The sequence below is a fragment of the Corapipo altera genome, unplaced genomic scaffold (genome assembly GCF_003945725.1).
Source record: "Corapipo altera isolate COAL_440 unplaced genomic scaffold, ASM394572v1 46, whole genome shotgun sequence".
In the NCBI taxonomy this organism is placed as follows: Eukaryota; Metazoa; Chordata; class Aves; order Passeriformes; family Pipridae; genus Corapipo; species Corapipo altera.
Window position 1 is genome coordinate 7,619,228 of NW_020884883.1, and position 72,089 is coordinate 7,691,316.

General features: G+C 39.8%; 1 long non-coding RNA gene across 1 annotated transcript; it reads right to left on the bottom strand.

Annotated features, from left to right (window-relative positions):
• Positions 1–24,749: 24,749 nt before the first annotated feature.
• LOC113946039 lies at positions 24,750–50,585 on the bottom strand. Its single transcript, XR_003527273.1, has 3 exons — positions 50,508–50,585; positions 25,436–25,541; positions 24,750–24,860 (listed from the first exon to the last, which is right to left on the bottom strand). It is a non-coding gene; the product is annotated as an uncharacterized LOC113946039 (long non-coding RNA).
• Between the last annotated feature and the right edge of the window lie 21,504 nt (positions 50,586–72,089).

The following is a 72,089-nucleotide window of genomic DNA, read 5'->3' on the forward strand; positions in this document are numbered from 1 at the left end:
GTAGCAGGTCTGTGACCCCCTCTTTGCTATCTGCACAGGAGCACAATGCATCATACCCATTTTTCACTTAAGAAATAATATAGAAGAAAATAGGTATTTTAAAAAAAAATTGTTGTATCTTTACCATCATGTATATTTTTAAAAATCCATAAAGCATGAAAAAATCACAAGACCTTCCATTTAAAAATTCCTCAGGTCTGCAGAGTATTTTCTCCACTTGCGTGGAACAACATCATTTTGGGGAGGACTTTTCCACACGGCCATATGACAAAAGATGCAAAAATCCTCTTCTGACACCTCCTCTATTGTATCCAAATGAGGCAGGGAATATATGGTAACCCTCACCAGGCTGGGAGCTGTCTGCTGCTGGAGCTGAATACAGCATGGAAGGAAGGGAGTTTAAAAGACGCACTACCAGGAGACTGAGGGAGAGGGGCAAAAACCTCTCAGTTCAAGCTCTCACTTACATGTAGACTTCTAAAAAGCACAGTGTATATTGCAAGCACCTTTGCAGTGACTGGGAAGGACTGGATTGGGTCCTTCTTTCCAAGTTTCAATTTTTTGTGGTTCATTTGTTTCCTTTGTTTCCCTTAACAGTACATTCTTATCAATATTTTAATTAAAGTCATATCTCTATGCAACTTTGACTGCATCTTAATGAAGGGGGGGTTTGTTGCTAGTTTGGGGTTGGGTTTTGGTTTTGTTTTGGGGTTTTTTTGGTCTAGTATTTTTCATTTATAGTTAAAATATCTAATTACCAAGGAAACTATAATGAAATCCTATAAATGTGAAACAACAAACAGCAATTCCAATTAGCAGGGGGACTGATAAAAGAATTTACATTTCCAAAGCTGTAGCCAGATACTTTTTCTTATTATGTTACCTGTTATTCATTTCATGCTCTCAAAGTTCCTTTGCACAACAGAGAAGCATTTATAAATTCCAGCCATGATTCTTCCCCCAGATAAGCAGCAATGTGAGGGAAGGAAGGAGTGGGCAGCAACAAAAGAAACCTGGGAAGTTTCAATGAGAGTCTGTGGGGAGAAAGCTAGGAGATTTTCATCCCCTTCCATTTTTTCTACCTGGTTAAGTCCCATACATTGGTTTTACCTGCAGGTAATCCACTGAACATTTTTGTAAATGTTGACTGCAGATTTGGTAGAAAATTGTGACAATAACAACGGCTCCTAAGACTCCTGTAAAACACTTCACCTGCCCATAGGAAAAACTGTGCCAGAAGACATCTAACTACTGCTGTTTTCATTGACTTTGCTCCCAAGAAGACTAATCATCTACCACAATGTCACTCTGCATCTCTCTGCTGAGAAGCTGCACCTCAGCTTTTGTTTACAGACTTTTTTAATTACCAAGCGTGTCTCCCACAAGTGAAGGAACTATTACACACAGAGTAGCAGCATTGTCACCACCACTGCATTCAGGCAGACTCTGGAAATTATTAGCCCAACATAATTTCTTACAAGAGTAAATCACAAGCTATTGTTAAAAAAAACAAAAAACAAAAAAAACAAAAAAACACAAACCCCTCACCCCCCCTTCAACATAAAAATGGCAATTTGACAGAATTTAGGCAGGAAACAGCAGTTGTAATGACAATATTTGAGTGTTCATTACATAAAGCCCCTGTCTCAAAACTCAGGTCTATGGCAGATTTTAGCTTTGTTGGACAAAATTTTCAGCTAATGTGAAATCAGAAAAAAGGACTTTTCATGTCTTAGCCTGAGGAAAAAAAGGTTTCCTTTTCTAAACGTCTGTGAAAAATCCAAAATATTTTGTTTAAAGAAATAAAAAAAAATAGGATTTTGGAGGACTGTTGATTTTTGTTGAACTGTTTTTGTGGGAAACTCTTCTTTTTCTCCCCCCATTCTTTTTTTGGCCCCTCCTCCTCTCCCTGCTCTAGGGGCTCTGGCTGGAGCAGTGCAGCCAGGAAAGCACTCCTGCTAAGGGCAGCAGTGAGGTTCAGGCTACAGCCTCACAACCCGTTGCTTGACGCTGGGGTGGTTGGGAGTGGAGTAGGTGGCACAGGAGCCAAACTTCCCCTGTGGTTTCAGGAAAACCAAGAGCATTCCCTGAAAGAATCACATCTAGCCAGGGTATAGCTACCCTAGCACTATTCTACTAGGAGTCCTCTTTTGGAAACTTGGACACACAGGAGGAAAGGCTGAGAGAAATGATCTGTGAGCCAGAAACACGGAGCAGTGGTGCTGCCTGCCCAGATACCTTTGCCCAAGTCCTGGGAACCAGGATCTTGACAAATATTGTGAAGGTCAGCTATAGCTATCAATAACAATACGCATCACCAGCTCTGATGATACCATCAAAGAAAAACACGAAGCTGATCTTATCATTTTCCTCAGTCCTCTTTGAATCCTAATTTTGATCTGATTCATCTTTTCTTATTTTGTTATTTTGCCTCCTGTGTATTTTCTGCTTGCCAACCCAAAATGCTACTGTGCACTGGTAGAAAGACATTCTGCTCCCCAGAGCTCCCTGTAATTCAGTGGTGTGGGAACTGATTCATGTCACCACATGTAATTTGTATAGCACTTTGGGACCCTTCTGGAAGAAAGAGGCTATAGAGCAATCAGATCATTTGCATTATAAAGGTTCTGGTGGCTGTTTCTTGGATTAGACACTTTGAGTTTGTATAATGTTTCTATGTCAGAAGAAATAGGAGCCAAAATGGAGAAAAAAAGTTTTTTCCCCAAAGTCAGATATACAATCCATATATTAAGTATTGTATATTCATTAGGATTCTGATTTTCATTTTAACTTCCAAAACACACTTCTTTTCCAGATTCTCTTTCATTGTTTAAAACCAAACCTTTTGAACATTCAAATTAAGGTGTTGCTTTTTGAGTTTAACATCAACATGGCTCTTTCCCAGCAGTGAACACAACCTCAGAGGCAATTCCAAGCATCCAGCTTCCCAGATCATTAGATGGAATGGTTCAGTCATGCTCTCTGATGGGCGAGTCCTCCTCTCACAGCAGTGAGAATTCATCAGTGCCTCCTACAAACAAGTAGTCAGGAATGGCCAGTAAGGTTGTCCTCAGGCAAAATGTTGTATTGCCCCTTTCTGCAGAAAAAGCACCTGGAGAAAAAGGGAATCTAAATGAAGGAAACACCTTAAGTAAAAAAGAGGTTAATATGAAATGAAGTGTAAGAGAAATAATTTCTGAATCCTCTGCCTCAGGTGTAAAACTGATAAAAATAAGATTAGCTTCACTGACTTCAAAACCTCAATTTATGTCAGATAAGGATCTGGCTGACTTAATTTCACCCCTTGCTTTTTTAAACAATGAAATTATACTATCTACAGCCTTACCTTCAGCAACAGGTGAGCAGAAAAGACTCTGTACCAATAATATGAATCCATCTTTTTATATACCTTTTACTTTCTCTCAGTAGTTTAAAAATTCCCCCACAGAGTGTTTTGTTATTCGTATCGTAGTACCAACTTCTTCCATGTTCAATAGGCTTATTCCAGACTTAGTTGGAGTTACTCCAGGTACACTCAGCAGCAAACGACCATACAATCACTTAGCATCCCTCTGACCAAACTTATATATACATCCCATACACTCCTGTGCCAGCACAACACTAAACTGTCATATTTTTAAGTCATTTCATATAAACAGACCCTTTTCCTTTTTTAACTAATTTTTTATAGTGAAGAAGCTGTTCAGTATGATACTTCTGAGTGGGGACACAATCAGACACTACACTTCAGCATGTACAAAAAGAGCATCCTATTTTAAGGTATTCTGAAGAAGTCCTGCAGTTTATATATTCGCAGTGTTAGGACTGACTTGATCTGCTTCCTTATTGCATGAAGATCTAATTATGGTGCACTTTCTCCCACCTAGAGATGGACCAAAAGTCCACTGCACTTACCACAAATCTAGCTTTGGGTCAGGACCTAATTTCATAAAAAATGGTCTATCTGCAGTAGGACTTACTGCTGGTACAAGCAGCTATTCAATGTGGGTATGGATGTCACAATCTGGTCCTGAGAATTTTTAAAAGCATTCTTCTATAACTTATCATGCATGTTATAAAAATTTTGATCAAAACCTGTAAAAAAGATGACACTACAGCAAGCTACTCTAAAGCAATACCACAGTAAAGAGTGTGACAATGTTATCAAATAAAACAAGATAGACATCTGTTATTTAAGTTATTACAAAGCATTTGGTGTCATACTCCATAAATAATATTCCAGGAAGTTTAAATGTAATCCTGATGGACACTTAGCAAAAATAATTTTAAAATTAATAGCATATGTGGAGAGTATCCGATGGTTTTCCACTCTGAAAAATGAAAGAGAGGTATTTGTGCCAGAAACTGACACCCTTCCAGTTATCACTGTGCTGAGGTAACGGTGCTCCAATACAGTACAATGTGTGCATAAAATATCCTCACATTTTAATGTGGACCAGAAGTAGGGGGAGGAGGGGGGGGGAAAAAAGGGAAAAAGACCACCACTGATGTAGTTAGGAATTCCAGGCTGCTGGTTATTAAAGTGCCCTTCGTTCACCTGCTACAGCCAAATCAACAGTGCAGTGATTGGCATTTGCTCTCGTAAGCGGGTATTGTGTGAGCAGTGGGCAGCTGGAACCTTGCGAGAATCTTCACTTGTCAGAGATGAATCAATCATCTCAAAAGATGTCAGCATCTGCCCAAACCATTTTATATTAAAATAAATGGCAGATGGTGGTGTTTTTATATTTAATCAGTTCCACCAAATGCAGTTTCATCTCTTATAAAACTAAACCATCTGCAGTGTGTAGGTGTACAAATCTAGCTAAATGCCCACTGCAGAGCCTTTCCTCTTAAAGGTAAACTGTACATGTTTAACATTTGGGGATGCTAAGTTCAATAAATTTCAAAAGCTTTAACAAACTGCTCTGTTTTTATAAATACTTTTATTTTATTTTTATATGTTAAATATTTGGTATCAATGCTCCATGCCTAACGCTCACTTCTGAATCTTATTATGTAAACTGTTCATACTTGACAGTATTAAAATACTTTCTATGAAAGATCATTCCTCTCTTCTTTCTATATAGCTATAAATCTCAGGCCCAGCCTCATAAAACATGGCACAGAAAGAGACTCAGTGACTTGTCCAGGACAGAAGACCTCAACAGCAGTATAACTCAGAAAAAAAAAGGTCTGACCTGGCACGATCAGACCTGAAAGTCTTGACCTTAGGGCTTTATCTTGATTTTAGTCTGGCTTTCAATAGTATCTCCAATAACAGCCTCATAAACAAACTGATGAAGCATAGACTAGATAAACGGACAGGGAGGTGGACTGAAAGCTGGCTGAACTCTTGGGCTCAAGGGACTCTGATCACCAGCACAAAGTCCAGCTGGAGATCAGTCATTAGTGAAATACTGTGGCATTGATATCTGGGCTATAGTGTTTAACCTCTTTATTAAGGGCCTGGATGACAGGGACACAGTGCACCTGCAGCAAGTTTGCAGCCAGTAGGAGTGGTTGGTGTACCAGATTCTTGTGTTGCTATCCAGAAAGACCTTGACAGGCTGGAGAAATGGGCCAAAAGAAAAGTTATGATGTTCAACAAAGGGAAATGCCGAGTCCTGCAGCTGAGGAGGAACAACCTCATGAACCAGTATATGCTGGGGACTGACCAGATGGAAAGTAGCTTGGCAGAAAAACATCTTACTCTTGCTGAGGACAGGAAATGGAATACACACCAGCAATACACCCTTGCACTGGAGAAATGAATAACTGCTTGGGCTGTGTTACGAGGAGCTTTGCCATCAGGTGGTGATCCTTCTCTACTCAGCACTGGTGAGAAACATCTGACGTGCAGGATCTAGCCCTGGGCTGCCCAGTTCAAGAGACATACAGGTGCATATCTAGCAAAGAGCTACGAAGATGGTGAAGGAACTGGAGTCTAGTTCTGTGGAGATTAGTGTTCTTTGACTTATCTTTGATTTTGTCCCAGTTTCTCCCTTTGTGGTAAGTTTTGCTGACAGTAGCATGGAAATACACACAATTTTAAAATAATTCTCCAACAGAATCTGGGTGAAGCCTGATCAACAGCAGGCTGGACAGCTGATTTCAAATATATTTGATGAGATTTGATGGGGCAAGAGGGGCATCACTAAAGAAGTCACACATCTCAGCACTGACTTCAATCTTTGCGCATTTTCCATTTTATTCAGTCAGCACTGATGCTGGTGTTTAACAACCAGTACAAATCAGAACTACTGACATATACTGGTCTCTGCTGAGACTACAATTAACAGTGAAGTCACTTGGAGATCCAGAAGTTCCTCAGTTTCCATGAAGAAAAATAGTTAAATTCTTTATCAGAAAGAATTACAATCCAACAACGGGAAATATTAAAGATATATCTAGCTATCTAATATCTCTACAGCTTTGGAAAGTGATCTAAAAATAAAAACTTTCCATAAGTTTAGAAAAAAAGGATTCTTTTCTGCGTCATAAAATTGCAGTATAAAATATAATTTTCCTTAGTACTGTGGCAATAAATACGGTGTGAGGCTTTTGTGCATTGTTAAATGACCCTTACTTTTCAGTCCAACAGTGGCTATGCTTTGGGGAATGCTACAGACTACAAGAAATCAGGTGGTGGTGGAAAGCATTTTGTAACATTTCTACTCTATTAAAAAATGAAGATGTGAAAAAATTAAATGAGACTGAAATGTCCTTGAAAAGGTACTACTCAGACAGCCCCTAGAAATGTAGGCAGCAAAGATATAAGTGAGGGCTGCAATCAATGGCTTGCACGGAAACGTGTTGCTCATGTAGGCTGCACACCCCAATGGCATTAGCAGGATGGGAACAAGACTACGCCAGAGCACCTGGCAGAGGAAAGAAAGATCTCAGCTCAGAAGCCGAAGGAGAGGAGCAAAAAGTGGTTTGTGTTTGAATAATAGTTCCTTCCCAGTGTTGTATCTGAGGCAAAGCCCTTTACTCAAGGTCATCTCCTATGGCCTCATGCTAGTCCACAGGAAGCAAGCAGAGAGAGGTACCCCGGCTGGGAAGTAGGGCACCCATCTAGGTTAACACAGTGATTTCCATTTTCAGCGATTCATGGAAAGCTTTTCTTCAGTTTAGCCCAAGTGCCTTCACAAACACTCCACTCTGGTTTCAGTCTGAATTGGTCTGTCAAATATGGCTCATTTGAAACCCAGCAATGCCTGAAACTGCTGTTTACTGCATGAAAATGAAAACTATCCCTATGCTGCACTGTTTAAGACTTTGAGGTTGGTAACCTCAGAGCTCAACACCTTTTTCTGAGTTACTAATTTAGTTTTGGGCCTTGTAGTCCCCCTATGTCAGCCTTTTTTCCAACACCTCTTAGGAGTCATCCAGGACATGCCTACACACCGTACAAAAGCCTAGCTTCAGTGTAGCATCACTTGTACTTTTATGTACATCTGTCTTCACCACACGTTGGCTCATTACAGTTTGTATTAATAAGCAGAGAAGCAGGGCCAAAAAAATCTATCATTGAAAAAGTCTCTTGTAAGGGTTATTGTCTGGGCACAAGGGCAGGGCACTGAGAAGGCTCAAATCTAGGAAAAGGCAGAATGTCTGTGCTGGCTGCCAGAGCTAGAGCCTGGGAATTTTCCTAAAGGCAGAAGAATGAAATGAAGCATTGATATGATCCTACAGAAGCGCATACTTTGCCTTGATAAAATCTCACAGATTTAGAGGCTGGGAAGGGCAAGCTGGGTAAGAAAGAAATAGAGACAAAGAGATGGAGAAGGCAGTGGGCCAAGTAAGGAAGTAGAAATTGAATGACAACAAGCCCATGAAGAGGTGTGCACCGCATGAAGACTGGGGACTGCGTGGAAGGTTTGGGCATAGAGAGCTCCTAAGAGCAGTAGGGCAACAGAGGAAAGAAAAGGCAAGGAGTATATATATTCTTCTCTTTAGGAAGATGCACATGCATGTTTATGTTTGTGCATAAATACACATTTTTGTGTTCATGAACATGCACATGTACATATATATCCATACAGGTACATGACTGCATGTGTTATTTCTCATGCTATTTAAGTAGAAAACTGACTGGTGTGCAAGGAGTGCAAAGAGTGTTTGTCTGTTTGTTATCAGCTGTCACATGCTCAAAGAATAAATTGTCCACTTTTCCAGTAGGACCAACTTTCTCAGCAAAGATGAGCTGATGCTAGTCAGGAGCTTGGTGGGGAGGCCAAAGAGGCTAATACAGCTGTGAAAGCATAACAGGCTGACAGACTGTTTATTGGAAAACTGCCAGAGAAGCCAAAAGAAGAGACCATGTTTCAAACCACGCAGTCAAAATGGAGCTTGGGACTTCACCACAAGTTTGAAAGCTGAGTTTAGCATGAGCTCAGAGGTGCCCTACCAATGTTGTGACACATTTCAAATAACAGTCTGATATTTGTATAAAATTCTTACATGATTCGTCTTAAGCCACCGACAAATCATCGTTCCAAAGGAAGAGTCTCTGCAACATTAATTTAATCAAAACTGTTATTCAAAATTTCCAAACAGAAATTTCTCCCAGAATCACACAAATGCATAAACACTTTACCTATAATGTCTACCTGTTTAGCTGCAATGCCCTGCTGAAATCAGTCTAGCTGCAGATCACGTCACAAAGTACTGGTCTCAGCCCCTGTTCTCACATAACTGAAATAAAGATACATTAACAGTTTTTTATTACGGTCTATAGTGATCCTGTACACAGCTTTCAAAAGCGCAACATCACAAGAATAATACTAATCTTAGCCCACCCAATATGTATAAATATATAGCACCCATGACAAACTAGAACAAGCTATTTCATTAATTACAGTCCTAATGATATAGATGGGGAAGGCAAGAAAGGTACAGTAGGTGAGCAAAGAATTACTGGCATACAAAAGCAGGTGGGTTTTTTGGGGAAAAATTGTACCAGGGATAGAAAATACATGACAGAAAGCACAGAGGTGTAGGCATGGGACAGATGGGAAGCTGTTAAACTAGTACAGGAAGGTGACGTGGCAGTGAAGGCAGCATCTGTAAGGCCCTGAAGATGAGTCTGGGAAGACTGCATGTGATGCAGCTAAACAGGAAGGCGAGTGATATAGAAGGAAAACAACACTACTACTGGATCACTTCATCTACTGTCACGTCAGGTCTCAATGAAATTCACAGTTTACAGATTTACCAGCCCCTCACTGCAAATTTCTAACTGAGCCAACTGTGCAGAAGTTTTCAATTTGGCTCCACCAAGAATGCCATTTTGTTCACAGCACGGAGCAATGTGCGAGAAGAAGGTTCTCGTTTTCTGTCATTGTCATTGTATGACGTTCAGGGCGCTCATGGTGGTATCCTTACTGAAACACTCGTGCTTTGTGTAACCCTGTGAGGGACCCAGATGCAGAAGCAACCACATGCTCTCCAGATAACAGAGACAAAATGCATTGTGGTCATCAACAACTTTGCCACTGGGGAGAGGAAAAAGGACTGTGCCAATTGCTTTGTTCCAACAATATTGCTTCCCAGCCTATTTATAGTGCAATTTTAACAGCCATGGAGGGCATATGATTTGGCTGCCCAACTTGCAGAACACAACTAGCAATGAAGGATGGGGAGGAACAACAGAGGTAATGGAAATCATAAAACATATGCTACATGGTCAAAAGAAGTCTCATTTGCAACTCAGTCCAGCAAAAAAGGGGATGAGTTTGGGGGCTCAGAGTATAATCTGGAGTTAGCCTCACCCATTGAATGCAAATAATTTCCTCTGAGAGAAGTGGAGCTGTTCTGCATTTATACCAAAAATAAATGTGAGCAGAGCCTCATCCAACACGATAAGTACTTCTACTGATTTCTTTTGGCTTGTTTCTTTCTCACCCCACAAAATGCTGCGTAATGGGCAAATGAACATGGAGTTCTCTTGCAATAAATTGGATGAGTGAACAGAGGGAAATCAATTTCTTTATGATGGTTCCTAGTATGAACAAAACCAGAATGCCTAATAAGTGCTGGAATGATGGAGTTTGAGGACAGAGTCTATTATTACATTATGTTAAACTAAAACAGCTTTGTTAACTTAAATACACTTATTCCAAATTTTGCACAAATAGAAACTGTGACTGGAATATACAGAGTCTACAAAGTTGTGAAGCAGGTTCTGGAAATTAAAGGGATTTCTGCTTCTTCTGATATTTAGACCCAAACTGGATCAATCACCAATTACACAACACATAAGGAAAAAAATCTAATATTGCTAACATTGGATATGACACAGGAATTAATACCAAATTTCTCTAATTTATGAGGTTTAAAAAAGAAATTCTTACCCAGATTGGAACTAAAAGACAGAGAAATTTAACTTTACAAGGATTTTAAACAAACAATTCAGAAACAGCAAAACATGCTCTTTCCCATAATATGGGGATGACCAGCAGAAGTCATGTGTGCAAGATATTCTCTAAATCAGAGTTTAATTGGAAACTAAAATTAATGTCATATACAATAATTAGGACAGGTGTTCTCAAAGTTTTTTAAACATTTCCCTTTGAAGCAATAGTTCACTTACCCTGTTTTATATTCTTCATACCTATTAAACTGTGTATACATAATTATGAACAAATCCAGACTCCTATTCTGAAACTCTACTTGCAGCAGCATATAAGGTTTGAGGTGAGCTGTCTGGTGGGATTCTCTATCCCTCTCATATTCCCCACCAGACACCCTACCTCAAATCTCATAAATCACTGGATTATGATAATAATTTATCAGAGGTAAATTAAAGTTAGAAATTAGCACCTGCATTAATGCCTAAGCAGGGGGTTTAAAGAATCATCCCTTTGCCACACAGTGTTGCCCCCTGGCAAAACTGAATATAAGCACTAGACCAGAAAGTACTCTTGTCTGGAGCACTAATTCCTACAGTGCTGTAAAAGAGCACTGTTCAACTAATGAACTTCTTTTGTAAGAGAACACCTTTTGTATCAATGCTAAAAAGGTGTACAAATGCTTAAAAACTCAGGAGCCATCTGCAGACCTTAGGATGGAGCATTGGAGTCACTTCAGCAAGTTACCAATTCTAGGATATTCCTCACAGTCAACATTTTTGAGAGCAGGTTCTCCAGTTTGCCGTGGCTGGGAGATAGTGATGATTCTGATCTGCAGGCGTCAGGGGAGGAAGCAAGATACTCCAATGGCACTGCTGCTGCCAATGGCACATTCAAGAGAAACAAGGTCCCATGTTCAACCTGCAAACACCTTTGTGGAGCAGACTTTGCAGAACTCCACTAGCAGCACAGCTGAAGATGCTATTTCTTACTTGCATTACAGTCAGTCAGTCAGTAACAGGACACGCTGATTCATGTCTACATTTCTAAGGAATAAAAGGATCTTTGTCCTTGATACTTCTGATCCTTTTAGTCTGATTCCACATGTCTTTATTGCATCCTACAGGGTAGTATCAGAGAAACAGTGAAGCATATGTGTGTGCTTATTTGTTCGTTTACTTTATATTTTTACAAGCCCAGGATCTTGGAAAAATTACTTAAAAAAGGAATGTCTGTCTGCAGGCATATGGACCCTGAGGGATGCAGATGACAGCAAACTTTCTAAATGACAAATTTTTCACTTAATTTTGAAACTGAAACGTCAGTCTTCAAAAAAATTTTCTTTTAATATCCAAATGCTAAAAAAACTATTTCTGCTTATTTCATACCTACTCACATGTTTAGCTTTTATTTCAAGAAGGATTCTAAAGCATCCTGTTAACTGTTCACCGGTAGTCGTGGTTTCCAGTGACACATCTTGTGCCAGTCCTCTCCCGAGTAGGAAGGGAGAAATCTCACACAATGAACTAAACTTTCATGACTAATTTTCCCATTCAGAGGCTCAAAGTCAAAACCCAGTTTTGCACAGCATGTAAACCCCATTTAATTTTAAGCTCTGTTCCCACAGCATGTATTTTAAGTTTAAAATTTTGCTGAATGGTGATTGCCATAAGCACATCTTCAGTGCTCTGCTGAATCAAGTCACAAATGCTGATTAAGTTGGAAAACTAATTCTTATCACAAGGAACTTGAATATAATCTTAGAAGACATCTATTTTTAAGGTCAGATTCTAAGCACTGATATACACTTTATATCTGTAACATCTCAGAAAATGTATAAACACATCTGACAAACTGGGATGCACATCTGTGGCCACTCCCAGTTACTAGACAGGCTATCAGATTTGCATCACACATGCATGTGTGTTTCCTGGCTCTCCTCAGTACATGACCTACTTGAGCTTCCTATGTGGAAGGTTATGGTTTAAGAATCAAAGGTCGTGAACCACCCTCTTTATGCTCTACATGTCCACAGACACGTGTATGTAAGCTCCTATGGAACATTCCATGTTTGCAGCCATTGCAGCAGACATTTTGAAATAGTTTGTGCAAGCCAACACCTACCAGAGGTAAAACCACACCCTTTGTCAGATACAGAATACAAAAAACACTCCTGTAATTTAACGTCAGAGTGATACCCATTGGCTTAATGAGATTATACAGCGAGCAAACTACAGCAAGGCTGGACTCAAGATCTGCAGGGAGGCATTCAACGTGCCAGCCCCACAATAGGAAAAAATATTCATCAGCTTTGCAGGAGACCTTTGTATGTAGCACAATGCCTTCTAGATCACTGAATAAGTCTGTCCTATCACCTACCGCATATATGTAAAATACATGCTGCCTCCCACCCTCTGAGCAGAATTTGAGGAGGAAAATCATCTTGCCTTCTGTCAACCCCAACTGGGCAATGAAACCTGTTATTACCTCACTCCTCACTCAGCCTCCTCGGAGAGCATTGTTCAGATTTCTTTTCTCTATGGTACTACATCAGTCACTATTACCAGCCTTCAACCTTTGCTAGATCTATTACACATCATCCTGTTAATATGTTCACAAAAATTACTTTCCATTTGAGGTCAGAATTCAATGCAAATTAAGAAGACCTATAAACAGAATAGAGCCATCAGACATCTCATCATTCTGAAACAACCCCAAAAAAACAAGTTGGCTTTTTGGAGGACAATAGGCTTTGAACTTTGTAATTACCAGCTATTCCTGATGACTCTACATAGGATAAGCCACAACCTCCACTGCTCATGGAGGCTGCAGATGTAAACCCTTCATTATTGCTGCTGCTATATAAATGGTTTTTTGTTTTTTCATGTATTTAATCTTTATGATGGTAAAGAAATTCAATGTTTAAATCCGCTTTAATTATATATTTTCCCGAGTGTTGCAACCAGGTCCCTTGAGTGACATCTTTATTTGTCTAAAAGGCAGAAGAGTTTGCACAAATGGGTTTTAAAACACTACTTCTGGTCCACAAAACTATTTCTCTCACAGAGTACAATAGACAAAGAAGGGAAACAGTGTGTTTGCCTAGCAAAAAAAAAAAAAAAACAAAGATGAAAGAATATTCAGGAATCCAGTCAAAAAACCAAAGTGTTATAAAGATTACAGATGGCTCTGCAATCTGAGAGAACTACACAACTTGGGCAGACCCCTTTCAAGGCAATCTATCTAAATTGCCTCTAGTGTCCAGGACAACATAAGATTCATAAGGCACAAAGACGTTCATAAGGTACACCTTTGCTCCTCTTGCACATAATGTGTTTTTTATGATGCTTTAGATTTTACATTTAAAATTACTGCATTTTCAAAGACACTTAAGCACCTTAATCTTTTGAAAATAGAAGGCCAAATACCTTTAAAAGTCTGGCTCATTATCAGCTGGAAAGAAATTGGTAAAAGTAATTTCAGTCACTTGTTTCTTTTCTCTGTTCATCATTGATATATCTTTTTCGTATATTGGTCTAATTTAGACTGCAAGCTCTACTGAGCAAGGAATATGTTTTTACATTTACAGAGTGCCCCATAACTTTATGCTACTAGATATGTTTTTATAATAATAAGAAAAAAAATCAATTATTTCAATGAAATTATACTTTCCTCACACAAGCAATTGATATTAATGCCTCCAGCAGTAGCTGATGCTGCCCATAACAATATCAGAGCCTCAGAAAAATCCTGGAAACTGTGTGCATGTGTTTCTGTAATGTTTGCAGTTTGGAGTCTTGGAAAATAATAAAGCCTTTCAATATAAGATGTCTTTTGGCTCCTTGCTTGCATAAAGGCACTCTGCTTATCAGTGCAACTTCCTACATTCACATGGCTAAATCATTACTGAACCTCATGAGGTTTAATAAGATCAAGTGCAAGGTGCTACTCCTGGGTCAGGATAATCCCCGGTATCAATCCAGGCTGGGGGATGAAGAGATCAAGAGCAGCCCTGCTGAGAAGGACTTGGGGGTGCTGGTGGATGAGAGGCTGGGACATGACCCAGCAATGTGCACTTGCAGCCCAGAAAGCCAAATGTGTCCTGGGCTGCATTCAAAGCAGTGTGGGCAGCAGGTTGAGGGAGGTGATTCAGCTCCTCTGCTCTGCTCTGGTGAGACCCCACCCGGAGTGCTGCATCCAGCCCAGGGTCCCAAGCATAGCAAGGACATTGACCTGCAGGAGTGAGTCCAGAGGAGGCCACTAAGATGATTAGAGGGATGGAGCACCTCTCCTCTGAGGAAAGGCTGAGAGAATTGGGATTGTTCAGCCTCAAAAAGGGGCTTCGAGGTGACCTAATTGCAGCCTTCTAGTACGTGAAGGGAGCCTACAAGACAGACAGAGAAAGACTTTTTACAAGGGCATGTAGTGACAGGACAAGGGGGAATGGCTTTAAACTGAAAGAGAGTAGGTTTAGATTAGATAGTATGAGGAAATTCTTTTCTGTAAGATTACATAGGTTGCTGTAAGATTACAAGGGTTGGAAAAGGTTACCCAGAGAAGTTGTGCATGCCCCATCTCTGGAAGTGTTCAAGGCCAGGCTGGACAGAGTTCTGAGCAACCCAATCTAGTGAAAAGTGTCCCCGCCAACAGCAGAGCATTGGAATGAGATGATCTTTAAGGTCCCTTCCAACCTAAGCCATGCTACAGTTCTATGACAAGACCATTACATCAAATGGCCACAATATGCACAACATGCAACACATGCAGCTTTTGTTTCACTATAAATTTCTTTGAACACTTATATAACTGCTGTACCTCCCTTTATGCAGGCCTTTTGTCCTCTCAGCTTTTTTATGTTCTTGTCTGGCCCACACTGCAGGACACACAGTGTGGTTTCAGGCATATAGTTTAGGCGCTAGTGTCATGCATGTAAAATGAATGCAAAATATGCTGCCAAGATAAACCCTGGCAGACCTAGAAAGCAGAGCAGAAGAGATCATTTTGCTTGTTACCTTTAAAATCCCTTCCATTTGATAATTATACAACCAATAGAGGGAGAAAAGCACTTTTCTTTGCCAGACGTGCATTTTCCTGTAATCTGGCAGAACTTCCCAGGATGCCTACTCTCTATTTCAACCTTTAGGAATTAATTTTTTTATCCACCCATTTCCATAGGACAAAGCCACTAAATAATGAGACCCATAATAAATAAATAAATAAATAAATAAATAAATAAATAAAAAATAGAAGAAGCAGAGCTTTTGACAGCGTAAAAGGACACCTCTAGCTAGTTAATAGGAATAGCCAATGTACTCCTGGTCCTAAGTGCAATGATTTTAACAGCTGGTCTCACAAAATAGATCCCATGATTAATACATTTGAAACAAACTTGAGTTGCTAGATTAGGGCACTCTGTTCAGCAGTGGGAGCATTTGTTAAATTGTGCATCAGATATCCATTGTCTGAGCATGGTACTGATAGTCGCATTGTAATGCTGATTCTCTAATATTCTTGGGGTGCAATGTACTGCATTTTTTTCATCATTTCCTCTACATGTAAACTGATCTCCTGCGTTGAAGCAGTACTATTTAAAACAAAAGGGTTTGATTTATAGCCAGTCCCCAGCCTCATAAATCACACCTGCAGTGTGGTGCTCTGAGCTCCCTGTGTTCTGCCAGCATTTACGTTTTATAAATGATTTGGGTTTACCTCCCATTGTGATGGAGACTAATACAATTGCATTCTTCTCTCCCAGCATTCACTCTTGCTGCTGCTCATTATTCCCACTGGGAATTCAGACCTAGTTTTTGCAAGCTTGTCAGGGGGGAGGGGATTGGTGGTGGTGTGGGTTCTTTTAAATTAAAGAATGTTGAATTAAAAATTTATGTTTGTGTTCTGCACCTTTTTCTATCACTAGACATACTGTGCAGTGGATTTTTTTCCTCCCTATTGACTATGCTTATATTTAAGCTCCCATTTGCTAAGCTAATGATTTGGAACTTAAGCAGGACAGCAGCTTGAAATGTCCAATATACACAGTATTTGACCTTCAGAGTAACCCAGGTATGCACATCAGGCATTTTACAAACTGCATAAGGAGCTTAAATGTTCATTTAAAAATAAATAAAGAAGGAAAGAATAATGACTTGAATTCCCTGAGAGACTAAGTGTAAACATTTTATTTTTAACTCTCTGAATCTACTGAAGTGCCCCAAAGATGCTTATATAATACTTTGCAATTGTGTCTCAAGCTCTCAACCATATAACAGTTCTAGTTGGTTAAGCACAGCTCAGATACTTGGAGATAACAAGACTTGCTCCTTAGAGCTGACAGCCTCAAGTCCTGATGCAGGGAATTATTCCTAAGTCATGGCACCATTTAAGTGAGATTGATGGGATTTGTGCACATGCCTTGATTTCCTCTGTACCAAACCAATCGATGATTTAATTTGTTCAATTAATTACTATCATCACTGCCATTGTTGAATACTGCTACTACTACACATACAACCAACAGAGTAGTTGGAGATTGGTAAAAGCCACAAAATCTAAGTTAAATTTCTGTCACAAATGCTCAGTACAACTTAGATTCTATTTTACAGCCCGGTCTTCTGAGCATTTAAATTGCAGCCTGTTATTTGATGAGACAGTTGAAAACTTTAGACTTGAGATTTGAAAGGCTGCAATGAGTGTCAATGGAGATCAGGAGAACAGACCTAAGTAGTTGCAAAACTACTTCTGAAATGAATAGTAGATATTCAGAAAAGCTACTCCCTTTTCAACATAACTCACAGGTGGACTGGAATAAGTAGACCTGTTCCAGTTCAGTGAAGGATTAAGCTAAACACAACTATTTTCTAAGTAGATTAAGTGAAACAAGAAGACATTTTGATTCCTGAATTAGAACTGTCCACACATGCACTTAGCAGGAAGAGCTTTTGCACTTTAAATGCAAACCCTACTTTCATCCAAATTAACTTTCAAACGAAGGCAACAAGCCTTGAATTACTGTGCCCATTGTCTGAAAATTCACATAAAAGTGTTTGTATGAAAAGTAGGTTTCTGAAGTTGATAGTGTGGGCATAAAGATAATCAGTTGTAACAATTCTTGCTAGGTAATGACTAGCCTATTTTTTAGAACCTATTTGGGATTTATATAGCAACTGATTGTGTAAAAAACAGTCACTCCAATAAGTGCTTCCAAAATAGAATTTGGTGAATTCAAATGTTCTTAATTCTCCAGCAGTTCAGAACTACACTTTATTCTGAATCAACTACAGAGAAGTAAAGAGCGATATTTTAATGCTGACACTTGTTATGTCAAGTTTAAATTTCTTAAATTTGTAACCAAAATACGATAGAACCTGAGAAGTGACAGTAACTCTGCAAATATCTTACATCTGATATTTTGTCTTTTTTTATCTGCAGGACAAGGTAATAAAATCACTACATGAACATCCCCCCTCATTGCAATTATAGTTTGATCCACAGGTTAGTTTTACCATAGAATTTAACTGCAATAGAACTGAATTATGTAAATCCTGATACACATGCATAAGACTAAATTACATCTTCCTGTGTAGCCTTGTGCTGCCCCAAAAGTAACCCAGCATAGTATGTAATACCATGCACTGTAACAAGTCCTCTATTATGATTTGTTTTATGAAGCATCTTCATACATATATTCAGCCTCTCCTGAAAAGAGGTCCAGGATTATGAACTTCATTCTGAAGTAGATTCACATGTGACCATGTTCACTGAAATATTAGAGAATTTTATTGCAGGTTTAGTCTATCAGTATTTCAGGTCCATTTGATCCAACTGCATGTGAGGCAGCACAGTCACAGCATATCCTTATACATTTGTTTAAACAAATCCCAAAAATTCCAATGTTTCTTCCTGAAGGCACTGTCTTTATACGAGGTCCTATCAATAATAAACCTGCAGTAAAAATGTTTATGTAAAAAGAGAGGTTTTAGTTGAATGCATAAAGCCTGCTCCTTCATCAAAGTAGTCATTTAGGTTAACTTTGAAGCTTGATTTAAATATTAGCAAATGTGTAAGATTTATTGTTGTCTTTATACAAAGCAAAAAGGCATTAAATGTGCCCCAATGTCGTCAATGAATGAAACTCATTTCAGTAAATGTAGATATGTTTCAGTTAATGGCTTTGTTTATGTGAAGCAACAATTATAAGCAGTAGCTGGAACACTGAAAAATTCATCCAATCACCTCTCAGATATTGGCACAGTCAATTTAAAGAGAACTACTAAACTTATGCCTTCTAAACTTCCATTTGCACACACAACAGTGGTGGCTGGAAATGTGCAGTTTCATTTGCATACAGAGCTTTGACTTCTTCCCGGACAATTCTGATGACAGGCATCTAGAATTTTTCTGGAAATCTGCCCTCCTGTGATTCCCTTCATGCTAGTATTCTTGACATAGTCCATCCAGCTGTTTTCTAAATTAATCCTTATATAATAAAAAGTCTTGCAATCCGCTGTGTAATTGGAATCCAAATGCCTGTTCCAAATTCTCCTGTAATAAAGCTGATATTTTGAAAATACATTTAAATATCCAGACCTAGCAGAAGAGGACTGCCTATTTTAACTCCCACAGCTCATTTACCCCTGGGAGAAATCAATAAAGAAAATTTAACCAAGAAATTTGCAAAATAAATATCTGATAGATCCATTAATATGCAATAATAATCAATAAAGAAGGCTTTTCTGGCAATGAATGACTAGCTGGAGGAATCATTAACTGTGAGAAATTTCCAATGCTCAGTGCAATCTGATCCAAAAATACTTATTCATATTATCAATCCTTATTCTTACAAAATAATTGTCTTATAATGGTCTTGCTTCAGCACAGTAAGCAGCAGGGAAACAGGACTTACTCCCAACATTTCCATAGGCTTAGCACCCTCATTAGCTAAGTAAGTACTGCTCCAGTGGTGCCCAATGGTATACACTCTTTTTTCATCTTTCATTCTGAGAAAGAACTAATTCTTGTTCATCGCCCCACAGTTGATCTCAGCATAAAAAATATGCAACTGTATAATTTTTCCCCAGTACACCCAAGACATGTTTCTCTGGTTGGTGCCAGGTGGTCGCAAACAACTTATCATTGACCCAGATCACTTCTACAACAGTAAATATCATGACTGACCTGTCCCCCCAGAAATGTGAAGTTTTCAGTTCATACGCAGAATCCTGTTTTCTAGAAGAATTCTTAGAATGATGGAATGATTATCAACATAAATAACACTGGAATGCCTCTGCTCTAAAATAAATTAGTTATTCTGAGATGTTGCATGAATCCCATCTTATTAAATTGTACATATGAGGAATATTTCTTTGATGCCACAGATTGTTCTGCCTTCTTGTTCTTTGATGAAGATGACCATGGTGCTCCCAGGATAAGTCTTAAAGACATTTTTAAGGAAAATGATTAAAAAAGAGAGAGCAATCTTGGGGAAAAAAAAGAGCCTATAGAGAAAAATTTTTTTTTTTAGATGCAAAGAACGCAGAGAAGGGTCACTAATGGAATACACAGCTTTTCATCTCTATATCAATACTTCATATAGAGCTGAGGTTGTCAGTGATCAGAAGTGATTAGTCTACAAATGCTGGTAGGCTAAAAACCATCTAAGAGGCAGAGATTATTAACAGCAGCATCAGAGATGGAAAAGAGGTAAAATAGGGTTAAATTAATATTAGCTTTCAAAGTAACATGAAAACACATCTCAAGACAGAATACAGTTACCTATCTTCAGGGTGAGGTGGACTGGTAACCTAAGAGCTGTTTTCTACAAGATGTTTTCAGATGTGTAACAGGTCCACTGCTGCAATCAGGACAAATGAGAATTTTCCCTAGACTAACTTTTAAGATTGCTACTGGTCTTTCAAATATTCATCAAAACTCCCCTATCACTTGGTTCATAAAAATTAATCATGTATGTTTTCCAGGTTCAGAATGGCCAGCAAAGTTCATTATAAAGTTCTTTTTAATTAAAATGTTATTGTTAAGCTCAATATTTAAAAATAATTACTAAATTTGCTATTTTAAGGCATCTCAAGTGATGCTACATCTAAATGACTGTAACACTAGCCTGTGCATTCTGTACCACCAGCAGCACCATTGGTTTTGCTCTTTACTGTCTTCTCACAAGTTTCATGTAGCCTCTTCAGTTTCATGTAGCCTCTATCATCCTATCTAGTAACTCGTACATTGGATTCTGACATTGCCCAGGCTTTCAGGACACTACTGCAGAACAAATCACCATCATGGTCAATATGTGGAGAGCTGTGACATTGCTAGATGTGAACCTGGCTCAGTGATTACATTAGCCCCATCAATACACATTCAATGGCCATGTGAGCAGCTGTGTGATGTAGCAGCAGTCACTTCAGAAGAATCATTGACTGACTTACTGCACAGACACAGAACTGACAATTAAATGAACTAACAGCTTCAATCTACTTGCTGTGATCAATTCAAGCCACAATGCAGTCATGCAGGGAAAAGTTAGGAGCAGCATGACCAAGCCTGAGCCACAGTTCCAATTTTGTGACACAATGTCTCCCAACAGAGAGTTTTTCTGTCAAGGGCAAATAAGGCATCTTAAAAATCATTTTCCATGGTTAATCTTAAAGGTGTTCTTTCAGACACAAGGAAAAAGATTTTGGCCAAGAAAAGTATGGAACAATTAAGTGGAGCAGTTTCTGAGTGGGTTGCAGATCTTGTTTGCTCTGAGCAGGGAAACCTCCTGCATCTCAAATGGACTCTACTGAGTACTTGTGTATAACCCATACCTGGGTCAAATTCTTTGCCATCTCACAGATTTAAATCTGTGCAAAGACTGTGAGATATGGTCACTCTGAGCAGACTTTTACAGTCACTTTGCAGCCCATAGAGCAGGACAGTGGAAAGTTGATCCCCAAAGCCAGCACTGCAGAAATTACATGCAGTAAAACTTATATTTACAGTATATTTTTCCATGCTCCTCCTAATCCACTTCTTTCCCTTCATCCTGGATACAGGAATGGTTTATTTACTTTTCATATCCCTATCCTGTACTAAGAAGGTACAGCACTCTTTAAAATTGAGAAAACACTAAGTCACGCTGAAGTGGTTTTGTGAAACTCATCCAAGTTCTTGAGCACAATTGACGTGGTTTCTTTTTAACATAGATGTAGCAGAGTTGAATAGACTCCCTGGAGACTCCACAGTTATTTTCAGTAGTGACAAGAGCCCATCCCAAACATAACTTCCAATCTGCCATCCCTCCTTGAATACTAAATAGAGCCTCTTCCTCTTATAATATACTGAAACCAACTCTGTATAATGAAAACATCTCCTGCACTCTGATACCACCTGAATTACTTTCTTAGATGTGTATCCCATGCGACAGTAGCTCACATCATTAGATGTAAATCTAGCCAGGATTGTGCACTGCCTTTTCTCCAACCCTATCAGCATGGGAAGTTCCACTGGGAAATACACATTTGTGCCAGGGGTAGCACATAGCACCTTGGAATTTAAAAGAACCACTAAGGAGGAGAGGATGCATCAGAGGGCAACAGAGATTTAATGCAAACTAGAAAGTTTTGGGAGTCCCCCCAAAAAAAATCAATTTTCAAAATAAAGTGTCAACTCAGAGGTAGTTCTATGTAACAGCATAAGTCAAAAGCAACAACAGAGAGAATTTACACTTTCTTTTTTTGGCTAGTAATTCATATTTTTACAGGTGAGCAATTAAGAGAATTTCCCACCACTGGTCTTTTAAACCATTTGTATAGATATAGAATCTCTTCATTTTTGGCAAAGTGACAAGGCTGTGGTTATTATGGATGCAGTAACTTTGATTTTGTGACAGTAACTGTTTGCACATATTCTCACTAAAGTCTTTACTACAACAATAAAGTTTAGAGACTGTTTTCATGGTGTTCTTATTACTTTTTGCAGGACTGCAAGATTATTTTAAAGAAAAGAAATCAATTAAGATGTATTGTTTGATTGCGATCACTCATTCAAACAAACACATCATTTACAGAATATATTTGCATTTCTCATGCTTCAAGTTTATGTAACAGTGTTCCCCCTCTTTCCAACAATTTGCATGCAAAGTCTGAAAAATTTCTCTTCTACTAGGAAAAAATCCTACCCACTAGACCTCTTTATTGTCTTTTCAAAAGGAAATGGATCTCAGGATAAAACATAAGACATGAAAGGCCCGAAGACTGCATACAATTCTCTTGTGAAACACAAGACATGATGCTCTGACAGCACAGCCAGACTTTAAGCATTACTATACGTCTGCAACACAACCTGTCTTCAGTCCCGCAGCACAGCTGCAGTCCCAGGGGGTGGTTTCCCCCAAGCCCATAACGCCAGGCTGGTTACTGGCTCTGACATCCCTGGCACCAGTCCTTGCACAATTCCACATGTCGCAGCCCCCTCATCCGAGTGCATGTGTCCCAGCACCAGGGTCTGAGCAGCCGCAGTACTCAGCACAGAGACACCCTGATGGTAGCATGCACCTGAAATGCAAAAGGGGATCTGAAGGATAACTTACCCTGACAGGTAACAGGGCCAATTAAAACCAGTGACACAATGCATGTGCAGCTATACAGAAATCATGGCAAAGGAAGAGGACTGCAGTGCCCTCCTGCTATCTCTGCTCAGAAGAGAATTTCTACCAACTTTGTTGGCCATCGTATCAGTCAGAAAGTAGCAAAGACACAGTATTTTTTGTCTTAAAATATTTCTCAGTTCCATGGCACATGCATTTAAAAAATAACAATTTTAGTTTCCTATTACTATGAATACATTAAACATAGCATCAAAAGTATTCCTGAAACCATTTTGTTTATCTTGTGGCATTGAATTTGATATGACTAGAAACAATTCACGATTTTAACGATTTGTTAAAATAATTTTTAAGCCAAATATTTTTATCATGGAAGCTGATGTAAGTGCTCATGCCCATGCACTGGAAAAATAGGAATATCATATTCTATTTGGCATGATAATTGATAGTAAAACATTGTAGGACAGGTTGTAAGAACAACTGAGAGTGGTACTGAATGGTTTATTATTAAATTTCATCATATTATTTAAGACAGTAAGTACACGATCTCTTTCTGCTTTTTAAATTATTTATATGGACTTAGTTGTCCTCTGTTAAATAATGTCATACAACCATTGACCCAAAAAAAAGCAATTGATTAGTTGAATAACAGAGAAAGATTTATCATCTGTATGCAGTCCTGCAGCCTTCTTGCAGTTTGTGCACCTAAAGTGCCATTCAGAAAATGGTCTCCAAAGGAAATTAATTTGAATTACTTTAGCTGTTTCATTCTAGGATTACAGCCTAATACCACATTTTGACAGGAAACCAGTCCTGATCTCTTTCTATTCCTATTGCTCAGTGGGGGCAGGTAGGAGGTACAGGAGGATGGATACTTTATTTTGCATAGGGTATTGACTTCTCCGTTTACAGTTTACCATCAGTTTGACTTCAATGGGAGTAGTGACCCAAAAGAAGACATGACTTAGTGTGTGACCAGTTCAAGAGACTGTTCATTCTCTGACTACTAAAGAATATTAACAAGCAACTTCTGCAAACCCCAAGTGGTATAAGCTTTGTTACAAACTGCTGAAAGGTGTACATCACCAGTGTTCACGCTACCAGCCATTTATTAGTGTTCATCCTACCTCTTACAGTCTTCACATGTCCTCCTAAGAGAGGATGCAACAGCTCAATGCAACAGTTTCTCCTGCACATTCAAAAGCTACAACATCAAGAATCAAAACAGTTCTCTCTCATATTCTGTGCTGAAGGAATTGTTAATTTTTTTAATTATGGCACACAACCCACTGCTGACACCAAAAGCAACATTCCAAAAACCAAGACTGGGTAACAGATTTTGTTCAATGCCTTTAGGCCTTTGAATGACAAGATGTCAGTAGCCCTGATCAAGCAGCCACAGAATCAGTCATAGAGTGGTTGAGATTGGAAGGGACCTCTGGGGGTCATCTGAACACACCTTGTTCAAGCAAGGTTACCTGAAGCAAGTTGCCTAGGACCATCTCTAGATGGCTTTGGAGTATCTCCAAGGATGAAGACTTCACAGCCTCCCTGGGCAACCTGCGACAGTGTTTGACCACACTTACCATGAAAAAGTGTTTCCTGATGTTCAGATAGCACCTCCTGTGTTCCAGTTTGTGCCTGTTTGGGCCCATAGCCTGACAGAAGATAACAGTAACAGGGAACAACCAGTGGGAGTACTGGGCAGAGTAGGAAGACAAGACAGCTTTAGTACATGAGAAGACAGAAACTACTTTCTATGCACAATTATAGGCTACATACACATAAGGGCCAGTTTTTCACTCCTCTAATGGTCCTGTTATGGGGTTTGTGATACAGCTTCTGTGACAAGCTCAACTTGCACCCTTCATTCTCTTTCATCCTTATCAGAAGATCAGCTTCAATCTCTCTAGTGATGGATACATAAATAAATTACAGTGAAACTTCTGCAAACTGTCATCTGGAAAGGGCCAAAAAGTCTAATTTTCTTTATTACAGAAGCTTTGGGCAGGAGTTTGAATCTTTGTTCTGTTTTGGGGGTTTTTTCGGGTAAAATATCAGTTTAATGTTTTTGAAAAGACTTTGTCTTTTTTGTGGGCATATCATCAAAGCCTATTAAGTGTAATACTTGCTATCGTTCATTTACTGGAGAAAAATTATTAAACACGTGTCATTTCAAAAGTGCGTGACCTAATATGAAATTTAAATGACCTTTATTTTGGCACACTACTGCACTGAGTTAGAGTATTATGAAGTCCCAAGCATTTTCTGTTTACAAATGCCAGTCAGGCTACTACTACTGTTCTAATGTGCTCAGAGATTGTGCAGCCTATGACCAACTGTAACTAATTGCAAATAGTGAATTAGCTGTGGGGGAAGATCCACAGTTTCCCAGGGGCAAAAGCCACTACTTTGAGACAATGGTTTAATTTATGTTGGAAATTTGACCAAACAGAAGTGGAAACTTTGACCAAGTACTCACTTTTGTCAGATGCTGTTTCAGTGTTTGGCCTCCTGTCTTGCAACACATAAACTTGCATCTTGGGTCTACAGTATTTCTTAGCATCCATATGGTTCTCACACCAAGTCTGTAAGAATGACAGATGAATGAGTCACAGTCATGTTTAACTTCAAGCACAAAGGTGTCTAATTCTTAGTCTTAAAAATGCACATGACTGCATCATAAAAATCCACAGGCTGCAACTCAGATCTTCAAAGCACTGCCACAGAGTGCACAGATGTGTATGTCAACCATCTTGCACCCACCGTGCCATTCTCAGGACTCAGGATAGTCAAACAAGAGTCAGATTTCCACTCATTTCCTGAGGTTGTTCAACAGCTTTGGACAGCATCTGATGGATGCTGTGGATCACTAAGATTCTGTCCCCTGGACCTTTTAACACACATTCAGCCGTCCCCTTCTCACATCAGGGGACTCCTCCTGAAGAGATGCAGCGCTACCAGACAAAAACATGACTGATTCTCATATCTGTTCCAACAAGAAGCGTCATGGCTATAGCAAATGCAGCATTTCACTGTGTCCAACTGCAGTCCTTCTCCTGAGGCCTAACAACACAAAAGGCATTTTGTAATAGCTCCCTTTGAAATCAAATTAGTAATGTTTCAAGGCGTGACCCGTAAAGGGCTGCTGTCCAGAATCTACATGTGTTTGACAGATACATCTTCCACCTAACGGGCCTCTTCAAGTGTACAGATGGAATCAAGATGTGTGAACACAGCTCCAAAAGGAAAGCCATGGGATATTAGAATACACAGTAAAGCACTCTGTCTCAACAGATAAAAAGGAAAGAATATCAGATACAATGTAGAATAGCTCACTCCAGCTGGTAGGACAGATTCTGACACTACTATATAGGTGAGATTATTGCAGAGGAAGATGACATTCCATATGTGCAAAAGGTAACAAAATATAGCCCAAATTAAACTATATAACCTTGTGCCAACTCCTTATAAAGGTCATACAAAGTCACAATCTCCTTCTTCCATATGTCCATTCACTGTAAAATGATAGAAGTTACTGAGGGCTGTATCTCAGTATACGCAGGTACATAACCTGATGGGCAGGAGGCTAGAGTCTCTAGAAAACAGCTTATTTTTACCCGTCTAGCTACAAAATTAATGGAAAAGTTAGAAAAGAAGAGGAGCTTTCAAGTTTGCCACAATGTATTTGCTTATCTTCCAGAAAACTAACCAGTCCATTGTCCTGCAGGGTCAATCTCTCTGGAGTATGAGCATGAAAATGAGAATCTCTGTCCATAGTATATGAAAATAAGAAAGCATTTGGTGGTTGGCCTTTCCAAATATCCAAAGGTCATATTTGACTGTATAGAGAATTAATTTAAAGCACAGCAACTTCCTAATGCAGTCCAGGCCTCAGCTCCATAACTCATTTTCACATGAATTCACAGACAAGAAAAAAAAAATCATGCTAGTATATCAAAAACCCCTATAGCAGCCAAATAAAATGAAACACCTGCTGTCAGAACTCCATCAGCTACTTCTTGTTGCCAGTGTCTCCTGTCTGAAAAGAGGACACAACAGAGACTAGCTATGTACATTTTGCAAGATGAAACAGAGTCCAGGGCAACGCTGTAAGAAGACATAGGCTGTGCATTCTTTATTATGTGTCATGACCAGCCACTTCTGGAAAAAAAACAGATACTTTAAGCTAGGACTAGGAACCAAGGCTAAAACACTACAGAGAAAAATGCCTGTGAGTGACAACAGCAGACTTCACTGATGGTAGAACTCAACTTAGACCAGACTCCCAACGGTTCATTTCTTTAACAACATTCAAGTTTTGCCTCTGCTAACAATAGGAATTGCAACCATTTCAGGAAAGAAAACCAATTTGTACCTTCTCACAAAAAGGACAGAGGAGCATGCCATACTCTTACACAGTTTACATATAAGGTTATAGCAAAGATTTGGTTATATTCTTGCATATCAATATTTTCAGCTGCATTTGATTACTTAAAATGCCATAAATCACTGACTAGCACTCACAATTTTCACATTTTTTTCCAGGAAATTACTTTAGAGACCAGGGAACTGTCACAATGATCACGGAACTGTATGCGAGTGCCATCCTTATAAACTTGACATCCCTGCAAGACATGCACAATATGAGATTCAAATCCTGATATGAAGTGCCAACTCAAACAAGGTGGGAATTCAGGTCATTCTCCATGTTCAAGCAGATCTCCCTCCTTGGACTGCAAAGGTGGTCAATTTTCATGTTGACTTTGATCATTAACAGATATCCCTCAGAATAGGAGTGAGAAAACCAAACTTGTCCCACTAGAATTTGATGGTGAATGATTTTGCATATGAATCCCAGTGTGGCCATAGCTCTCCCTCTCGGATTATAAACCTAGTTAAACCTTTAATTAAGGAGTTAGTAACTGAATGGTCATAGGATCATTTACATTAGTGCATCTGTATCAACAGCAGAGTAACATCCTCCTGTTGTTTCTAAAGCAGTAACTATTCATGTTCTCCATGTGGCCTGTAAATAAATTTGGTCCTGGAAACTGTGCTATTGTTGTAGTCAGTTAAGAAACAGTTTAAAAAAATAATGCATTAAAACACAAACTGAAGCCCAAAAGCAATTATCAGTCTGCCCTGCCACTCAGGTTGGGGAACATGAGCCAATGCTTGCAATCTGAGTTTCCCCTAGCGTGGTACCTTTTCCTTTTCAGTCCATCATGACATATTTACAGCTTTGTCTATCAGCAGTCCCTATCAAGACTCCAGGGATCCACACTGGCCCATCATGAATGTTATTTTCCTTGTGCTACTACTGCTAAGAGCCAATAGAAGATATTCAGCAAGGAATTAAGAGTCTGAGATTTCTGTCATCCCCATATATCCTGGATTAGATTAAACATATTCTTTCTCCCCTTCCCCATTTCAACACTGCTTCCAAATGGATATGCTATAGAAGTAAATTTGCATTAGCTATATCTGCACTAGACAATTGAACAAGCCTAAGACAGTTACTGGTTGCAAATATTTTCTATTCATATTATTTAACCCGTATAGTCTCCAAAACTAGATAGTCAGGTACCTGTTCAGAATGGATCCTGGGTTGAATTTAATCCCTGAATTGTGCATGTAAATTATTGGGGAGAAATCTAGTTGGTCCAGGTCTAAAGTCTGCCAGGAACTCTTCTAACACTTTCGTTGTAGACAGTGCAATGCTTGGGAATGCTTCCTCACAAGTTTTTTTTTAATACTATAGATATTGCTGTAGATAACAGAAAAAGAAACTCAAAGCCATACAGAATCCAATGACTAGTGCTCTGGTTTTGCTTTCTTTTGTTTTCATTTAAACTCCTGCCTTCCACCTATTAATATCATATTCTATTGGCTACAAAATTATTCAATTTTCCTACAAACTCCCCAGTTGTAAATATATTATCAAACAATGTGTTATATTAGACACTGGAAACATTCTGTGTACATAAATCATACCCAGAAATGATACAACCCTCTCAGACCAGAAGGGGCCTGTCTTCCAGACCTCCATGGAGAAAGAGACTCTCTTAAGAGGGTGCACAAACTGCATTGTTCAGCAGATCTAAAACAAACAGTCTAATATCAGAAAGCAAGTAAGCATTTACAGGTCTCTACCCTAGGACAGAGCTCCCCATCTCTTGTCTGACTGTGACAGATCCCACACTAAGGTCACTGGTTTCTGGGTTATTCAAGCATTCAGCGTTGATGTAGAGTCTGTCTGTTCCCACTCAGTTATGCAGCTAGGACACATTACCCCTCAGTTTCACCATACATTCTCAAACAGATATGCAGACACAAGGACAGTGGTTCCAAATCTTTACAGAATGGAAAAGATCTTCTCTGCTCAGAGATAGAAATCCCTATATCTCCCTGGCATCATTACTGGGTAGCAATAATTCCAAGGTGTTGAGACCACATTTAGCTTTACGGAATAAAACATAACAAGCTGTCAAAATGTGCATAAATAAATTAGAGTCATTATTCCAGCTTAAGGTTCTGGGGACATAAACAATCCTCTTGAAGTTCACTGTGACATTTTTTGCAGCAGGAGCCAAGCATTAAAATTATGTTCTGTATACAGAGAGCTGTAAATGCATTCTGTCTTAGGGCCTGGCACTGTTGTACAGAAATCAACAGGCCTGCCTTGGAATAGAAAATACAGCAGTTCAGGGCCAAGTCCCTGCCCCTGAGCACAAGTTTTATGGCACAGCCCATGTCCATATGGCTAAATTCTGTCCTTCTGCTCACTCCCCAAAGAGGAGTTCTCATCCATGTCTGCCTGCTTGGAATAGTCCCTGGCTCACACTGCTGCCCTAACCCATATCCAGGCACCACTGCAGAGAGTGCTGCTGGCATGGGAGAACCACGCAATGGAGTGTGCCAACAGTAAAACCACAGGTCACCACATGCCACTGCTCCTGGTTACTGACACAAGTCTGGGACTTCTGCTAGGATATTACCCTAAAACATGCTCACCTTTTCACAAGTCATGTTCAGTTGTATAATAGAACATGCAGGAAGTGAGATCCAAAAAAGACATAAAGACTGAAGACATGTATATATTTTGTGATATTTGGGATATAAAGGAGCTGTACCTGGTGAGACTGCATATCCATCACACCTCCATCACTAAGCAATTACACAAACTTAGGAAAAAGTGTGATATCAGAGTAAGCATGGAGTGATGCCTTCTCAGTACACTCTCCTGCAGCACTTTTGACTCAGAGACTTCCCAAACCAGAAGAATTCTCTTGGTATTTAAAAGCCTTCTGAGGATTCTTCTCAAAGAAAATGAACTCTGGATTTAAATGCTGCATAATTAAAAAGTCAGTGAAAATAGGCATCAGCAATTTGAATTATAAACAAGGAACAAACCCATTCATTCAGAAAACACATTTTACATCAAAAGACCATCAAAACATGGATGAACGAGAATAGTGTCATTACAAGACAGCATCAAGTTGAAAGCTACAATCTCTAAGAGCAAAATGGCACTGACATCCTCACAGAAGGCTTTTACTTGGGCTCAGTGCACACAAAACAAAACAAAACCAAATTTCATAGTGCATTCAAGGCAGAACCTGCTGTGGCAGAAATCAAAACAAATGGCTGGTAGCTCAGCAGCAAAATGCAGGATCCATCCTATTTTGCAACCAACAATTTTTACAGCAAATGTTTTTTCCTGACTTTTTTTAGTATAGCCCTTTAAGGTTTTGAAAAACCGCCATAGCAACTATGTCTTTGGGTCCTAATGGGTATTTTTGAGCTACTTGCTAAATCCATATTAGGAGCTGAGGCAGCTGTGGCAGTATGAAGAATTGTTCCATTCCTGAGTGGGAAATTCCATGAGATAAAACATTCTTGCATTTTGTCCAGTAGAAATACTGTATTTCCACTGAAAATGCCATACTAATAAGCTCACTAGTGATGCTTTTTCTAGAAATAAATAAGACAGAAAAACTTTTGATGCTCTTTCTCTGCCTCCCCCTTTTTTTCTCCCCCTCTTTCTTTCTCTTTCACTTCAAGGTGGGACAAAGCTACTCAGAAATTTAAATGCATTTTCCCCACTAATAATAAATGGCTATTCCCTTACTTTTGCTTTGAAGTATCAAAAACATACCAAGGGAAAACCATCCTGCTTTCCAAAACTTTTTGTTGACTATGGAAAGAAAAGATTCCCTAGAAACATAACTAGCACAGAAAGGTTCTTGCTTGCTCTGTGCTTACTCTCAGCTCAGTCACAGCTGTGCAGGTGCAAGTTTAAACATCCATGACCTGGCTCCTCTGAGATTTCCCCTCACCTCCACGTACATTGTAAACATGACACAAATATGCTCCAGTGTTTTTATTTGGGAAATTAGAGAAAATATATAGAAATTAATTTAGAGCACATGACAGAGCAATTCTGACTAGGACAGAAATCAAGAAGAATGCAAAGTCTTTAGCCAAATTTGGGAAGGAGGTATACAGTACTACAACACAAAATTCCCATTTCTATATATCACCATCTGATGTGTATTAGAGGAATGCTATGTCATTTGATTCTGTTCTGCCAAAAATTTCCTCATCTGCAAAATGGTGACAGCAGTATTGCCAACCTCACAGGGATCCTGTGAGGACAATGACCTGCTTTCCAGTGTTCCTATGGTGGGCAAATATTAGATGAAGGACAGAGGAGTCCATCACCACCCTATGGCCTCCTCATATACCAGAGAAGCATACAGGGTTCTTGGTATGCAAAACACCTCCATTCATTTTCACTTGTAAGCGTGGTTGTTATGGACCATCAGTTACTCAAAAGAGCAAAATACAAGCTCAAGGTTTTGCCGGCAAAGGCCATGAAGCAAAAGCAGTTGTGATCTAGCTGTGATCACTAGGTACTGGCCAGGGCAACACAAGAAACTCAATATTCAAAGAGACACAGGAGTAGGATAGGATCAATTGATCAACAAAAACTTCGATATAATTACCACTAGCTATAAACATGTTGATTGCAGTACTATTTAAACCTAGTAAATTAGATTTCCTTTCATCAGAAAGAATAATCTTGGCTCTGGTGCTGTATGGGGACTGACAGGAAGGTAGGGAACCATGCATGCCACTAGGGAAAGATTTGTGATCATTTTACCTAAACCAGCATTGATCTGGCTTCCTCAGATTACTAATCAACTTCAGATCAGAACACAACCACTGCATCAATCCAAGATATAAAAATTCAATGTTTACAATCATATGTGTAAGATCAAATTAAACACAGAAAGAGGAGGAGGAGAGTGCAGGACAAATGAAACTAACAGAATACATTTGAGTTGCAAAAAATTTAAGAAAAAAATGGGGAAAAAAACCCAAAACCATGTAAAATGATCCTTCAGACTAACCAGTAACTCTAGTAAGCATCCATATAGCCAGGGCTCAGTGATCAATACCAGCCTTGTGGGGAAGGAAGCATTATTATGATGTGGGCAGTGATTGTTACGATAGGGAGGGCAGCAGGTGACACAAGCCCCTCAAAAACATTACATTTTCAACACAGTTTCAAACATCCTCTCAGAAGGAACAGTTTTATATGACAGTGTTCCAAAGCCTCTCACTCCCCATTGGTTAAATCCATGTCTTGGAACAAAGATGTTAAAAAACAGAAGCATCGCTACAAGGTACCCTGGAAACAGATTAACACACAGGAGGGGCAGAAAGACATCATGAGGTTCCCCATTTCTTTTCCCCTCAGCCTATGTTGTGGCAGGGCAAATGGCAGACATAATAAATATGGGAATCCAACCAAAAAATAGAAAAAGTTTTTCTGAAAATACTGCGTGTACAAGATTATATCCTGCTCCTTTCCCCTCTGGTGTTTACAGTCCAGCTTACGTAGGCATGCCTTATCACTGAAGACAGACAATTAAATATGGGAACGGCTGTCAAGTAGATGGTCTGTGTTCTTATGAAACCATTTCACTATTCTTCCACAGACAGGAAAATATTTAGCAAGAGGTGTGCAAACCGGGCACAGATGCAAGAGTGCGATTGAAAGGTGGGTATCATCTGCTGAAAGCAGATCTAGACAGAAGGATTCAGCATGAAAAGTATTTCCTTTATCCCCAGACTTAGAATTTTCTTCCTCTGGCCTGAAAATGTTTGTTACTTTTATTCTGAAACTTTGAGTTTTCTATTCATACTTCCAACAACAAACTGTCAACTGCAGTCCCAACATTTACAGTATATCTCAGAAAAATCTACTGACCTCAGCAAAATAGTCCTCTGCTTGCTCACATAGACCAAAGCATTTGAGCCACTGGAAAATACAGCAGAGAATAAAACATTCAGCCATTAAAACTCACTTATCCAGTTAGTTTCTCTCTAATAGCACTTCAGAGCTTCAGTTCAGTGACATGAAAAACTCACAAATCCAGAAAGTGGTCAGTATGCAGAAAAAGCACTTTCCAACTGCTTTGATGTTTCCTGGTGAGATTCTACATTACTCCAGAAACCCGGGGACATACACTGTAGCAATGTAAGGGTTGAAATTTGCCCTAATATTTTTGTACCACTAAAATCCTGCATAATCCTCATTTCGAAGACTTAAGTGACACTTAAGCAGTACATAGCCTCATACCAAGTCTTCTTTGTGTTGGCACAAATTTCACCCAGGCAAGACAATATTTGCTCAGGTGCAGTACCTTGGGTGAGATTTAATCCCTTTCATTTCTGACACAACACTTATTATGTACAATAACTAATAAAAGCCACTCTTGAGATCAACAACCTATACATTTTCAATTTCCTCTCATGTACTCTAGCCTTTCATAAGCTCCTTTGATCCTGTATAGGTGTCAATCTTTGCATGCATATAGGTCACAAGAAAGTTCACCTCATGTCAATAGCCCAGTCACCTTCAGATCCATTGATTTTAAGCCATTTCCATTTCCAAATTTCAATTTATCATCTTATCTTAGTCATTCCATTATTCTCAAAGATCCCAAGCAAGAGACCGTGATTTTCCTTGAACTCCATATCAGTGGTAAAAAAGTCATGTCAAATATCAAAACTTCCTTCTTGCCTGGCCAGTTGGAGACACATTGTGTCCTTCCCTGTCAAGGGAAATGTGGGCTATCTGAGGCAGGGTTTACTGGGGCTCCCAACTCAGGAGCAACTTACTGAGATAGAAACTGGACTGACACACAAAACACAGAATCAAATCCTGCAGGCTCAGGATGCCTCACAATATCTGCACTGAGGATTCTGAATTTGGAGAAAGGCAAAGGGCTACCTGATGCAGGCACCCCTAGAAGAGGTTGGATGAAGGCAGAGAGCTGCCTTGGGTTTCTGCACAGAGCACAACTGTACCCTCTTCTCCCTCCAGCCCCAGAGGCTGAGCACAGCCTTTCACAAGTGCACAAGTGGGATCCTGCTGAAGCCTGAAATCCCCCCTGCAACATAAAACTTCCTTCATAGTTTTTCCCTTCTTTTCCATGAGCACAAAAAGTTCTGTCTTCTTTGCTATTTCAAATAGGATCAGAGGCTGCCAATGACAGAGTGCAAGATGAAGGACTGGACATAAACTTTCCTGAGAAGGTAAACCTTATTGAAATGTTTGTTTTCACTCTGCTGTTAGACATTCCAGCTAGCATGAAGCTTCAGGAACTTGTTCCAATGGCTTGTTTCTCCTGCTCCCTCCCATGGCAAATTGAAATCAATATTTTTAGATTCTTGTCATTCCCTTAAAGACTCTCTCTCTCCCTCCCTTTACGAGGTCACACAAACTTTGCTTTGGACTCCAAACTATTAATTTTTCACATTACTCATTTTAGGTGTCTGAAAAGCTTCTTACTCATCAGTCCATAGAAGGAAGTGTTCTTTTTCAATTTTTTTTTTCCTTTTTAAGACAAATAAGAGATACAGATCTCAGCAACAGAAATGAAGTCTCCATGCCATCGTAACAAGGTGTCTCCAAGTCTGATTTGAAGTACTCCCCGGCCTGGCACATATTTGCTGGCTTTGCTTCACGCTCACTCAGAGTCCTTTACTTCTGTAGGCAGAGCAAAAAAATCTGTGCCAATTGAGGAAATCAGGAGTACTTTTCCAACCAGGTAAAGTAACTGCAGGGAATCTTAATGAAATTGAATTAATTTCTCACAGGCCACTGAACAGTGTCAAACATTACTGACTTTTGGTAGTTATGAGCTTAAGTTACACTTACACTCTAACTAGAGCTTAACAGCCACATAGCCCTGTGCAAGCTTCTGGAGCTCAGCAAGGACTCTGGTCAGCAATGCCTGGAAAAGAGATGAGCACATAATACAGGAAATGGCTTGTGCAGCAAGAAGCAGCCTTCCTCATTTACCAACTTCCCTTTTCTGCTTAGCTCCTCTGCCAGATGCATTTGGACTAGCAGAGGAATATACCAATGCAGTCCTACCTGTCAGCAGGGAAGAATGTTTGTGCATCTGATTCCTCTATCTCTCTACCAGATCTTTGCTCTTGAATCTCCTCAGGCTCCTGATAACCTCCTGATGTTACTGCTGCTGTTTGTTTAACATAAACCCATAAAATTCTTGAGGTTACCATATCGCCCTTTTCTCCTGTCCACACCCAGAATCTCCTCATCTTCTTAGACACAGTAAACAATTCCCCACAGGGTCCACATTTATTGTGATAACTCACCAGCCCATTAAAACTTCAACTCTGACACACACAATGCAGCAAATCTGTGCAGTGCTATCAGGTAAGACTTTGCTGATGCACTCAGACTTCACCAATAAAATAATATTTGTGTTCTCACAACCTTCTACTGAAGTCTCCCAGAGAAAAAATATTTTTCACCATAGAGACTTTAGCAAGTCTAGGGTTATGGAGACACGGTGGAAAGCATTTTGTAAAGGCAAAAAGCAGATGTGGTCATACAGACAGTTTTGTTCAGCTCACCTATACAGTTACTTTAATTCAGAACAAATTGGATGCAAGTAGCACCGCATTCAAGTATTTCTGGTTTGGCCCTTGAGTGGGTAGAATACAACTGAAATCCAGACAATCCACATTTTTTACACCAGGTAAGCCAGGATCACATACAGGGCAAAACAAAACAATTTGCTTCAGGTTTGAAAAAACAATAGACTTCAGGTTTAAAAAATATGCTGAACTGCTTGTGCTTGTTTGGAAACAGTCTTAAGCCTAGGTCAGTAAGAAGCTGTTCCGCTGCTGCATTGTTTCATGCCTACCTGGGACAAGGCTCTGTGCGGTTGTTTCTGTATTCAGGATGTCTGTTTGAGGTCCTAACTCCCCACCCCTGCAGACACTTGAGAATATATTAGGTGACAGACTATATTATGTACAGTTTCTTCATTCAGTCGTCTCTCAAGCTGCGATTATCTTTCTGATAAACACATAGGTCTACATTTACATAAATGTGTTTGCATACACAGCCAAAAGAGAGAGAATTAGTCAATCTGTATTAACGAGTTTTGTTTTAATAATACAAATATCTGAAAGCATTTCTTTGTGCATACCTTTCTGAAAGTCCACAGCCTATTTCCCAAAGACAACATGTTGGCCATGCAACAGCAATAAAGCTGTCACACTGCCTTCGGCTGTAACTTGCAATCTGTCTGTATCCAATACTTCACTAAAAAAGAAAAGGTGCAGGTCTTAAATCTGGATGAATTGATTGACAACGGGCTCTGCTACCTAAAATTCAGATCATTTTTTTCTTGGCAAAAGCATTTAAATCCTCTAATGTAGATTTATGTAATTTTGTCTGGGTGCCTTTTCCACAGAGGCTTCAGAAATTAATCATGCTTCCTCCACAATCATGGAAACATCCCTGAGTTAGCATGAAATTACTTTTCAATTTTTTTCCTCATTTTTTTCCACCTGTCCTTCTCCTCTAAAATACCTGACCTAGTTGAAAGCATCACATGCTATATTTCACATTTATGGAGAACTGTATCTGTGATAGTTAACAAGATTCTGCAAATGATTAGGACTGTAACATCTTCAACATTTCTTAAATTGTTTTACAGACTTGGTTGCTGTTTGGTCAGACTCATGGACACCTGTAAATTCAATATCTTTAGAGATACTTTCCTATTTCACAATTCTACAATTTCAAATAGTTCCAGACTTGTGATTAATTTTAGAGACAAATGGGCAGCAATAAACTACTCCCTTATTTATTATTTTTTACTATGTTTCACGTTCCATTAGAAGACACAAAACACCCTGACAAACAGGAACTGAAAGAGAAAATATTAGAGCAGGGAGCTCTGTTTTTAAACAGGTCAGTTTAATATATGCAATATGAAAGATATTTTATAAAACCTATTAATAAAATTATTCCCAAGCTAAACCAAAGTCAACTGCAGTACTTCTGCTCTACTTTAAACAATATGGGTTTCATAACTCATTATCTCACAATTACTAATAGTTTTTCCTTGATGAACTCTGTGCTGCCTCATCCTAATGAAAGTGCTGCAAGGTAATACGGCAGTTACATGACAATGCAAATAGGACCCATTCAATTTGCACAAAAAAAGGTTGCAAGGAGCAATTAGCACTTCATTAATATGATATAAAATGCTAATTTGCCATATATCCCAAGTGACTCAAAACTCCTTTCCATCCATATGTGCAAATAATAGTTAATATGATGCAGTATGTGTGAACCAGGTTCATGGTGCATTAGCTGGAATCCCTGTGTCAGTTTTCAGTATAATAGCTATTAGTTAATATGAACAGTAGCTCATATTTAACCTATGACAGCAGTGTTAAATGATAAAAGGATCTGTTGGCAGCAATATCTCATAATTCCACCCCTGTACAGTTCTCCCTTCCTTGCTATCCAGGATGAAGTATTGGAAACTGACTTCTAATCTAATTTATAAAGCAGATTGAAATGAAGTGCTGGTAGCACTCAGCTCAGCTGCTCAGCATTTTGAGAGGCAAGATCGTTCCTGGTGAATTGCACAGCTCAGGCATTCAAGCACTTACTGGCAGCTTCTAATGATCAAAGTATTTGACTTAAATAATTGATTTATTTATACCAGTAAAGAAGCTCCAGGGGGTTGTGAATATTATGAGATATAATCACACCACTAGGGAATTAGAGACACTCAGATGTGCCTTGTGCTTGCTAATGCCCTGCGGGTGTGATTAGGATATCATACATCAAAGGAATTTGCTCTAAAATTTTTCATATAATAAATTAATAAAAGTAATTTATTTAAATAATTTCATTGATTTAGTGGGACAGATCTGATGCAAGATGCAGTATGCAGAGAACTACAATAAAATATGTTGATCTAGGACAGTACAAAAGCCCTGACCACCTTCAGTTAACACACAAGTACCAGCAGGATCCTCTGGCTAGTGGGTCCCTGACGAGGTATTAGCATCACGTCAAAGTTTACTGTCTGTGACAAGCATTCCCAGAGATTTCAGCCAGCCTACATTGTCTGAGGTGGAGTAAAATGGTGCTTCTCCAACAAATCCTTTCAGGAAGGGAAATGCTGATTAACAATGTCATATCAGGCTGTACAGCATTCTGGCACAGGCAGGCAAAGCTATGGCTGCAATTCCTCATGGGGAACCAAGGGTCTTCTGGACAAACTGTTTATTCAGATATTTTAACAGCCACCTTAATGGCTTATATGGCTTGACCATTGTAGATTACAAATATTTCACAGTCCTTAATGTATTTCTTGCCACAGCATAAAAAGACACTAGGGAAGTGTTCTTATTTCAGTTATATTCATAAGTAATTGAGTTACCCAGAGACCAACTAACCTGCTCAAGGGCACACCGATAGTCTGGGCAGACCAGGGGATTAAACCTGTACTGACTTTCCGCAGTATGCTTCTATTTCAGAAATACAGCATTTTTTCCACAAGAATATTATAGCAACAGGCAATTATCTTAAACCTAGCATGCTGCAAGGGAAGTACACAGATGTACCACTTTCAGAAGTATAATTCCTCTCTATATACCAGGACTCACAGGGAAGCATTTATGGCAATAACAGGAAAAACAATGGTATTCTTTTAGAGAAGAGATGTGAAAACCCCCTGTAGATTTTCAGAGTCATAGAAAAGCATGAAGACAGAAAGCAAAATTTGGGGGCAATTTGTGCCTTGGACAAACTAGTACTCCAGGTGCAAAACAAGATTGCTGTCCTTGAGTTGCAGAGAGAATGAGTGAATAAGACATTTTGAACCCATGTCTTAACTTCCCTGGGGTCAGGCCTAGTCTATTTTATATTGCTTTAGTGCCCTCCTAAAATGTCGCAAAAGAGCTCCAGAATTGCAATGCTGTTTAAACAAGCCATGCAAGTTCTAAGTGAAGAAATCAACAGCAATTATAAATTCCTGCAAAAGCACCATCTCTATCACTAAAATTAGAAAGGGAGAGGTGTCAAGGGACTTGTTCATGCTTATAGGAAATGCCTGAGACTGTGTTCAACTTTTCCACACTGAAGTTTCACTCTCATCCTTGCGGATGTGTTCTGATTCAGAGACAACAAGCATTGTGAGTGCTGGCTGGGCCCATTGTCAACTTATGTCACAGAATGAGGTACCCAGAAGAATATCACATATCATATGTGATGCCTTTATTGCAAGGGTCACAACTGAAATCAGCTTCAAATGCATGCAAAATTTGGTCCTTGTATCTTACTGAGTTCAAAAGAAACTCTTCTGTCTTGGAATTTCAGGATTTGAACTGAGCCTGGAGTCATGCAGTCCACTACCAATTAGTGGTACATGTAGCATGCTGTGTTGAAAATAAATGTACAGATTTTTTTATGTTTATAACCTCTTTCCCTTTCTTTACCTCATTTTTCCAACATGCACATAATAAATACAGCCTGTCCTACAGACGCAGTTTCACTAAAGTGCACAACAAGAGGACTTTTTTACTCCCCCGCACTAGAGGATACAGCACTGTCCACTGGATGGGCTGTGGCAGAGGTTCAGCAAGGGTGTATGCCCAACATTTTGGTAGGGCTTAATCTGCCCATATAGTCTTGTAACACAATGTGTATTTGCTTTGTATTGCTTATGCTTCTCATCTGTCTGAGTTCTCCCATGCCAATTTACCCTTGTAGAACTGAGTTGAATACAATTACTATGAGGAATCATGAAACTCAGGAATAGCCTTCATACCTAGGCTCATCTTTAAAAAAAGAAGTAAAAAAAGTCAGTAAGTCTCTGATATATCTATCATCATTAGAAACAGAGTCATGTCACCAACTCTGACTCCAGTTTCAAATTCTCAGTGTTTTCTGTGACTGCCAACTGGAGCCTCAACAGCTACCAGATCTAAGGGAGTCCTGTGTTGGCTGGGAAATCTCAAATGTGATCCCAGCTTAGATTAAAACAGAGTTTAGTTTCTGATCCTAGTGATATCCCAATATGCATCCCGTAGCACAGCTGCCTATTAGTTAAAACTGCAAATACCAACAATCTACCCTGGAAGCAGATTGTCAAGTTTGCAAGAAGTCAGTGGAGATCAAGGATTATTAACATGGGCTCTCAGAACTGAGGGGTTTTTCTAAACAGTGTCTGTTTTGTTATCTATATCAGCCATGAGCTGTATGTTACTCTCAAGGAAAACAACAGCTACACCACCTTGGGCAAACCAACTACTTAGAAGCCCAGAGAAGTGAATCACTGAGAGAGATCTCAGAGCAGAAAGCAGCCCCTGAACATCTCAGCAGTGAAAATACCTACTCTTGATTGGAGAAAAAACTTGAATGTCAAGGAACAAAACAGTATTAAAAGCTAAGGCCTATCAATATACTAGAATTTTCTGTGTTTAAGTATAACAGAAAATATTATTTATATCTCTACAGGACTATAAAGTCCTCTGTCTTTGCACACAAAAATACCTTTGCTCTAGCTGAAGTGGGAGGTGGACAGCATTTCTCAAAACCAAACCTCAGCAGAACAATAGCCACCATCGAGGGGCCTAGCATATGATTAACATCATGCTGACTGGCAAGCCACAACTGAACTCAGAGGCAGGAACGTAACTACCAGTAAAGGTGTATGAATCACAGGACAAATGTGATTAGACAGGAGCTTTCACAAGCAGGACCTGACCTTGAAGGCTTGGCTGTAGTGAATCAAGGATAGTGGCAGCTAACATTTGGCTCTCTGCACAAGGTGAGTCTCCAAGTTGCCTCCATCCTCATCCTCCATTGCAGGAATTCAGTCTGAAGATAACAAAGACATGAATCACCATGCCAAATCACATACAAGTGGAAGATAGAAAGTGAAAAAATACATAGAGTCTGGAAAGAAACACTTTGGGGCATAAGAAACCAAGAATAGACTCAGCAATGGCAGTGGGCTTTGTAAATGAAAAGTAGGGGGTAGCTCTCCTCTAGTGAGCAGCTTTCCCTTTTGTAGAAAGCCACCCTTCCTTAGCCTCTCTCACTGCCTGAATTCAGTTAGAAGTCACTCTCCTTCATCCCAGTGGTTGTGTCCCAGGTATTGTGAAATCTTAGTGCTAGTAGTGTTTGCAGCTGTAGGAAGTCAGATATAAGCCTTAGTGCCACCAGTGTGCTGCTGGCAGTAAAGCCTGGCAGCTCTATCACCAGCTAGAGCTTTCAGCACTCAAAAAAACCAGTTAAATAAACCACAGACTTGGTGATCAACAACAGACCTGCCTGCTCATTCTGCCTGGAAAGAAAATTCCCTCCTTTTGAGCTGGCTGTGAAAGTGCCACTCTTCTCTGAAAAACACCTGATGTAACATGACATCCTCCACCTGAACCAGCCAAGTTCCTCAGCAAAAGATTCAAATTTGGGACTCCAGTTAGATGACTGGATCCACACTTACTCCCCTGCAAAAGAGAAAAGGATTTTTAGGGGCACAGACCACCCAGTGGTCTAAAAGACAAGCAGTATGAGATACGTAAGGGCCAACACAAGGTACTGCAGCTAAAAAGCATTACTCTGGGTACTGATTTCCTGCTCTGGATACATGAATCTCTCTATTCATGGAAGGAGTCACCCTACCACCCTATCTTGCATGGATGCTGCCCTGTATTCCTCCTCCCCGTTTCAGAGTCAGCTGGGTCTTCATTTTGAGTAGTGGTTCTGCAAATTGAATAAACAAAATATTAATCATTGTGAGGCCAAATTCAGTCCTTGGTGTATGCTTGTAATGATATAGCCAAAACCATCCAGGGAGGAACCTAATGACATGTTTCCACATGTGGTAGAAGGAACATTACCTATCTTTTCAGGCCTTTATATTGCTCCTGAGAAAATCAGTAGGAAATTTGTCTTTGATTTCAAAGAGAATAGAAAGCTGAACTATATATTTTAAACAGAGTTTTCAAGTTTTGGGGTTTTTTTTGATTCTTGCCTTTTTCAATAAACTTGCAAAATGAGAAAAGCTTCTTTGCCACCAATGAAAAGACAACAAACATAGAATTCATTACTCCTTAGCAGTTATTGTACATCACAGATGCCCTGTTTTCTAAAAGGCACCCCCTTTCAGCGAAGAGCTGCAATGATTTCTAGTAAAATATATAAATCTAACTCCTCATTACTCCAAGGTCCCCACCCTGCTGCCAACCTGACAACTTTGGAGCCTGTGAAAGGAGGAATGTAATGAGTATACATTAATGTTATATAGTTTCCACAGTTCTTGTTCTGGTGTGACCAGATTTATGTATGGAGTGCCTTGAATGTAATTCATTACGATTATACATAGTGTTAGCTTCAACATTTCTGCAGGTAGCACCGTCTCCAAACTCTCTTAGCTGCAGCTGTATGAAAGGAACCAAGATGTGGTGACACAATGTTCATTTGTTTTGGTGGTCAGACTCAATTTAAACAACATAACAGGGTCTAAAAAAATACTAATCTGTGAAAAAATGGGAAAGTGAGTTAAGTAAAACCTTCAAATATTCCCTTGTTCAGGACAAGCTGTGTGGGCTGACAGCTTCTCCCACGGGAGTGAGAGGTCTTACAAAAAGCCTTGCTACGAAAGATCTGGCTGTTAAGGCAAATCCCCAGCAGTCAGAGACCTGAGGAGGGTGAAGCCCAGCTATTGACACCCAAACACAGAGCAGACATTGTGAAGAAAATATGGGCGATGAGAACGGCAGTGGAGGGAACAAATAGGGACTACCTCCCACACAGGGGAACAACAAACCTATGAAAATAAGAAAGTGCTTTTTCACTAGGCAGATTTTTAAGGAACAAAGATGTGTCCCATGGCTTTCAAAATGCTACCTGGGCAATTAGGGAATGTCATCCCTACCACAGCTTGAGGCATGGGGGGAGAGGAGAAGGTAGGTTATTAAAAGTAAAACAGAAATGCAAGGAGGGTTCTTTGCAAGTAGAATCAATTCAATTGTAGCCATCTTCAGAGGGGAGTAAAAAAAAATAAAGTGACCTCAAGTATTGTTGACTTCCCATTTTCATCCCAAGTTCTGCAATAGCCAGTGTTGTTACCAGAGCACCAGGGTCCTTGGATGTTTTCACCAGAGCTCTCATTTTTCAGAGGACTGCAGTTCAAACGAATCGTGTTTTAAAGCCTTTTTTTTCCCATACACACAAGATATGGTCATGAATGTAATGCAAACCATTAGAAATAGTCATTTTAGACAGTCTCAGTTAGGAGTGGGCAAGAGACAGGAAGAAGAGCCATGTAAGAAACTTTGAGTCTCTGAAGCCAAGAGTAACTTCACAGAGCTGGGATTGTTGAAGGGCAGCAAAGCTCCCACACTGTTGGTTTACACTGTCCAGAGACATAAATGGATTATAATTGAAGGCAATAATAATAATAATGATTTACATTTAAAGAGTGCTTTTCACCAAAGAACTTACAGGCGATTTTACCCATCTGCAGTTCTTACATGTCACTACACCTCTCTTTAGAGTTACTCCTGTAGCTGTTTCATGGCATACCGTACAGGAGTCCTGAAAGCAAAATGCTATGCCCCAGGACACAGCCAGAGCAGCTAAAAGGACCCCGAAATCCTCCTCCCAAATCCCAGGTCTCACCAAAAGTCCCCAACATATCTGTACAGGTAATGTTGGTAAATTATATAACTACAACAACTAAAGACAAAAGAAAACACTGAAGAACAATTCAACACTAAAGACAGACACAGACTTTTCTTATTTAGTACCATATTGATGTATCTCTAAGTCTCTTGTAAGGCTCCTGTGTTCTTCTAATACATGAGCAGTGAGAGGACAAATTGCTAGAGGCTTGCACATGAAAGAATATGTACCATGTGTGAGGCTGAATTTACTTTCCCAAAACTTTTCTCCCCCAGGACCTTCTTCCACGAAATAAATTCACTAAGGGAGAGGAACCTATTTGCAACCTCCATTCTTCACAGTGAATTGCCTAACACAGGAGCTGTTCCCAAAAAGTAAGCAGATTATTCAGCTGTGGAAGTATAATTAAAAGACATCTGTGCAGTTCTTGAAGACCTCAAAGAGAAGATGTGGCCAGCAAGACCCAAGACTGCCCATTAGAAGCCTGGTTTTCTCAAGACATGAACTTTCTTGCATACCCCATGGCAGTTTCCACTAAGAGCAGTATTGCATTTGTTTAAATTTGCATAAGGACAGAAATGCTTTGTTTCTTAGAAGGCAAAATTCTCCCAGCAATTACTTTACTAGACAAGCATCTCAGCTTTCATTTTAAAAAATAAAAGGAGTTGTCTCTGGTGTGTGTCAAGAGCTGCAGGAACTACATGGAGCTTGCAACACTCAGTCTACCAAAGAGACTGAAGGCAGCTCACAGGCCTAAGACAATGCCAGCAAGACATTCCCAAGGAGGTGACAACAGGACAGCCACATGGCCCTACCATATTCCAGACAACCCTGCCTTGAGCCCCTGGTCTCAGAGAGTCTGTGAGAAGGGATGCAGTCCCAATGAGCACTGTTTCTCACTTTTCCCATTTTCTACAGCTCCTGTCTGGGCCTGCTAATGCTGAAGTTCATCTCTCTGAGCACAGTTAAATGGAATAAAATGTCATATTTAGCATCAATAATGGCTAAGACAGCTCACCTCCAAATGCATTTCACAAAGCTGCACAGCCCTGAACACGACATCCCTCTCACTTGTACAAAACTTGACACACTGAGACAAAGCTTGGAAAGGGATGTACCATGCATTGCTTTAACATATTCAAAGTTTCTTTTGGAAGGTCATCTCCCGTGTTCACACTTTTGTTCTTAGGAACTGACAGCAACAAACAGCGCACAACCCAGCTGAGGACACTGGATGGGCCATTACATTGTGAAAATTATGAATTTGCAACATAGTGCTTTTTAGGAGCGGCATCCACAGGCCCCACAGCACTGAAGGCACCCTGTGAATGTAATAAATGGGGCATAACAGATCATTTCTTGTAGAGGTATCATATATTTGTGTCAAAAATGGGTGTGCTGCTTTTGAACAAATCACGTGGCCAGAGACAGCAGTGTTCCTGCTTACAAAGGTTTCATACAACAAACTAACACTATTTCCCCCAAAAGTACCTTAGCTGACTACACAGCAATTACCTTTGTTCATGCTGATACAAGGAAAAGTACATTAACATAGGGAGAGTTTGGGATTCCGGACTCTCTTTTCTCAGATCCCAGTTGTTACTTGATTACTATTCTCATCTCAAAATCTCAGAGAAAGAGCTAGAGATTTAAAACATATTATCAACATTATGGCAACGTTTGTGGAACTTGGATGTGAGCAGAAAAACTGCCAGAGTGAAGACTTTGGAGGAATTACTTGAAACTTTGTGTGCACGGCTGGAATGCTTAATGCTTCTCCAAGAAAGTTCCAGTTTAGTTTTACAAGCATGGCATCCTTTTCACATTAGCACATTATGTGAAACATCACCCTGCTTTCTCAAAATAGCAGCTCTAATGAGTTTCATGGTAGATGTCCCGCTGATCAAACATGGGTTTACGAGCAATACAAAGAACCAATAGGATGCCTGAGCCCATGCATCAGCCCAAGTGCAAGCACACTGTGAAATGCCTGCTTCTGCCCACACAGGCACTGTTTGCTGGCTAATGAACAAGGAGATACAAATACAGTCATACCACAGTTCATTAATAAGTTCAGCTGAAGTAGTAATAACCAGTTCAAATTGTTCAACAAAATATTTCAAAATACAGCCTGGATACACTTTTTTATTGGAAAAAGAAAGCTAAGACTCGGTGGTACATAGATCATAAAGGTTTAGCCTCTCTCCTCCAGTGGACATACAAGAGAGGGAAGGAAAGAGACAAAAAGGTAGCATGCTTTCCATGCTCTCCCCTCTTCCACTAAACGTACACAAGCCCCTCTACAAGCCAGCAGTAAGCCTGGGCTCCACCTCAGGGCATCATCTTGACACTGGGACACACATCAGGTTTACATGCAGCATTGAATCCCTAAATGGGAATATTAATACTTACCTTCCATACTTTTAGGCTCCTGCAACAGGGAACAAGACTTAGGCAAAGCAACACAAAAAAGGAGTCAACATACTGTAATCTCCATTCCTAACATATGATCAGTCACCTACTAGTTCTATTCAAAGCATCACTATTTTGCCACATGACAAGAAACACATTCACACAACCAGAGAGAGAACTGGAATAACAAAAATGTTGCCTTGGTCCATGACCAAGGTGAAGGCTTATGGTCATAGCACATCATGAAACCAAGAGAGATCCTGATAACGTGACTAGAGCAGAAACATCTCAAGCACATGGCTGTAAGTCCAAGAGTCTTTATGCCACAGACTCCAACATAGTGCCATCATACAAGGAAAGAGTTTTTCACACATGACAATTACACAAGAGGGAGTGCCCCATCAAAATACCTAGGCAGTCTGCAAATCACTCCCTGCCTACAACTGCAGGGACTTTGAGGCAGCAAGTTGCTGGCCTTGAGCCGAATGGATTTTGCAGCCTAAGCTGGATATGACTTGCAAGACCCTAAATTGGGCAAACCTACTGCAGAGGGACAAAAGAGAAGTATTGTCTGCATTGCATAGTTTCTAAGCTCTCCCCAGCACCTGAAGAAGCTCAGCAAGGTGAACTACTGCATTCCCAGCAATTTCTCTCTACAATATCTATTTCCCAGGAGGAGGGGACTAGGCCTAGCTAAAATAATCAAGTTTTGGCTCATAAGATCTTGCCCTCCTTTCTGCACTGGGAGCACCCTTATGATGGTATGTATTGCTCAGCCTCTCACTATCACATGGTACAATTAAGTTCAGCTTCTAAAAGTTCTACCTGTAATTGGAGCCAGCTGCAGCCTTTCTGACACATACTAATTGCCAGTAATGATTTAAGTGCAGTCAATTCACGTGCTGCAATTGTTTTAAATAAAGGAATCTCTCGTACTTTTTCCTTGAGAAAAATCTGTTAATCTTTGTTGCTGACTTATCAAATCCTCCAGTCACCTGTTTGCCATCATTTTCATGAGCTGATAACGTGTTTATTAGAGCCATAATATGCAGGTGGAAGCATAAAGGTCTCATTTGGTGGAGTATGAATTCTGTCTCATATATCTGTATGGAAAAGCTTAGTTTCACCCTTCAGCTGTGCCTCAGAAAAAGAATAAGTTCCAAAATAGTATCCTTTATTCTTTTCAAATGGAATATTAGTTCTTTTAAGCTCAGTATATATCTCAAAATACCATTTGGATGTGCATGACAGGTTGGTTTTTGTTAAGCTCCAGATATCATCACTGCCTATGGTGAATCCATCCAGCCTTAGTTAATTTCAGCTTAATTGTATTCTTCTTTTAATTACTTTTCATATATAAAAGCAAGTTCTACAAAATAATAAAATATCATGTGGATTCTGTAAGGCTGGTTTAAGAGTTCTTCCCACAAACTATTTTAGTTTCCTGCAGAAGACCTGACCTGAGATACTGCATTTCTGGCAGAATGAACCAAATATCTCTCTGGAAGTTTTTCTCTCCTTTCTGCAGTGTTTGGCGGTTATGGTTAGGGTTTTGTTCGGGTTTTTTTTTTGGGGGGGGGGTTGGACATTTGGAGGGGAGGTGTTCGGTTGTTTTTTAAGGCATGCTAGTAAAATTACTTCAGTTTGGAAGTCAGTGCACAGGGTTTATCAGCCTACTTTTTCCAGTAAATGGATGTTCTGCTGCAGCTGAGTTCAGTGGTCCTTCAGCTGGTTTATGTGTGTGATGTACTGAATGTCCTTTAGCTCCCGAGGCAGCCTTTAATTGGGTCTAACCCAGGTATCTGCAATCTTCAGAAAAATGTTCATAACTCTTGCCTCACCTGTGACACTGCAGGAGGGAAAAAAAAAAGTATGGACCATAGTGTGAAGTGGGGATGTTCAACCAAATATCTTTAACTATATGAAAGAAAAGAGAAAGAAGTATCGAAAAAAAAGTACTGACCAGCCACTCATGGAATCAAGGTAGATTTTTCATGTGAAAGAATCAGTCTGAATCCAAAGAGAAAATATATAAGAAAGAAAAGAAACTGCAAACAAGAAGCCAAATTAAAACCTAAATCATATTTGGGACAGCCAAACTTTCCAACTGCAAGAGGAATTTCATCTGAGTTAGGACTCCTGGACTCGACTCCTGAAAATGTAAAGTTCTAGGACATAATGTGGTTCACTATAAAACAAATCTAGCATATAATAATTTCCTTCCACAATTCCCATGACTTGTGGCACAGAACCAAAACCTCTTCTATGATTCACATCCAAACCTCCCAGGGGAGATGTGATGGTCAGATTGTTAGTTTTAGTGCATGAGTAGTTTGGGTGAAATGACAAATGCTAACACTCAGTCATAATGTGGAGAAGAGATGACCACAGTTATGAACAAAGGGCAGAGCTCCACTGACAGTTTATTATTAGCATCTTGAATACGCGCAAAAAATGTTGGGGTTTTTTTTTAAGGTAAATAACATTTTCCTACCTAACTCGCCAGTCCTCAGGGACAATTTGTTAGTCACTGCACAGCATGGGCCAATTCCTCTTTTCCAGAGAGGAGAACAGCCGTCTCAGCTGATCCAACAGTCCAACAGGCTGATGTTACAAAGCACCTCACAACTCTAAAGTCTGCTTCTGTGCCCAGTAATCTCCTGAATCTGCATTTTGTACAAACTCTGAGCCAGTGCTGACCATGCCCAGACTAACACCTCCTGGAATAGCTTTCCCTACTGCTGAAAACCTTGCCAGAGTAAATAATGTACCAGTTTGCTGATGCAGCCTCTTCCAGAACTCCTCCTAGCTTTAACCTTTCCAAACAGTCTCTGAATCTAAAATACAGTTAATCTGTGCCTTCGACTCATCAAATTATTCATTCCAAATTTCATGTTTGTTGTTAATTATCCCCTTTTTCTTCCTGTTTGCAGATTAATCACAGATCAATCTGTCAAATCATGCAGAGAAACAAGTCAGCCTCATGGTCTTTGCTCACAACCCATTGCTCACGATACAAGAGCGATAACTTGTACCACATGTTATTTCCTCCTTGTCTCTGACTACATGGCTGAAATTTTTGAATTGAGGAGAATATTGACAATCTATGCACCTTTGGTACAGCTTTGCAGAAAAAAAGAAATAAAAAAAAGGTAATTCTACTTAAATTTGTGAGCATTCCAGATCCACCAGTCCTTCTAAAAATGCATCTTAGATATCCCAGTATTAGCAAACCAAAAAAAAATGGAGATTACAAAGAGATAAAAAGATGAAGAAAGAAATGGAAAAAACTTGCAACATTTGACTGTAAAAGCTATCATCGGAGAGATCGTATTATGCAGTTAGATTTATCTAACCACCTCACCTAAAACTTGTGACAGTTAGAGATAATTCAACAGTGGAAAGCAAAAAGGCAGAGGTCTGCCTCAAAGGGCCAGAAACATCCTTTTTTTTTTCTCAGAGCAGTTCCTACTTCACATGTGGTGTCCCACACACGCAGTGGACCACGAGTTCTGAGTGGGACCATCAAGCCAGTTATTCCTGTTTTTGAAGGGGAAGTGAGGGGACAGATAGGAGGAGGCAAAAACAGTGGTGACCACTGGAGAAGTAGAATTTGAAGATCAAGATTTCCTGACTGAGGTTAGAAGAAAAGATGACTGAAAAAAGAACTACGTCTCCTTGGATATTTTCTGACACCTCCCAGAAATGTATCTAAACAATACTGGTCTTATCAGATGGAGGTACTGAGAGATGGAGGTGAGCCAGCGGACAGCCACGTGAGCAAAAGAGGGCAAGGGACAGGCAACATGAAATCTTAGCCTACTGCAGAGCAGAGGAAAGCATATGGTGCTATTTCCCAAGCAGCCCCTTAAGCATAGAGGAAGAAGAGGAACACCACAGAGACAAAGCAGGCCATGCCTGAACCACTGGGTACTAAACTTTCAAGGGAAGGATGGAATGGAATTGCTTAGAGCTATTACAAACCCAGCAGTGCTGATAGGAATAAGAGTTCAGCCTGGGCCAAGGCACTCCAGTCCAGCTTGCCAAGCTTGGAAGTGGCTCCATACAAATCTAAGCAGCCTCTTACCTTCCTATCTGATGGGCTCTTAATGCAGTTCCTCCATCTCCCACATATGAACAGTAGTAATGTTATGTTCTTACTTGCTATAGAATATCAGAGCTGTAATAGCAGTGGAAAGGCTGGAGAGAAATCAGGATAAGAACCAAGCATTAAAGAAAAATATCTGGTTAATTGTCATTAATAAAAAACCCTTCACAGAGTGGCAAGTTTCTGTATTTATCATGTGAACTTCCCTTGAAAACAAACAACCACTAGTCCCCTGAGGACTTTTCCAACAGTCACAGAAGATATCTAATGAGGCAATGTTTAAGAGATCTAATTATAAGAAAAAATAAACCTTGATAACCATCTTATCCCACATACAGCTTAAATATGACTCAGAGTTTATTTTAATAATCCTCACAGGTTAGCACAGCACAGTCCAAGCTACACTGCAGCAATGTAGCTACTGAGAGATCATGAAAAGGAGCTGGGAAGTTACCCACAACAGGATGCCTGACCAAACGGAGGTGAAAGAACAGAGATGCGCTGTGGAAGGCTGAAAATAGCAGCCTTGAGAAAGCAGGGCTTTGCATTGCAAACTCATATCATTATATCAATTTTACCCACTTTGCTCTGATCACCTGTGTCAACAAGGCATTTCCTCTGTACCTTGAGCCACATTGCTGCACCTGCCCTTGAGGGAGGAGTTATTGGATTAACCCAGCTTCCTCTTATCTATGTTTACTCACCAAAATTACTCTGCAGAGAAAACTCCCTGAATCAGTCCCAGGGCTGCAGTTTCACTCATATGCAAAAACTCAGATGTAGCATTAAACATGCATAGCTAAAAAAAAAAAAAAGAAAAAAATGACCTCATTGTGAGTAACCACCACAAGCCAAGCTGGGTGAAGTCACTGGGGATTTTTCTTTCCAGCACGCCCACACCACTGGGACTCTTTCAGAGGGACAGACACCTGCAGTGCTGCTGGGCACAGGCAAACTTTTCTTCCCCACTTTCCCTGAATTAGGGGAGAAGAAAGTGGGTAACCACCAGAGCAGACAAGGAAATAGGTTCAGACATGTTACTTTTGCTGCCTGTGTTAGGCCAATAGCAAAAAAAAAAGAAAAAAATGGTGGAGTCATAAGGAATTCTGCTTGCTAACACTAGTGCTGGCTTTGCTCCAAACCCATGACCCTTACAACATGTCACTGTAGGATTGCTGGGCAAGCTGCTAGAGTCACTGAAGCAAGAGAGAGAAATCCCCAGATTTCCTACTGTGTGTAATTCTGCATAGCGTGAGCTAACCATAAACCCCCTGAGATACCTCTTGGTTTTAGTCTTAAAATGGGCCCCCCAAAAAAATACACACACAAAAAAAAATGAAAAATACACAACTTTAGCTTTAAAGCAAGTAAATTCAGATGGCCAAAGACACTAGATTTCAGCAACATTTTGTTACTTAAAGCAGCCTTCCAATCCAGAACTTGGAATAAAACCTCAGGGTTGACTGCTCAATTGCTGAGACGGAATGTGATACAGTTCCTAATGAATCTTCCCACTGAACAATCGGCTTCTTCAAGGTGAGCAGAAATTTCAACTGAAGGATAAACAGGAAACTGTTAATGACAACCTTAAAAGGTTAGATAAGAAAACAGGTTCCAAAGTGCCTTATATTTATCTACTTGGCTTTCACCTGCAGATACTTGCCACCACTTACTGCCTCCTCAATGGACTGTTAATAACCCACCACATTGCTTACATGCAAGGCTTCATGTAAGTCCTTTGTGTGAAAGAATTGTAAACTCATATCTACTTGTGAAAAAATGAAAACCTTCTCCTTAAAGGCAAAGGAAACAGGCCACTTCTCTCGCCTGTAAATGGTAATTTGCCTCTGCTGAAGCCATTCTCTAGTAATATAAGCCTGTACTTAAGTCAAAAATGGTGACTTGCATCTTAAACCCAGGAATCCAAAAGTTATTCTTTTGGCACATCTGCTGAACCTTTAATATACTGATTTCTAAGGGAGAGTGTTTCCTTCACAGTATCCTGAAGCTCAGGAAGCTGTCATCAGGACATCAGGACCAATTCAAAACTCAATGAAGACAAAACATACTGATATAACTTATACAAGTTAAAGTTGCATCTCGCAGCTTTCCAAGCCCTTGTGCTGTTTCTGCAGACACACAACTAAATCCAGGTCAGAACCAGCCTATACCTATAACTATGCCAAACTGCAGTTTCAAAGAAATATGCCACCATTTTCCAAAAGTGAGAAAGACAGTAGGATATCTGAACGCTGAAACATTTTCTCAGCCTATATTTCTAAGTACTTATAAGCAGTGCTTCTGAAGTCCCCTTCTTCTATCAAGTGGAAAATTTCTGAGATTCCAGAGGGCCACATGTGACTTGGCTAGAAAAATGCAAGGCCCAACCTTTTAGCACAGAGGCCACCCACATGAAGAGATCACTCACAGGACCTGGGATAAGAAGTCTGAACTCACAAATAAATCAAGAGTTTGATCTTGGGTAGGTTCAGCAGAGCTTAGAATAAAATCTAGGGAGTCAAACAGATGTTAATACTGTGGCCCTTTGCTGCTAAAGCATCCTGATAGGAGAAGACAATGATCAATACTGAAGAATAACTCCATAATAGAAATGTAGAGTCTTGACAGAGGTACCCTGTAACACTAGATGTTTCAAATTGTAGGGGAAGAGGAGATGGGAAAACACAATTTCTCACTGGAGGAAGGAAAATTAGGACAGAAATTAAAAAGAGTAATTGACAAACAGCATACTCAAATATAATCTGCTAAACTGAGAGATCTTCCATACCTGAAACATCGAATGTATCTAAGGTGTTGTGATGACATGATACCACATCATTTTCTGGTTGTCTGTGAGTTTACATAGCTGCAAGGTAACCATTTTCCCCAATAAAATCAGCAAGCAGGATTCTAGTGATTCACTCGACTTCTAAAATAAACACTATCAGATATGATTATAAGCACTTACCTATGCTGTAACTGCTGTCATGTTCAGATACACAGGAGTATAATCTACCTTCAATAACAATACCAAAAAAATGACATTCATTTTCTAAGTCAAGCAAGGCCTTACTTTCAGTTCAAGGGCATTCATCTGTCTGCCTGTAATATGGGAACTTTTCAATGTCATCTCCAGGCAAGCCCAATGTTCAGGAGAAGTTCTACAAATCAAAGCACAGACCATATGATTTTGATGACAACCCGTTCACCCAAAGAGAAAAGTGCAGGATGCAAGCAATCCCTTGCCTCTCCCCAGTCAAACCAATACCTTCATTTCCCCCTGCAACGGCTGATATAATGGAAAGAAAAATAACAATGGCTATTAACCATCTGCTTCTCACCCCATTACAGCTAAAATGTGGTCAATTGAATAATTTACCTCTTTTTGCTCTGCCTGGGAGATAAGACTGGTGGGAAGGAAAATTGTATTCCCAGCTCCTAGCAGAGAAACAAATAAAGGACCTTCAGCAAATGAGAGAGAGATGAGATAGAGAGATAAGAAGGTCCCTATTTTCCGGTAGCGATGGAAGCAAGGATATGATAAGTGTAAGGCAGCAAACCTGAAGCCAGTAGGAATGCTTTAAGAAGCAGTAGATGGGAGAGGAGCCTGGAGACAGCCTACAGGGGAAAAGCATGATGCAAGAAGGTCTCAGTGCCATATTCAGGGTTGCAGAATACATGCCACACAGTGATTTTCAATAATATTACATTTTTCTGAAACTAGTTAACAGGGTCCCCCTGACAGCCTGAGAACTTTTTGTGAGCCAGATTTGGTGAAGTGGGTTGAAATGAATTCATGAGAGACACTGGACTTCCTCTGTGTTGTGAAGAGCACTGGAGAGGCAGAAAAAGATGGGGTAGGCAAAGGTAAAGGCTGACTGTCACTCCTGGGGACAGGCAAGGAGCACAATGCTGGCCTGCACATACACAACTGAGGGCTGGTGCCTGCTGATGAAGAGGCAGCATTTTTACCTCAAGGTAGCCAACATGCACACCAGTACCTTGAGGTAGAAAAATAGTGACGAGGTATTACAAGTTTTACCATGAGGTGACTTGCCAAGATGAGCGTTGTACCCTGCCTGGGGTTGACCTGAGGGAGTTTACCTCATGGTAAAACTAATGTTGTTGCCTTCTCTGAGCTTTTTTATTCAGACAGTTGACATGTATTTTTGCTAGCCTGAAGAAAAAACACTCAGGTTTTTCTGACAGTGAAAATACAATGATTCACATCTTGGTGCCCTGTTCAAGAAACTGAAACCATTTTGCACTGGCTCTGGGTGTCATTAGTAATTTTCTTCACTTACTTTCACTTAAAAGCATATAATTTGACCAATACACAGGTGCATATGCTCATCAAACAAGCTTCTGCAAATTTTGCAAAGATTTTTTTTCATACACTGCAAATATACTTTACTCTTCATTTCTGCACAGAGCCTAAGCATTTCACCATGTCATTTTCTCGCAAACAATTAAGAGGAAATTAATACAACACAAATTAAATTTTTTACCACAATCACTCTGGAGGAATAATCCATCTTCTTCTTTTAATTAGAATAAACTTTATTGTTCAGCATTTAAAAAAAGAATTAAAAGTCAATATGCAGGTGAAAACCCTTTCATGCATACAAACCCCCTTATTATTCTGTTCATGTGCCACTATCACAACACGCCCAATAAATACATATTGAACTTTTCATGAACATTCATTATTGAGAAGAAAGCTAAATTTTTGCATGAGTTCCATATTATTAAAACATTATCAGAAGCTTCCACACTAAACTCACTGGGGATCAGTTTCATATTCCTTGCATCCCCCAATACATATCCTGGGCAATAACTGTAAGCAATTCAGGGCAGGGACGGTCCTTCCTTGTTTAAGAAATGGCCAGTACCATACGTAATTTTGCTCCTAGTTCACTGTAAACAATGATCTATGACAATTAGTAGCCATCTTAATGATCTGTAAGTCACCAACGTGCCTGTAACAAATGTGGATAAAGCTTTCCCAAATCTTCGTTCGCGAAGCCCAGCCATGATGATGATAATGATCTGTAAATACTTTATAAAGGATTTTAGAGAGATACTTTTTAACAAAAAATCTTTTAATTAAAGCAATCTCGGCCACTATCTAGAAATATAGCACAGGAACTGGATTGCTTTTAATGTGATTCATTCAATCAGGCAAGATAAAACAGGCTGGTCATGTTTCCTCTGACCCTCTTCCACACTCTCCAACCCCAGTAAAATGACCTTTTCCACTCCATGGTACCATGAGCAGCTGGCAGATGGATACAACTAGTGGATGCCCACTGTCACAAAACTCTAAAAGGTTGCTTATCTGCACACAGCAGTCAGAAACACGTGGTGTGCCTGCCATAAGCATTTTGTACTCAGTGACAGATAAGCTCTCAGCTGCTACCCCCGGCATTGCTCACCAGGATAATGGAATACTTCTGCAGGCACATCCTGGCCAAGATTCAACACCTCACGTCTGACCTGCATCAAATGTGCCATCATTTCAGACACCTCTGCCCTTTGCATGATCACATCAGGACTTCGAGAATGTGGGAGACCTATGCAGCTACATTAGTCTCCAGGAAGCTCTGTCACATACCAGGCAGAAGTTAAGCAGGCACACACAAACATCTAGCTTTGGGCTTAGATACTCCTCTCAATCCTCCCAAAAGACTAAAGCTTTCCAGGTTTCCAGCTACATGAACACTGAATGTCTGTGTAGAAATAGTTCTGTAGTCACAACTACTGCAGCCATGGAGAAGACGCAGGCATAAAAAACACCTTCTTATCCATCTCCTAGAGCACTTCAAGGATCAGAAGCATTTTCCCACTTGGTTAATTTTTATAGTTTTCACTATAGGACAAAGTTATGGATTACATAGTTGATCTAAGTTGATACATACAAAGACAGTGTTAGCAACCAATATATTACACAGTGCAGTAAAAGATGGCCTGGGTTTTCTTCTATTTCAGGGGTTTTGCTTGTGCTTCCAACCCTTATTGTACCGATAGAAGGGCTAAAAAATTGGTATCCTAGTGAGAAGCCAAGATTCTCATGGCCTTGACCTTTATCCAGGAGCAAGAAAAACATCAATATTGCAAGAATCACAATATAAATCACAAGGGAAAACAACGGACAACCTAAAGGAAGACCAAATCATCCATACCACATCAGGCAACTGCTCATGTCCAGCACCCCACTCCTGCTGGAGTATTTAATGACTGCCTCAGATTTAGAGAAAGACAATAACCCCATAATGCACCTGACCAATTACAAAATGCTGTATATGGATAAGGGAAAAGCCTTCCTAATCCCTACTGAGACTAGCCAATGTGCTGAGATATGAGATTTAATTAAGCCTGTTTTATTGCTTCAAATGCTACAATTGTTTATAACATTTTCTAGGCCCTTTTCAATCCAGCAAAGCATTCACACTTACGGCTCAGAAGTCCACTAGCTCAACCTCACATTGTGAGGCACCTTCTGTGGATGAATGAGATTTACTGGCCCTTTCACCTCATTTTCTTAATACAACACCATGCCAGGCAGAACTCTATGTTTTTTCTGATGATGTCACACACCTCAGGTAGTCACCTCCAAGTCCTCATGAATGTTGGTCAAGTGATAGAGCAGGGAACATGAGAGGAGGAAAGGAAGTCAATTGAGAAGGTTCACCAGGACTAGCAACACAGTCCCTTTTCAAGTTTGCCTAGGATATACTCTGAGTTTGCCTGCACATGCAAAATTAGGATTATATCTATAATGGTGCAATTACTAATAAAAAACAATAATTAATCGTATTATTGTTACTTTAGCCTCTCTTCTGGAACATCCTCTGCTTTCTGCCTCTGCAATCCCACAAAAATTTACTTTTAATATGTTGAAAGCAGCAGATAAGAGCAAAATGCAAAACCTCAGGTACAACTTTAAAGAGAAAAGGAAGGCAGGAAGAGGAAAGGCAACAAGTTAATAATTGTTCAGAATCTGAAGTCTACAGTAAAGAGGGAAATAGTTTTGTTCTGTTAAACAAACACCTTATTAATGACAGGGTCTCCTGCCCATTTCCCACAATCCTCTGGATAAATAAAAAAAAAAAAAAAAAAAAGAAAATATTTGTAGGTTTAGCCTGTGCCTTACTTAAAGTCAATTCTGAAGAAAATTACTTGGAGGGGGAAGGAAAAAGGGGAACTGAAGGAGAAGTCAATTCAGAGAAGAAAATGTTGCATTTTTTGAATTCTCCTCCCTAAAATTACACAGTACCTCATTTTGGAAATTCCAGAGTAACGTTTCAGCAGTCCTGGAACTGAGTGAGACCCTTGTCAATGCCAGTTGACAATCTGCCCCAACCACGGCTGCAACGCTGCAGAGCCAGTGAGGCCAAAGCCCCACAGTGCATCGGCTGGCTGACTGCTGGGGCCACATTCGAACTGGAAACAGTTTTCTACAGGGAAAACTGAAATTTCCAATGAAAATTTTTGATTTTCAATGAATTAGGTTTCTTCCTGTGAATCTGTATGACTGCAAAGCAGGCTATCAACAAACCAGAGTGACTTTAGCAGTCCACCAGCACTGGAGCACTTGCCCAACAAGCAGGGGCTGAGGGAGGTGGGCTTGTTCAGCTTGAAGGAGAGATGGCTTTGGGAAGACTAACAGCAGCCCCCCAGTGCTTATGAGGATAACCATTAAGGAGATGGAGGCAGGTTCTTCACACTGGTACGTAGTGGGAGGACAGCGAGTGTAAGTTGCAAATGGGGTTCAGACTGGATCTGAGGAAAAATATATTTTCACAATAAATGCCTTTGAAATCAAACAGGGGAACAGGTTGCCCAAAGAGGTTGTGCAATCTCCATTCTTGGGGGTTTTCAATACCTACCCTGAGCAACCTGGTCTGATCTTTTAGCTGACCCAACTTGGGTAGAAGGTTTCACATGAGGCCTTCCAAGGTCCCTTCTAAACAGAATGATCTTATGATCTTAAAACTACCAACCTGCTTCACCAAAACCAGATTTAAGAACTGAACCATCTGGAGCAGATGAACTCATTCAGGTACAAACCACACTGTCCTCTTCCATCTCCTCTAAATTGCGTTAGAAATCACTCAGTTTCTCATAATCATCAGTGCCCCTCTATCTGCAGTTTGTGTGACTTGAGAGCTCACCAAGTACTTCTGTTATCTGACACTTGTTTATAAACCTTTCTACAGCATTCACAAATGCTGTGCAAACAGTGCAATAACAATAATGAATCAAGGCTCCTGGAACATTCAGAGCACACCCTGCAGCCACCAACTCCCTGCAAGGCGTGGAGAGGCTCTATCCCATCCTTTTAGCTGGTTTAGTTGTGTATCTTTATGATTGATAACACCTGTGAGGGGTCTCTTTGGCCTCCAGCATGTTATCATTAGGCCTTACTTTACTATTGTTATCTCTATAAAAGTTTTGAGGAACAAGCAGAGCAAATGGAGCAATCCCTTTTGGGCGCTAATGCTTTTCTTCCTCTTAGTGTCATGCTTGAGAAACTTGTGGATACCAAAACAAGCACATAGTATCTAATGAAAGACTTTGACAAGCGCTCAGCAGTCTTGAGATCACCCTCTGAAATGTGAGGACGTTCAGCACAAAACAATAAATGCATTGATCCACATGGGTCCTGAGGTCAATAAACTCCAACACAGAGTATATGAAGTCACTGCAAAGATTCTAATAAAACTTTACAGGCTTTGGAACACGCAAACAGAGTAGGATCAGCAGATTGATATGATTTTGGATTGCTTTGTGATTTTCCCCTGTTTGGCAAAGCAAAATGTCAAGAATAGGAATCCAGGGAACAACAAAAGGACAGGTTTCAAACTTTTCACTGTCCTAAACAACCATAGTGATTGAGCACATCACATTCTCCAAAGTACTGATCTCTGCAACACCTCTGAAAGGTAAATACAGCACTCCTGTTTTGCAGATGCTGAAGTGAAGCACTGGAAAACTAAGTGATATGTTGAAAACCATACAATAACAAAGAACTGAATCCAGGCCTCCCAAATCCCAGGCCAGTGTCTAGACCTGTAGACACTGTTAACATATAATTTCTTACAAAAAGTAAATTGTTTTCATCCTCAGAACTAAAAAGATTTTTAAAAACTTAATTTTCTCTCAATTTACCAAGAGTTCAATTTGCCAGAATTTAGACAAACATTTGACTGAAACATAACCCAATAAGTGTTTAAACTAGATCACTTTCAAACTGTAAAATGAAATTACTTTGGAAATTTTTAATTACATGTGCTTTTACTACCTTTTTATTTCTATTTTTGTACAGTGAGAATAAACCTTTGCTGGTTGAAGAGATGCAGAGACTGGGGTCATGGTGGCTAGAAATTACATGATCAGACAAGTAAAATCTACCACAACACCTGCTGCTTGTCTAGATGCCCCACACACAGCACTTTTAGCAAAAATTACTGAGTCAAGAGATACCTAATTAACACTTAGTTCTTGTGCTTTTTGCATCTGACCCAGGTGCAGAAACGAATATGCTAGCTGAAGTTTCAGTTTTCTAGCCTTCTGTTTTTAAGGAAAAAACTGTTTTTCTGTCAAGCAACAGTTTTAATGGAAGTTTTTTTGAGCAGTCCCAGTTCCAAGTGCTCTCAAACCCCATTAATTCATCAACTAAGGACATTTAGTAGCTCTAAGTGCTCAATACTTTTGTACTTGACCCTCTGGGATCAACATAACATGATACTCAGAGACAGAAAAGGAGTTCCAAGTAGCACAAAACCTAAAAGTGTTGATGCACATTTGCTGGCAGAATTAACTGGGATGGATGAAGCATTTACTGTTGCCAGCTGTCGCCTCTGTCCCTCTGTTGGAAGCTACCATCCCAGGGAGGGTTTAGCAGAACAAGTATCCCCTCTTGAGTCAGCAGGGTTTACAGCCTGAAATCAGCAGGAGCTCACAGGAGAACAGTGAGCTATCAGCGCCCTGGCTGGGGTGCAGGCACACATCACATCCCGCTGGCTCATGGCAAGGCAGTGTCCCCAGCAGAAGGTGGGAAGAGAGCTGGGAGCTGTTTCTACTTCAGCTGTCTCTGACTGAACTCTCACCAAGCATGAGTCAACACCCAAGGCCGGTTAGCAGGCTGATAGCATATAGCACTGCTGGCTTATAAAAGGGAATGGCCCTACAAAAATAGGGCTCAAACCTTCAGTGTGCACATCTGCTCTTTGAGACAGACTCTAAGGTCACTCTGAATCACAGAATGAAATATATGGCTAGTGAAATCCAAGAAAAATGACTGCCTTTCCCCTCATGTCTGAACTTTTATCTGCTCATCTGAACATTTTGCAAAAAACAACAGAAAACCTATTACAAAGATTGCTAGTGCGTGAAATGATTGAGAAATATTTGCAGTTTGAAAGCAGTTTCACTTCCTGCCTGATACCACAATGAAGCTTTTTAATAAAGTTAACATCACTGTTATTTGTTTTACATCTATGTCCTTATTGAGTCTATTTTAAATTTCTTGAATATTTCTGTTAAAACAAAAAAAACCCACATCTCCTAAAGCCAGAAGTTCCTAGGCTTTCATTGTAAGCCACACTGCTGATAATGTAATAATGTTTCTAATAATAATACTTTGTGCTAACACTGTAAAGCAACTTTCATCCAAATATTTCAATGTGTTCTACCAATTTTAGTTAAGCTACCTAAATATAAGCATATCATTTAACAGCTGGGCAGCCTGACAGATTTTGTGACTCTTTTTATGAGCATAAAGGCTGAAAAACTAGGTTATGGAGTCCAGAGTTAAAATACTCCAGGAACCATTAAACTATACTGTCTATGCAACACCTATTCACAGTAGTTATGCTCCAGAGCTGATAGATTACTAATTAAATTAATTTTGCGAATACTTTTGTGCTGCTATTTGTGAGGTTGTGTTCCAATATGCAGACAAGCTGTTAGATAGTCATAAAATATATTTGTGAGTCCTGAAAGTAATGAATTTCGGCATGAATAACTAGCTAAAGACTGTCCTACAAAATAGAAAACATAACAAAAAGCTCTCGTATGTTCCCTACTATTATTTTTGGTTACTTAAAATGTTTCAGCTACCCACTCAAAAAGCCACGTGAGCAGTATCATAATCTTCCAGGCTCTGTCTCTTTCTAGAAACTACTTGCACTATGTCCAGAATAAAAAAGCTACATTTGTTCATTACAGTTTTAACCAGTACAGTAAAACACAGACCCAAATACTGTTCTGACCCACAAAGGAATTGCGACAGGAATGGCTGACCAATTGTTCTATCTTTTAGTTCAAAAGGAGGCTCATCAGTTTTTGTGACAGCATCTTCCCAGGTGTAATTGGCAGTGGCAGTGTTACCCCATTAAAATCACACGGCCCAACTTTGCTAACACAGTGATAGTACAGACCATGCTCTGCACTGCCTCAAAGGTCATGTTTCTTGCATCTTCTTCTGAAGCCATCTGGGGGCACCTGTTGGCTGTTGGACTTGCTGGACTCTGGGCCAGTTCTCGAAGGATAATGGACATTCTTACATAACTAAGTAATGTGACATATATGCGAAAAGTCCTTTTTTTTAACCATTTTCTTCCTAAGGGAAAAGTTAGGCATGCATATTTAAACTAAGACCTTTTATTTCTATAGGGCTAAATGAGTTGCAAGACCCACACCAAAACTTGATTATGGCTAGTGACAAATGTGGGAAAAATGCAGTAAGACAGGGTGTGAAGAGCAGGAAGCAATGATGGCATCTGAGTGATTCATGTGTGCCTCTGTCTTCCATACAAAAATTTCATTGCCCAGGGATAATCCCTGAGTGAGTTGATGTGAAACCACTATAATGAGTCTATTCCTTCTGTGTAGGTAGACCTGTCTAATTTAGAACTTTCCAGTACAGCACACTGGAAGGTTTATGCACCAGGACCTGAAATAACTGGAAACAGCAGAAATGCTAGAGAAAAGCTTTTTCTGATGTGCATAGACTTACTTCCCCTTAAGGGAGTCCTGACAGAGATCTGAGGCTTTTGCTGTTCTCTGTTTCAGCTCACACGTTGCCCACTGCCCATTGCGGAGCAGGGAAAGGCTGAACGGCCATCGGGCATGCAAGATTTACAGCACTTGTTTCCAAGTGGGCAGTGGACCTGCAGAATCTCCAGTGTTTTGAAATTCTGCTTTTATCCTTCTTTCTTTCTTTCTTTAAGCATACAATTTCTTATTTGTTCCCTGACCTTGACCGTGCACTTAAAACCAGAGATCATCAGATCACCAGAGGCAGGGCCAGGCTGGCAGTAACCCTCTGTGCATGCAGACCTGTGTATGCAAACACCTGGTAGGATGACCATGTTTCAAGCAAAACACTGACAGTGCACAACAATTCAAGTGGAATATATGAAAGGAAAATTGGAAATCGGAGGACAACTTTTCCCTGTTTTAGCAGGAAAAACAGGGTCAGTTTATAACCAGGGACAAGGTCTGTAATGATGGAATTATCACCGTATGATACTTTTTTTTTCTGGTAATTCCCAGCATTTCAACTGTCTGTGGCAGGACATTTTTATCCCTATACCCCTCATCCTTGCATTGCAACCCACTAACCTTACTCTTTCCCCGATATCTTCATACCCACCACTCCAGCTTCTTATAACTGTAAAAAGTCCATACAGACCTACATACACAGAACATACAGAACACAGCTACATGCCTTTTCACTCATATGAAGAACATTTAGGCAACACTATCCACTACTCTGGACCTCCTGTGTTCTTCAAATTCTCTTCTCTGTATTACCCAAGATTTAGGACAAAACCTTATATCTGCTTTTAGAAAAAGACATAGGCACAAACTGCAATGTTAAGAGTGCTGGGAATTGCATCTCTCCGTACCTGCCTTCCACTAGACCTGAGCACTTGTCAGTCAGGGTACTAGTTTGGCTTCTCTTGGCTCCAGAAAAGTCAGGCTGTATTCATTCAGGATGTTTGGCTAACATACGTAAAATATATTTGCATCCATCACATGAAGAATGGATGTTACTATGTTGATGGGTACTGTAATAAATAACAGGTTACACAAAAAAACAATCACCCATGTCATAGGAATAAAAATTGGTAAACATGCTGTCTCCCTTTTTATGGAGCATTTCAGATTTTGTCTGGGTTTTACTACAATGTAAGTAACATTTGCTTTGTGTTAGGTTACTCTTTTATTGTATTTTAAAATCAATGAAGATTTGTTCTATAGTTACTCAATTTTTATTCTTATCTTATATACCACTCCACTATCCATATAAATGCAGCAAGATCAACCCATCAAGTACAACTAAAAAAATCTTGGAAATAACAGGAATAAAGTGATATATTCCCCAGACTTCCCTTCAGCACACGAACAAAAAGTTGCTAAACAGTACAAGCCAGCCAATATAGAAATCTCCAGCATTGTTCTCTTTTTGATCTTGATTTAAAATGCAGAAAAATTGGAAAATGTGGGAAAGAAAAAAAAGGCATAGACAAGTGCAGTTATGAGGACAAAGAGAAATTTTCATGTGGAACATTGTATCATATTTCCAAAGCTTTTTTTTGTGTATACAAAACAACTCCTCATTGATTCAACTAACAGAGGAAATAGCAGTCTATTGATCCAGTTAGCATAGCTGCAAGTTGTATGTGAGTACACAGACATATATTAAACACATTTTGGAAATAAAAAGTAGTTTTTAGTATATCACCCCTCTCAACATGACTGCAGCAATGCTGCCAATTGTGCTGCAGTTTAATATCAATTTCCTATAGAAATTAATTCCACATGCTGGGAGATTACTAGTTAATGCCTACAAGTTACTGATTTATCTGTTTCACATTTATTGACTGTCAATGTCATAGAATACCCCCACCTTCTCTTGTTATGAGACAGTGAATAGTAGCTCCTGATGTTTCCTCTATATCAGTTTCCAATAATTGCCTTATGCTTCTCAAGGTAATTTTACAGTGTATGTCTTTTTAATACAGGCCTCCTAACTAGGATCATTACACTCTTACTTAGTCTATTTTGTTTCATACAAAATTTGTGAGGTGGTCAAATACCTTTAGTATAATTGGTAAGCTCCTAAATTGTAGAGGATATTGTTAACATTTTCCTTATAAATCTCTTTCTTTGCAGATAAAAAGCAGTTGTTAGGTGAAGACACGTAAACATCATTGCTTTCTCCATATGATCTCATGTAGGGCTGAACAAGCGTGTTAAAGTTATAGATCAGTTTGACATCCAGTTTTGCAAGGTAAGAATTGTTAGCTGAGATTGGATACTCTTGCTCTGCTTTTTGTTCTACTTTATTCTACTCCAGCAAGACTTCACCTGGGAGATTTGCAGCTCAGAAACAGCCTGAAGTCATTGTCTCACATTAAGGAAACATATCTAGGGAGACCAATTTCCCTCCGTATTATCAGTGCTCTTCTTGTACATGATAATTATAGGTCAGGGCATGATTCTCATCTTACCACAACAATAGTGAAACTATTAATGTCCACTGAGTTGCTCCCAATACAATAGAGATTTCCAAACCCTGCAATCAGTTAAGATAAATATTACTATTTTGTAAAAGCAGTTGTGTGGATCTTGGTTACCATATGTTTGAAATTCTAACATGCATACTGGACAAAAACATCAGCACATTGTTTTCAAACAAATTGTGAAAGTGGTTTTGTTAAAAGCAACATTTAGTAAAAAGTTCTTTAGTGAATGAATTTCTGCACTTAACAGAAAGCAAGAAAACAATTGTTTCCTGTAATTGGGCAGTTTGATTAGAGGCAGGTGGTGCAGAGCTGAGAAAACTAGAGCCATGAAGCCAATTTTAACGTCAAGTACGCTTCCTTTTCTTTAGGATCCAGAAACATAACATGTAAATTGCTTCCCCCCCCAAAAAAACAAACCTACATTTAGTTCCTATTTATTATCCCTACCGGTATTCTATCCATAGTAGAAGTTTGCAGCTTGAAAAGAGATGTATACTTGATGTTCATAATACACAATGTATACAGGGATAAAAAAACCATAGACTTAAGAGGGAAAAAGAAAAAGAAAACAAAAAAGAAAAAGTCTTTAAGATTTCCTTGAAAAGGTAGGCAAGATATGTGGTGCTGTGGCAGGGACTTTTTCTTGTAAACCCCAATTCAAACAACACACCCTCACTAAACTATTATCAACTGTAGCTTTATTACTTTTATTACCAGTACACTGAGGAGTTGCAGTGATAAACCACTGTGCTGGGCAGCACACAAAGCAGCACCTTTGACTGCAATAGAATTAAATTTCCTTCAGCCCTTGCTGAAATTTCACTGGGTATCAATCTCAATTACCGCAAAAGCAAATAAAATAACCAGGTCTACTCGAACAACCTCAGCCCACATTAAGCCAAACAGCATATCTAATCAAGGAGAACCTAAAGTCCTGCTGTAGGATGGGAAAGAGGTTGACCGTTTTATATACAGCTGATTTGAAGTATACAGAATACTGGACACTGAACCGAGATAGAATCAATTTTTACTTCTTCATAGCCCACTTCACATCGATCAATCATAAGAGTACGCTTTAAACAACTGAAGGATAAAACCCCCAGGGACAAATTTGCTGCTGGTGCACACCAACATATAACTTTGATCAGTATTTGGTATAAGAAATAAGTCTGAACAAAGGGAACTTCCTCCTCAGAGGATGACAGCACACCAAGAACTGTCAGCGCCACCAACCTCTCTCGAAGCTGACTCCTCATGCGCTGAGATGGGAGATGCTCATCTCTCCCATTCTGACATGGTACAGAGGACGTGACCTCATCCCACTCGCTCCGACCAAGAGCCTGCTGCACATCTTGACAGCAGGCAAGAACAGGAAAAAACCCCTGCACTGGGCCCTGCGCGTGGGAGGAGGAAGCCGTCTTGGTTAGCTGTCACCCAGCGCGACTGCGAGCGATTGCACACTCCCACTCCCACCACCTGCATCCTACAAGCGAGCTACACCTCTGATCTGGACTGAGACACTGTGTGAGCACAAATTTACCACCCCAGTGCTGCCGGGAAGGAGAAGGGGAAGGCCCGTGCAAATGGCAGCACCAAACCACTAAGTGTGGTGAGCAATGCGGTGGCAGGAAGGAGCTGAGCTTCTCCAGTGTGTGGCAAAACTTGCAAGGGCCACTTCTAGGCTTGTGAACGTTCTCTATCACACACTGCTCACAGCTAGGCCTAATTCCCCCAACTAACTACAAGCATGGGAGTGCTTTTGGGCAAAGCTTCATCCACAAGCACTGTCTGGTGAGGTTCCTTAGTGAAATGCACATGGCTCAGGTCAGAAGCATCAGCAGTGGGATCACAGGGACAGCTGACACTCATGCAGAATATAGGTGGATGACTTACAACATGTAATGGGGCAAAATGAACCTCCCCGGCTGGTGCTTGAATGAGACACAACTGACACACATGGATATGTTGGTACTATTACAACAGTAATATTTTCACAAGGAAGATAAGTACTGAACAATATTTTTACTGTACCAGGCACAAACTTATCTTCAATCAACATAAGCCATGCATGACCTCTTCTCCATCTATTCTTTCCCTCAACAAGATATTTATTGCAGGCAACACCAGGCGTACTTGCAAAGCAATTGACTTTTTGCATCAGAACTTGCACTATTTAGATGAGGGTAACATGCTGTATGTTACATCCCAAATATTTATAACTTAGGCTTAGTAATAACATAAGAGAAGGGACAACAGATACTCCAAGTGATTGCTTAATGTCAGAAAAAATGCTCTTTGTTAAAGAAAATTACAAATTCTGAGAGATAGAAGTGAGGCTATATGAAATCCAGGAGTGCCTATGTGTCTCTAACACATTTCAGTGGTCAGTGCTAGTAACTTGTTAGTTCCAGCTCAAAATACCCTGTCTTTTTCTTAGTTGTTGAAAATTGTTCTTACTTTGGCCATTAACTCTTCCAGAGCATCCAACTAGGATCCATCAGGATGATTGTCAAGCATGTCATTGATTCCCTTGTGACCAGACAAAAGGACTTGACATAACAGGAATGGTCATTATCAACAACATGGGAAATGAAGCACTTTTTGAACATCTCCTAGAGCTCATGCCTCTTTGGCATCTCTCTGTCTCCGAGACACCCACTGAGAGGAAATGGATGAGTTCTGAGCATAACACTCTGGATGCTGGTCTGGAAGAGGTTCCCTAAAGCGAGGAACCTACTCCTCTGCACGGAATAAGCTTGATCATCCTGGGTAACATTTATAATATCCAGTTGTTCCATACGGTTAAGTTAAATTTTAATCACAGTATTAAGTCACCATAATTTTTCTCAGAGAAGTCAAAACAAAACAAATTCTCTTTGGTAGACACAGTATTTCTCAGGCAATCATGCTGACTGTGGATAATCAAATCACATTATTTAAGCTCTCTTACTGTACTACTCTTCAGGTTTTCCAGCCTCCTCCACATGGATATTGTCTCTTTTCATACTACAGTATTTACTTAAATGATGCAAAACCACAGAGATACACTGTGCAATTGCTAGTTGGACAAAATTGGAATAAAGTCAATACAGATTTTAAAGATATTTAGGTATTTAGCTCCTCTGGCATTAGGAACAAAACATCTCACAAAATCTGGTTGTTAGACAGGGACTAGAACAGAACTGCATTCCTCTGTACAGCTGGAGTCTGATGGTCATGTTTGAAAAGGGTCTTTATCACTGAAGTGGAAAGAAGGCAGGCACAAATCAGTTGGACATAAGGTCCAACAGCCACACAAAGAAGGAGGAACTCCTGGCCTTATTTTGCTAAATCTCCAGCAATTCCAGTCTAACCAGGCCTAGTCCAGGAGGAACTGCTACTGAGAAGTGCAGTCTCCTCCCTAACCCACAATCTTCCAGCTCAGGCACAAGGCACATTTCTCAGCCCATCCTGCTGCAAAAAATATTCTACAATACACACACTAATAACAACAAAAAAAAATGCTACTGAAACAAGGCTCTCCAAGACACACTGGTTCTCCCAGGAGGAGAGGTTGAGAGAGCTAAGAGCCCATGGCTGTTGTTACTAAAGGTGCTCAAATACTCCAGCAATGACTGAGATGCAGAAACATTCATAAAATAGAAACCACCCAGCTGACAAGACTCTGCTGTACTTTGATTCTCTCTAGGTCATCACTGATATTACAGTCTTGCCAGGCTTCTAGCACCTCCCAGTTTTCTTGTGTTGTCCCAATTGCCTCAGAATTCAGAGTAACTGGTTACCTAGGCATGGGTTATATCGACCTTGAGAAATTGAGTTTTCAGGCATTTCAATTGCATGATCACCTGTGCAGGTCTGATCCTGATCTTCTCTAGTAATTCTCTTTTCTCCCTTGGGAAATTTCTGCCATCTGTTCTCTTATTCTTTCCTGAAAATGGAGGCAAAAATATAGGTTTTAGCAACACCCTCAGTAAATGCTTTCACTTTCTCTCATAGGCCCCATCATTCCTTTCAGAAGCCTGTTATTTCAAAGGCACTGCAGGCAAATACATTTAATTGTATTTTAAAGTGAGCAAAGGTTTCAATTACCAGTTTCATTCTTGCCCAGTTCATATATTTATTTCAAACACTTATGCATGTTTCCTTTCACCCTCCATCTGTCTTTTTTTATTTCCATTCATTCTTTCTGTTGTGAATTGTCATCTAACGTAGAACATTATAATGGAAGTCAGGTCTTCTAATTCAGCTGCTTATCCCTCAAACTTGTGGTGTGACCCTGTGTGTGTCATTAAGCCTTAATAAGCCTCATTTCCTACCTTTAAAAAGGATGTTGCCTGTTTGAACCATTATATTAAAATTGTTTAATTTAATAAGAGTAGTAATACTTTATAAATGCTAAGTATTATTTCCATTTCATGCCAATCATGCCACCCACATTAATAAACTCCTTTGTGTTTACTTCTGGGCCAATAATGTCAGCCCAGTCTGTGCTGATAATGTCTACTCTCAGGCTCTGGGTCCACAGCTGAACAGATAAATTTCACTTTGTGGAGATCTGTCTTGCTTCTGAACCATTTCCCCTCCTGCAAAACTTTCCCCCAAAAATTATCCTTCATGAAACCCTGCAGAGAAAACCTGTTAAAAAGAAACTGAATTTTTAAGCTGAACAACAGATAATATAAATAGTTAGGTCCCCTACTCTGCTAATTGTTCTCTCATTTTAGAGGTTTCAGTAAGAGTATCTGAATATATGCATTCACTCAAATCATTTTCAACACAATGCTATCACATTGAAATGAGGAAGGAGACCATAATATAGATATCTGAGGGATGGATCCCATCTATTTATTTGTGGCTCAGAGAAGTGCAGAAAGCCCACAACACTCAGATTATGGTAACAAATTGAAAATTGATACAATGTGTTTTGTTTGGGTTTGTTTGGGGTTTTGTTTTAGTTTGGGGTTTTTTTTAATTTCAGTATGATATCGTTCATAACAGTTGACAGAGATAGGTTACTCTTGTTTTAGTTTTGAATGGTCTTGTTAACATTCAGCTCCACAAATTCTAGTTTCTTTAGCAAAGCAAAAATATTTTTCCTACTCAGAGCAATTCAACAAAACCTGATTTGGTTACTGCCACTGGAACCTTTGCAATCACAAGTACAGGTGGCCTTTGTGCTTCAGGCAATAATTTGCTAACACCTTTCACCTGTCAAGCCTCAGCTACATTCCTGACATGCTCAAAACTCCTCTAAACATCAATGGCACATTAGAATATTCAAGAAATATGGAATCAGAAGGACAACAGAGTGTATGCTGTACAATTTATTGGGATAGAAACATCTCAATCATCATTTGGTCTTGTTTACAGGAGGTTATATTAGCTCTTCAGCTCTGGTTCCTCTAGAAGAGAGAATTGATTATCAGTTGCTTTCTATTATAATGTCAGATAGCTTCTGCTCTGGGCACCTTTAGTAAGACACACTGGTGGGAGACAGTTTATAAGTAGAAAAGTGTGAGGATTTTCACTATTCCTGTGAAGTATGAAGGCTAGATCAATGGCTTGATCCTAGCCATTGAGAGGACTGGAGCAGAGTTGAGTGCCTATTTCATGTCTGATATTTCTTTCCTCTGACCAGATAAAAAGGAATAAGGAGAAAACACAGTCATTGTGCTTTGCCTCAGTACACCTGTCAGTCAAAATAACCCACAGCAGAAGCAAACCAGGAAACTTTAAAGCTCTGTAAACCACAACTTTTTCTCTAAGATGCACCTCACCTCTTTCGGTTTTAGTGATTAGTGATTCCTGGCTAGGCTGTTACAAAGCTCATAGTTTCCATATATTCCTCCACAAGGATGCAGCTACTTTTGTGCCCTGGCCCCTTAGACATTTCCCTTCACCCAACATTCATGACATTTTTCCTTGGATTTTGTTTTCTAAAACTTTTCTTCTCCCTACAACAACAAAGCTATCTATTCTTTAGATCACCTGGTGTCTCAAGTGCACACCTCTAGTTTCTCCCTGTCTGATTGCCTAAACCTCCTCAGAGCTCTCTACCCACTAACCACTATTAAAGAGCAGGTAGAGAAGATGCTGACACCTCTGCAACTACTTTGTTCTCAAAGACTAACTACTATTTTTCATTCATCACCCAAAGATAATCATACCCATTTACCAGCCAGAAGAGTACTGCTACTCAAATACAAGTGTTAATGTTACACAGAATTGTTACATCTATTCAGGATTAATACCACCTCCCTGTTGTCCTCTGAAAGTCCTTCTTTGACTTCAGGCCTTACTTTTTCCTTCTTCCCTATACAAGGCTATTTCCCCCTGTACTCTGTTTCACAGCAGTACGGCACTTCCCAAGAGATGATGGATTTATTTGTCAATATCAGGCACTTCCACTCCATCTTTCCCACTGGATCCTCGCCCCTACAGCTCAGTCATCAGCCTGATGTGACTTTCACCCCGCAGGCTGCTCCATCTCCAGTCCACTTAGCTGGCTTCTGCTCCCCATATCTCTACCTGAGAAGTGCTGAGTAGCACAACTTGCTCAAACCTCTCACCTTTGCACTCATGCAGCTTTGGAGGCACATCTCAAAGCACATCCCCCTGCAGTGCAATACCCACTACCTTTAGATTCACATCCTGCAAACCTCCCCCTCAGAAAAAAAAGAAAGGGCTTGTCTTACCTACAGACCTTACAGGCTCAGCTGACCCTCTAGTAGAGGAAAACATTTAGAATATGTAATATTGCCATAAATTGTGGATAGTTAAAAGAAAAAGAACTCTGTGGAGATATCTGAAACTTAAACTCAGATAGGCAGCAATCTAAAATAAACTACAGCTGGTGTTTCAGCTTTGATTCTGTTGCCACCAAAGGCAAATGGCACAATTCCCATTGATTCCAATTAAATCATAGACTAGGTCCTCTTCTTAGTCATCTTTCTTTTTTTTTTGATGCCTCTATTTGCCTTTCAGTAGTAAGTTTCCTTGTAATACCGTCTGGCTCTCGGGA